Source organism: Sarcophilus harrisii, chromosome 4 (genome assembly GCF_902635505.1).
Source record: "Sarcophilus harrisii chromosome 4, mSarHar1.11, whole genome shotgun sequence".
In the NCBI taxonomy this organism is placed as follows: Eukaryota; Metazoa; Chordata; class Mammalia; order Dasyuromorphia; family Dasyuridae; genus Sarcophilus; species Sarcophilus harrisii.
In genome coordinates, this window is record NC_045429.1 from 361,113,603 (window position 1) to 361,185,691 (window position 72,089).

At 34.3% G+C, this 72,089-nt stretch overlaps 2 protein-coding genes across 2 annotated transcripts; both read left to right on the top strand.

Moving 5' to 3' along the window:
- Positions 1-17,899: 17,899 nt before the first annotated feature.
- Positions 17,900-23,363, top strand: LOC100926400 (olfactory receptor 10R2-like). The gene is made up of 2 exons (XM_012548033.2): positions 17,900-17,923; positions 22,395-23,363. The coding sequence occupies exons 1-2, from the start codon at positions 17,900-17,902 to the stop codon at positions 23,361-23,363; spliced, it is 993 nt and encodes a 330-aa protein (XP_012403487.2).
- Positions 23,364-49,902: 26,539 nt separating this feature from the next.
- On the top strand, positions 49,903-50,910 carry LOC100926142 (olfactory receptor 10X1-like). Its single transcript, XM_012548023.2, has one exon. The coding sequence runs from the start codon at positions 49,906-49,908 to the stop codon at positions 50,908-50,910; it is 1,005 nt and encodes a 334-aa protein (XP_012403477.1). The 5' UTR covers positions 49,903-49,905.
- Positions 50,911-72,089: the final 21,179 nt, after the last annotated feature.

Sequence of the window (72,089 nt, forward strand, 5' to 3'; positions counted from 1 at the left end):
GTAAACACAGAACTGATAATCATCACTGTGAATGTGAATGGGATAAATTCTCCCATAAAACAAAAGCAAATAGCATAATGGATTATGAAGCAAAATCCTACAATATGTTGTTTACAAGAAACACATTTGCCCAAGAGGGAGACATACACAGTACAGATAAAAGGCTGGAACAGAATTTAAAATGCTTCAGTTGAAATTTTAAAAAAAAAAAAGAAGTAGTAGCAATTCTAATCTGAGGTACAACAAAAGAAAAAATAAATCCTTTTAAAAGATATAAAGAAGGAAAATACATCTTGATAAAAGATATTGTAAGCAATGAAAGTCAAGATGCTAAATATATATGTACCAAGTAGTAGAGTAGCCAAATTCCTAGAGAAGGTTTTTAGCCAGTTACAGGAATAAATAGAAAGCAAGACGATACTTGTGAAGCACTTCAAACTTCCTCTCTCAAAATCAGACAAATATAACTACAAAATAAATAAGAAAGAAACTAGGGAAATTAATATAATCCTAGAAAACTTAGACATGATAGAATTCTGGAGAAAACTGAATAGGTATAGAAAGGAATACACCTTTTTCTCGGAAGTACATGGCACCTTCAAAAAAAAATGACCATGTATTAGGGTGTAAAAATTTTATAAACAAATGCAGAAATAGTAACATTTTCAGACCACAATGCAATAAAAATTATATTCAATAAAGGGACAGGTAAAGACAGACTAAAAACCAATTGGGAATTAAATAATTGAATGCAAAAAATGAATGGGTCAATCAACAAATTACAGAAGTAATCTATAATTTCATCCAAGAGAATTACACTAATGAGACAACATACCAAAATGTATGGGATGCAGTCAATGCAATTTTGGGGGAAATTTTATCTCTAAATAGTCACATAAATAAAAAGGAGAAAGAAGAAATCAGTAAATTGGGCATGCAACTCAAAAAGCTAGAAAAATAACAAACTAAAAAACCCCAATTAAATACCAAATTAGAAATTCTGAAACTCAAAGGAGAGATTAACAAAATTGAAAATTAAAAAAAATGAACAAATAAATAAAAGTAAGAGATTTTTATGGAAAAAAGCAACAAAATAGATAAACCTTTGGTAAGTTTGATTAGGAAAAAGGAGAGAAACCAAGTCACCAGCATCAAATATGAAAAAAGTTGACCTAACCACTAAAGGAAAAGAAATTAAAGCAATAACTAGGAGCTATTTTTCCGAACCATGAAGCAGCAAGTCTGACAAATTAACTGAAATGGATGAATATTTCAAAAATTAAATCACCCAGATTAACAGAAAAAGAAATAAATTACTTAAATAGTCCTATTTTAGAAAAAAAATGAACAAGCCATTAATGAACACCCTAAGAAAAAAATCTCCATGGCCAGATGGATTCACAAGTGAATTCTATTGAACATTTAAAGATCAATTAATTCCAATATTATGTAAACTATTTGGAAAAACTGGCATAGGAAATACTCCCAAATCCCTTCTATGACACAAATATATGGTACTGATACCTAGACCAACAAAGAGGCAAAATAGAGAAAGAAAATTACAAATCAATCTCTCTAATGAATATTGATGCAAAAAAATGTAAATAAAATGTTAGCAAACAGATTACAACAAATTATCAGCAGGATAATACACTATGATCAAGTGGGATTTATTCATTGGTTCATTAACAGGAAAACTATGGACATAATTGATCATATCAATAACAAAACCAACAGAAATCATATTATAATCTCAATAGGTGCCAAAAAAGCCTTTGACAAAACACAGCACTCATTCCTATTAAGAACACTAGACAGCATAGGAATAAAGGGAGCTTTCATCAAGATAATAAGCAGTATCTACCTAAAACTTAAAGCAAGCATTATTTGTAATGGAGAGAAGCTGAATACATTCCCAATAAGATCAGAGATGAAACAAGGATGCCTATTATCACCACTATTATGCAACATTGTACTACAAATGTTGGCTTTAACAATAAGAAAAGAAAAATAAATTAAAGGAATTAGAATAGGCAATGAGGAAAACAAAACTATTACTTTGAGCAGATGTTATGCTGGTATACTTAGAGGATCCTAGAGCAGGATGATTTTAGAGAGACCTGGAGAGACTTACATGAACTGATGCTAAATGAAATGAGCAGAACCAGGAGATCATAACAACAGCACGATTATATGATAATCAATTCTGATGGGCATGGCTTTTCTCTAAAATGAGAGAATTCAGGCCAGTTCCAATTATATTGTGATGATGAGGGCCATCTATACCTAGAAATAGGACTGTGGGAACTGAGTATAGAACACAACACAGCATTTTCACTTCTTTTGTTGTTATTTGCTTGAATTTTATTTTCTTTCTCATTTTTTCCCTTTTTGATCAGATTTTTCTTGTGCAACAAAGTAATTATATAAATATTTATGCCTATATTGGATTTACATATATTTTACCATGTTTAACATATATTGGATGGTTTTAATATATGTATGGAGGAGAAGGAAAGAAAATTGGAACACAAGGTTATGCAAGGATCAATGTTGAAAAAATATTATTGAATATATTTTAAAAATAAAAGCTTCATTAAAAAAGAAGAAAAAGAAAAATTTGGTTCTTCTCAGTGGTTCAGTGACCCAAAGCAATTCCCATAGATTTTGGACAGAACATATCATCTGCATCCAGAAAAAGAATTAAGGATACACATGCTATGCTCATTTCTCTTTTCTGTTTTTTTTTTCTCTCCCATGTTTTTTTTTTCTATTTTGCTCTGATTTTCTCTCCCAATATAATTCATAATGCATATTAAAAATAAACAAGTTTACTAGGAAAAGAAAAAAACAGCTTATGTGGCAGTTTCTCAAAACTCTGCCTTCCATGAGATTTCTTCCCTGTTGAAATATATTCAACCCTGTTTTGGTCATTTTGGTCACACAAGTACTTTTTATGATGACCCTAGATTACTATTACTTTGCCTTGGTTAAAAGAGTCAAGTTTTTACTGTTTTACTTTTTATTTCATTTTGACAGTTTATTTATCATAGAACTAATCTTCCCCTTACCTTGTTTTTGGGTAAAATATATCCTAAAATCATCTCTTTTTCTTCAGTTTACTTAGCCCTTTGCTTTGAATAAGAATTGCCTCAGGGAAATTCTCTGAGATTTGGGAAGAAAAAAAAAGACAAAACTTTTCTTTTTAATTTAGAAAGAAAATTTCTACTGAACTAATTGGTGACACTGACAGCCTAAAGGGAAATAGTTGTAAAGGCTCTGAATGCTCTCATAAAGATAAAACCAAATGTTACCTGGTATAAATGTATACAAACCTTAACTAAGATATTTGAGAGAGGTATATTGGTTGTTTATAAAACTGTGCTGTGCAAGAGCAGAAAGAAAAGCCTACTGAGTCCCTTCTCACTGTGGAGAAATGAAAGTAGAGACTAAAATAGATAGTGTATCCTTAAATTGCAGGGAAAATTAGTAGGTATTGTAGTGACCAGCTCAAATTCAGAAAGACTTATCTTACTAAATTCAAATCTGGCTTTAGACTTTACTAGCTGTGTGGACCTGGGGAAGTTATTTAGCCCTGTTTACCTTAGTTTCCTTTACTGTAAAATGGGCCAGAGAAGGAAATGGCAAACTCCTCCAATATTTTGTCAAGAAAATTCCAAATGGAGTCACAATGGGTCAGACATGACTGAAATAAATGAACTACAATTAAGACTGTTCCAGATCTTGGTATATGTCACTCACACAGGTAATAGCATAAGAAGCACAAAGGTAAAGAAACAATTGTCATTATGACCAAAGTGAAACCTGATATGTCAGAGCTTGTAGGGTTGAATGGGACTATTGGATGAAATTAGCTCAGTTTGAGATTAAGTTAGATGATCCCTATTCCCAGAGCCCCAGAAGATTAGGTCTTGAGCCCTGAGATGCAGGGAATTAATGAAGTTACAGGAAATAATGTGACCCACAGGAAGCAGACACTATCCAGTGAAAAGACTTAGGTCTTTTCCTGTTTAAGTGATTGTTCTACTTCTTGCTGGTCAGGTTTCACAAGCATATGGTGGGAGCTGGGATGCCTCCTGGATGTGCTTGGCCTCTCCCTGCAAGGACTAAAGAGATGCTTTCTCTTTGTACCTGAAGATGTCTCTGATAAGTTAATTTGGGAAAAGGGGTTTGGTACCCATCCCACACGGTTTATGGGGGCTCATCTGGGATTTGTGGCTTCCCAGATAGATGGTTGGGATGTTGATTCAAGGCAGGCACCAGGATGGGTTTTCTCTCACTGTCCTTGAGATCAGCCTCTCAGCCTCTCTCTCTGTGAAGAATGGGCCTAAGAGAGCTACTCAAACAGAAGCACACAAGCCTCTGAAGATGAAGAAACCTTTCTAAGAATGAGCCAGGTAACTTATGCATGCATAATCCATGGGGGTCCTGTCTGTTAATGTCCTTTGACTGTCTTAAGTGGTATTGGCGCTGGAAAGGGGTGAGCCAGGAAGGAGGTCTTGTTAATGACACAGGACAATAGCTCTCTGAGATTGGCTGGGAAGGTAGGAAACTCCTTCTGAGCCTTGAGTCACTAAGGGGTCCAATCTGTGTATTACAGGGGATTAGGCTGTGATATTCGATGCTATGGAAAGAGGGGGCAGTCCAACTCAAATCTTCAGAGCAAAAAACAAAGGAAAAAAGTGTACTTGATTGTGTATTTCTGTTGTGTGTGGGGAAGGGATATAATTTCCATGTAATTTTTGTCTGTGTTTCTTTGTGTAGAATGTTTTTGTGATGTCTGTTTTGTGAGCTAGAACTGTTAAAAAGAGAAAGACCTGACTTTCCTGTAGATTCCATATCAATGTTGGAACTGCAGGAAAGTCGGTTGAGAGTAATGATTGGGGAATTTGGCAATTGGTCATTTCAAGAGCTACAAATTGTAGCTCTTTGGAGCTCCTTTCCCCTCTCCCCTTTGCTTGTTGAAACATTAATTATTTATATAGTTTAAAGGAACCACCTACATTTACACGGCGTTAATAACTGAATGTTTTATTTTTATTTTTCAAATATATAGCTGCTCTAAGAGGTTTGTTGGAATCTTCAGTTTTCTGAAAGCGATTTATTTCTACTTAAGTGTCTCATCTGTCTTCAGTAAATTATTTAATGTTTATCTAAGTGCATAATGGTCTCCTTGTTTAAGGAAAATGGTAACAAAAACTTAGAGCAGAATTTTAACCTGATTTGATAAGTTGATAGGACTATTTCCAAAAAGTTTATAGGGACTCCTCAATTGAAGAAAGTTGAGTTAACATGTTTTTAGAATAAAGAAACTGTTAATTCTGATAAGTTTCTTTTATGTGAAATTGAGATACTCTATATTCTGTATGAGTTTTAATTATTTTGTATTGAATCATCTCAAAGTTGTACCCATTATTTAAAGGGACTCTGAGAATAACAGTTTTTGCCTTTGCCATTCGAACATGTTTCTGTTATGGACAATGTGCGTTTTTTTTAATACATTGGACATTTAAAAAGCAAAATGATCTGTGTAATGTGGAACTTAAAACCATCTATTTAGATATGAAAGATAAGTGTGAACTTTCCAGGATGAATCTTTTACTATGATCCTTGAGGTAGATTCATCTGAAACTTTGATTAATGAGAATTGCTATTGGAGATAAAAATCTCTTGGAGACTACAGCTGATATTTATTTGGAGTTTTAAATTCAAGTAGAACTATCTGATCTTCAAGCCAATGATGCACCATCTGAAAGGAATATGCCATAAGCTATTCAGAAAAAAAAATGTTACAGGTAGAATTTAGTATCTGGGAACAAATTGGAAGGAAGATCTTGGGCTCTGCTGAAGGTAGGATCCTTATGACTCAGTCTCCCAATGCTGTTTTTTTGGTTATGAACCCACCTAATTATTCCTTAATCTGCCTTAAGAAGGAATTGTTGAAAATGGAATTGTTAAAAAATTAGTAAAACCAGTAAAATTAAAACTGACCTCTCATTATGTGATCTCAGATCAAGATCTGTATGTGCTCTCAGGTCAGTACCTGAAGGACCAATTGTGTTACTATTTAAATCATGTGCCTGGTTTTTCCTCTTATAGGAAATTTCTATAATCAGAGAAAGTGGCCAGTGGAAGATATGAGACACAATACAAGTATATAGATGATATTCCAATATGCAACCCAGCCCTGGAGGATTCTCTGGTTGCTGCTATAAAATCTTTAACTCCTTTGCTTCCTGGGGCTAGAATTTCTTTGTCTGGGGGCCTACTTTGCTTAAGTATTTGGGGCTACATCCATTTTCCTTTTTGTTCAGGGGTAGAGGAAACAGACAATCTTAGCACACCCTGATCAGGCTAAGGTTTTTTTTTTAAGGACCCTGAAAGCTAAAATAATCTACCTAGAGTCTTTTACACTGTATGTTAATGGAAGGCAGGGCTAGGGTTCCAGAGACCCCATCCTAGACCTCTTACTTACTTTGCAAAGATCTATACTGACCTCAAATGCATTTCCATGTTTAGCCTGATCATGGGGGCTATATAAAAAGAAGGGGATTTTTGACAGCCAAACAATTCCCCATTAAGTATGCAGGGAAAACAATTACTACTAGCTGTCTATGGACCTAGAAAGGGTCCTGTTGTTTCCTAAAAGAAGGAGAACTCACTTCAAATGAAGGGAAGCAGGCTTACAGATCAGCTGCCCATGTTGCTGATTGTTTGTGCCTGACCATGGCACCTTTAATTCCCCAACTCCTGACTCCTGCATTGCCTCATATTTTCCCAGGCAAGTAAATTCTGAAAGGACTATTAAAAAAAGGGCTGCACATGTGCTCCCTTGCAGAACCTTCAAACTGCTTTTGGTTTTGTTAACACCTGTACTATTGGGTAAAAGCCTTCCCTTGTAAGACTCTTAGAGTTTTGGCTGGGAGAAGAGCATACTCACTGAAAGGCACAACGTTCTACCCATTGCACCTACTCCTTTGAGGAAACAAAAGCAAGAATTTTGGGAAAACATTCTTTGGTATCTATCCTAGAAAAAAACTGTTAAGACAAAAGTCATGTATGATAGCCTCATCCCCTCCTCCCCTCCCCCCAACCATGGCCAGCCTTCCTCTAAATGGAATTTCTGGTTATTGTTACTGTTCCTAGTAAACTTCATATTAACTGACACTTTTGTTCATTCTTTCTCTTTTGCTCATACTTAGTCCTTGTATTTTAAATATACTTGTGAGAGTTGCTTCTTCCAGAATACACAAGGTCAATATAATCTATAGTGTTCAGCCTCAGCAAGCTCCCAGACTTTTGTGGATATGGGCCATGGGAGCAAAGCAGTATAATTTCACCATTGCTTAGCTTCAGTCACAGAATGAGAGATAAAGAGATAAGAGATGGAACAGTATACAATTTCATTCTCCTTGGAAGGAATAGAAGCACTAAAGCCTGCCATTAGAATACTTTCATGAGCTAATTGTAATAATAAGAGATTTCTTTTTTGTTACAATTGTGGATTAGAATTCTGCAGCATAAAATCATGAAGAAGTTAAAATTTTCTGATTCAACTTTGACAAATTGGAATGGTGCAAAAGCAGGATGTCATCCTGATCCTCAAGGACAGTTACATTCACCTAATCATCAGTTTCTTATGGGTTTATTCCACCTAGACTCATGGGACCTTTGTGCAAAGATGATAAAAATTGAGAGTGTGAACCACAATGCTATCTTGGACTCTGAGTGTCAAATTACTATCATTTTCCAATTTTTATGAGAGGTATTTGGGTAAAATGCCTTTAAAGCCTATGATAGGGCTCAGACTTAATTTGCATGTATCGATGTCTGGGATATATATTGGTGAGACTAAATTTGCCCAAGGAAGTTGGTAGAAATAGAAACTGGCTCTGGAATTTCTAGACCCCAAGCACTAAAGTAATAGCACAAAATATTAGTTTTATCAGCAAGAGAAGAAAAAGTAATTAAGGGAATTAGGGTAGAGGAAAACAAATAATCATTCTTTGCAGATGATATGATTGTATACTTAGAGAATCCTAGAGAATCAATTAAAAAAAAACTACTAGAAATAATTCTCTACTGTAGCAAAGTTGCAGGGTACAAAATAAATCCACATAAATCACCAGCATTTTTATGTTACCCAACAAACTCCAGCAGCAAGTGATACAAAGAGAAATTCCATTTAAAATAACTATAGATAATACAAAATAATTGAAGTCTACCTATCAAGGCAAAGTCAGAAACTATATGAGCATAATTACAAAACACTTTCCACACAAATAATGTCATATCCAATCATTTGGAGAAACTTCAAGTGCTCATGGGCAGGTCGAGCTTATATAATTAAAGTGATTATATTTCCTAAATTAATTTACTTATTTAGTGCCATACCAATCAAACCACCAAGGAATTATTTTACAAATCTAAAAAAGATAATAATAAAGTTCATCTAGAAGAACAAACAGTCAATAATCTCAAAGGAATTAATGAAAACAAATGCAAATGAAGGTGGCCTAGTATAACATAATTAAAAATTATGTTATAAAGCAGCAGTCATCAAAACCATTTTGTCCTGGCTAAGAAATAAAATAAGTCAATCAGTGGAATAGGTAGGCTTACAAGACACAATAGTCAGTAACTATAGCAATCTAGTGTTTGATAAACTCAAAAACCGCAACTTTTGGAATAAGAACTCACTATTCGAAAAAAAAATTGTTGGGAAAATTGAAAATTAGTATTGCAGAAACTTGACATTGAACCACATCTAATACTCTACACCAAGATAAGGTTGAAATCGGTTCATGATTTAGACATAAAGAGTGATAATATAAGCAAATTAGAAAATTTTGATAATTTTGATTATATTAAGTTTTTTTAAAGATGTACAAATAAAACCAATGCAGAAAAAACTGAAAGGGAAGCAACATATTGGAAAAAAAATTTATATCTAAGGATTCTGATAAAGACCTCATTTCTAAAATATATAGAGAAATGACTCAAATTTATGACAATTCAAGCCATTCTCCAAATGATATATGGCCAAAGTATATAAGCAGACAATTTTCAGAAGAAGAAATTAAAACTATTTATATTTATATGAAAAAGTGCTCTAAATCATTATTTATCAGATCTAAATCTAGTCTTAAAAATTCTAACAGGATACTCTAAGTAAAAAGCTGGCAAACAATACCAACATAATTTGACACCTACACAAAATTGTGCTGAGATTCTGGTGAACACAACAGGAACTCCACCTTTATCTTTTGAGATAAATCCTGAGATATTTGACTTTGAGGATTCCCAGTAGTACAAGAGTGAAAAAAAATAGGTTGTGGCTGGAACTCAGAAAGAAGACAGACATCTTTTTATTGAATGAGTGGAATATGGAATATGTTTAAGATGCACCCATAGAATCTAGTGCATCAATTCCTGGCCATTCATGGAAAGTTCTAGAAGCATTTTTCTGTGTCTGATGAAAGACCTCAGAAACCATCTCAGAAACTAAGTTAATAGCTAGTTAAAGACATCATTACTGAATACAGCAGCTCTTATGCATCACCATTGTGGTGGTACCTAAGAAAGATGGATAGATAGGAATGTATAATTATCTCATGCACATTGTGGGGATTAGGAGTGTGATACCCCATGATCTGGTGAAATCTGCATAAGATTTTTTGGTTCTTCTGTCATACCAGAGAAGAGATATAAATTATCATGGTATTAAAAGACAAAAAATGTTGACATTATACAGTACTTCATGCATTTCTGATTTTCTAAGCTTTTTCTATATCATCTTTTGGATTTCATGTATTATCTTCAACACTCACAAAACTCACAAAAAATTTCACATTTAATTTTTTATGCTAAGTTACACTATATAGAAACCATGGTGGGTAAAGTAGCAATGTGAAAGGGATGATTGTATCTTGATTACTAAATTTTGACTTAAAGACTAAAATGGTTTGTTCAATAATGAATAGAATGAGCTACACCCAGCGAAAGAACTCTGGGAAATGAATATGAACTACTACATAGCATTTCCAATCTCTATGTTTTTGTCCACTTGCATTTTTTATTTCCTTCACAGGCTAATTGTACATTATTTAAAAATCCAATTCTTCTTTTGGAGCAAAATAACTGTATGAATATGTATACATATATTGTATTTAATATTTACTTTTTAACATATTTAACATGTATTGGTCTATCTGTCATCTGGGGTTGGGGGTGGGGAGGAGGGGAAAAATTAGAACAAAAGGTTTTGCAAGGGTCAATGTTAAAAAAATTACCCAAGCATTTATCTTGTAAATAAAAAGCTATATATTAAAAAAAGACTAAAATGGACCAGTCTATCTGTCCAGGGATTCAAGTTAGTTGATAATGAAAAGCTAATGCATACAAAATTATTAAGAGACCGGGCAACTTTCCTGTTTACAAAATAGCCCCAGAGAATAGAGAGTTCTATCAGGATTATTCTCTATAATTACCTGTTACACATAGGAGAGTTAGTTGGCCTTTCTAATGATCAGAAGATAACTGAAGGACATTCATTTAGGCAAAGAGAAAAAAGGAACTATTCCAGATGTACAAAGACTTTTTGAAGCAAGTATAGGTATTGAAAATGAGGAATCTAGTGAAGGAAAACTGTATTATCACATGACAGAAGAACTGAGCCCAGAGCCAACTCCTTTTCTACCCAAAACTGCTACAGAGATTCCTAGTATAAATTAAATATATTCAAATATAAGTGCCATGGATGCTAGGTCAGGTATAGACACAAATTTATAATGATCCTAACTTCTAGCTCAGAGAAGAATTGTGATATTACAGGTAAACTAGTAGATATAGTTATACATATATCTAGATATTAGCACTGAGAGATTGCTCATGTGAAATGTGCCTTTCGCATAATTGCATATCTTTATTGTTGCATATGTGTATTTCTGCATGCTTTAGTGTGTTTATTTTATTTTTTGTTGTGTTCATTTGAATATATTTTGTGCTGTGTTCATGCTATAGCAATGACTATTAAGTATTTCCATGTACTCTACTGCCTATTTTAAATTTATATATATATATAATATATGACTATTGATATCATTATTGTGATACTTTTACCTTATTAATTAACCATGCTTATTACTTTTGATAGATTGTTATGTACTCTAGATATTCATATACTTTTGGTAATGCACATTTGTCATTTCCAGTATGTATTTAAGCATGTTGCCACTGTAGTATCTTCCCATGTGATGTTCTTTAGAATGCCATGCATACTATATGTTTGTATAGTGTTATGACTAATTTAATTTGTATTATTTCAGTTTCAGTGGTACTGAAGATTGACTACCTGGGCTTTGTTATTTTAAAACACTGATGCTGGCATTTATACTATATCATTATAGCATAATCTCAGCATTGTAAAGTTTTGGCACCAGGGGTGAATTTAACCCCAGTCTCAAATCTCATTGATGTAGGACTCTCCTTTGTAGTAGCGATCACTATTTGTGTGAAGAATTTATAGTTTTGTAGACAGTTTCTGCCTTTTGGTTTTATGTGACCCAGGAAGGAGAAAACCAGAATTAAATTCTGTTGCAAGCTTATTAGGCTGTTCTTAACTACTAGATCATGATAACTGATGTTGAAGCAATATTCAGTGAGCAGGGAATTCTAGTTTATCATATTGTCACCTTACTAGAATTCTTCCTTAAGACAATGAAGACAGCTGAAACTACTTAATCTTTTGTGCATAATTATGATTTTGGAGAGACTTCAGAAATCATGAGAATTTGAGAAAGTGCACACATTTACTATCTTGGTGGTTATGTGACTTGGAAGCAAGACTTTATTTCTATAAACAATAATTTCATCTTATGTTAAATTTTTTTAGCTTTCATGGTCTATAAAGAGATATTTGAACAATCCATTTTATTATCTATCCTACTGCTTTGTGTCTTTTAAAAAATGAACAAATATGCCTTTGACACCTTTGTCCAAATCAATTGGAGATTACGGTATTTTGTAACACAGATCCCTAGGCCACTTGACTGTATACAGCCTTCAAATTCACATAAAATCATTATTAAATATTCCAGCTGTGAATGTCTCTTAACATTTTGGTCATAGATTGACAATGTTGGAATAATTATTGGTCAGGATATTCAAAAACTCCTCTCAGAGTACCACCTACATCTACTGGCACATATTAAAAAAATTCAGAATGTAAAAGTACAGATTCACAATGAATGCAATTCAGTGAGTGACTATAGCTAAAATCAGATTGTGATATGTTGATAGAATCATTGAATTTCAGCTAGAAAAGACTTAACTAGTACCAAATAGTTTTAATAACTACTGTTTTATAATATAGTTAAAAAATTGAAAGTGCTATTCCCACTTAATTCTGGCCTTTTTTCATTTTTTTCCCTTGATATCCTAGACTTTCTGTTTTTGCAAATGAATTTTGTTATGACTTTATTTAGCTTTCTAAAGTATCCTTTAGGAATCTGTTTAGTGTAGCATTATTTTTGTAAAGTTCCTAATGCTATAATTTTTTATAGTACTATAATTTTGATTCTTTAACATGCCCCTATTATTTATACTGTTTCTTTTGTTATTTAAAATATACTTTATTTCTTTAATGAATATTTTGTAATTTAACATACAAATATTTGATAGATTGAATCACAAATGCTTTATGCAGCTTTATGCAGTTATGTTGAATTGAATTTCCCTTTTTATTATTGCCACCTGGATCAATATTATCATCAGTATCACCATAAACACCACTACCACTATTCCACTATCAACAACATCATCATTACCATTATCACTTTTATAAATGTTGATTTTGCGATAAATTTTGTGGTATAAAATTTTGCTAAAGCTAGGATTTGTTTCATTTTTTTTTTTTGCAGATTCACTAAGATTTTCTAAGGATTATCATCAGCAATTACATATAGTAATTTCAAAGAAAGGATTTCTTTACTTTGATATCTTCATTGTTCTTTCACCAAATCCAGTTTCTAGTCAGCACTTTTGTTCTTTGATTAAAGGAATTATTCTTATTTATTCCTTATTTAATCTATTGTTGTGCCTTATTTTTCTCCCCCTTCTAATAAATTCCTGTGTTGCTTTCAGTTATTTGTAGCTTTTAGAATTATCAATTTATGATGGAAGTAATGAGTATAGAAGCATTTATCACATAATAGAAATTATCCGGGTGTCTGTCCAAAATCCATTTTCTGCTTAGCTTATGATTTGTCTCCTTCCCATGTATGATGAAATCTATTTTCTGTGTCTATATCCTTCCATTCTATTAAGTACCAGTTACTGTCCCAGAATTTTATTTTCTTAATGTTGGGACAGTATGCTATTCAGAGAAGCATGCTATTCTCATAAAGGATATGTTTCTCCCATACACCAATACCCTCAACATAGAATAATTGTAAAGTTCCCATCTCCCATCATAGATATTTAGCTCCTTCTTCCTACCAAAGTTTTTCTTCAGTGGAATGATATCTTCACATTGGGTTGAGAGCTAGCCCTTTATTTTCCTTTTTTGAGTCCTTCCTCTGGTACCAACTTACTATTCTCTTATAGCTCCTACAGTGCTGGGAGTCTTTGTCCTCTCATGTTTCTTAAGGTTAAGAGGGTTTTATCTTTACAGATTTTGAAATTAAAACCAAAAAAGTTATGTTTGGTGAATTAATATTCATTTAGTAGTATAGCTGGAAGTTGACCCTGAAACCAAGTCCAAATCACCACAATGTAATGACTGGAATTTTAAAACAAACATAGAATATAAGGTTTTCTTTTCTCTAGTTACCTAGAAATAAAATAAATTTCTTCTTTGGAAAAGAGAACATAACTGTGAACACATTGAGATTGAAAAATAATGAGATGAGTCAATAGATAAAGACTTGGAATTAGGATAAAACTGAGTTCAAATATGGCCTCACACAATAAAAATTGTGTGAACAATAATAGTATCTACCTCCAAAGATTATTATGAAGCCCAAATGAGACAATATTTGTAAAGTACCTTGCAAACCTGAAAGCATTATATAAATACTATGTGAATATATACATATGTATAAATAGAAATATGTATACGTTTTATATATATAAATATGTATAATGTAAAGCACTATAAATACTAACAATAATTTGTTTTCATCATTATCAATATTATCATTATCTGTAACAGAGGTATGGATGATGAAACAGTCAAATTAAAACTTGAATTTATTTCACCATCATTGATATACTAGCTCTTGAAAAGCAGCTTCCTGTCAAAATGATTGAAAAGGAATTTACTAAAAATTTACAATATGCTAAGTAAAGTGCTGAGCAGGCATGCAAATAAAAAACAAAGATGGTATCTACTCTCAAGAAGCTTACATTCTCAGTGGGAGAAAATGCTGAAAGTATAATAATGACCACAAAAGAGTACTTTTTTCATAAATTTGCAGGGATGGTGAATAGAACCTTAGGAGATAAAATTGATATACTACATGAAAGATACAAAAATGAATTGGATGATGGTTCATGGTTACAGAATTAGTTATATAGGGACATGTAAAGGAGCTCTAAGGAAGGTGACTGACAAGAAAAAGAAGGCTGGTTGGAAAGCACAGAATGGTTTGAGGCTTTTCCTCAAAAAAAGAGATATTACAAGTTACTGACTAGCAGCAGCGAGAAGAGCTTGATAAGAGATTCCACTAATAATGACTGATATCATAGAATATTTTAAATTTATAAAAAATATTTACTCACAATAATCCTGATATGTGATTATCCTCATTCTAAACAAGAAACAACTGATGTTCAGAAAGGCTCTGTATCACAAAGTTCTAAATGAGTGAATGGGTTAGGATTTAAAATTGACTCTGGACTTAATGAGAAATGTTAATTCCAGTGCATCAGGGTGCTTTGTAAGCCTACAAAAATTATCTGCTTGGTGATACAGATAAATATAATGTACTTCCTTTCATACTAGCTCATTAATAGCCAGAATTTTGGTCCCTATGAACATGAAGAAAATACCTATTCATTACACAATTTTACTTTAAACTTTTATTCCTCTCTGTATCTTGGAATTGTTTGTCCTTCCAGGGATCTCTCAAATGGATTTGGGGTTCTTCTGCCTAAAATTCATGCTTAATGCTCTTATAATCTGATGTGAGGTTATATTCTTGTTTAGAAAGTGGAAGGGAAGTTGGAGCCTTCCTGATCTTTGGAGGAAGACCTGTGTAAAATTCTATCTCCAGCTAATTTAATAGAAAGGATTTCCTGGACATAAGGTTCAAGTATTCTAAAATGAGGGAAAAAATTAGTGATCTCTTGGGTGCCCCTCTCTGCTCCCCAGATGTGCTTTTTAATTATTCTAACTGTAGAGTCCCTTCTCCATTTGCTTATCCAAATTCTTTCTTTCATCCTTCACCACTGCTTCCTCACAGGAGAATTCATAGCAAATAGATTGGATGAGGGTGACAAAGACTGATGCAGAGAAACTAAGGACTTAAAGGTAGGTAAACCTGAAGGACAAAAAATGTTGGCTCTATTGATGGTCTCCTCTATCTGCCAGCTCCTTAATGAATCCACAGGGAGCTTTCAAGAGGAGATCAGCTGATTTTCCCAATCTGTCTCTCAATTTCTTCAACTTGGGCATAGAGTTTGAGGTCATTGTCCCAGTTCTGGTTATATTTAATGAATTCTATTAGATAATTGTAGATAGTAGGATCTATATCAAATTATCCAGGATAATAAGAACTTCCAAGGTTCATGATAAACCAATTTCTGATAAAGGTACTAAGGCTACCAATGATAGAAACAAAAGAAAAGACCATTTACAACCCTCATTTAGATGAGAGTTTGGAGAAATATCCATAGAGAAGAGGTCAAGGGGATCCTGTGTGAAGACTTGAGGTGAAAATAGAGATAGAGGGATATCTGGAAGGACTTTGAGCTCCTTCAATGAGGTCATAGGTCTGGGAATTATGGAAGGATCCTCAAAACATGGCAGGTAAAGATGATTTAGGACAATTCTAATTGGGAGATCCTTTGCTCTAATATAATAATAATTAAATGAGAGAATATATGCAGGCATAGGGCCTCATTACTTATATTTGAAGTAGAGCCTTGGAGTTTATTATATAGAATATGAGGGGCAGGCATCATGAAGGACAAGTCAATTTTAAATCATCAGAACCTTCCTGACTTTGAGGTCACAAGACCAGTGCCTCAAAACTGATTTGCTCAGTTAATGGATGTCCCAGATCTCCTCTGAGCTATAGTCTATTTTTGCCATCTTTGAGTAAGGAGATGAGAATGATAGGCATTAAGGGGAAAGCATAAAGTACTTAAAGACTAAAAGATTAGAAATAAGGGCTGATAGATAATGGGATTAGCTTAGGAAATAAAAAAGGGAGAAGAAGCAGTACTTCCATTGAAATGGTTGCTGAGAAATCATTGTTTTATAAAAATCAGCTATATAGGTAGCTAATTTAGTTTAGAAAACTAAAGAACAAGTAAACAGTGACTTTATGTGTCCCTTGGAACCTTCTCTATTTCAGAAGATTATATGACTTGTATGTCATCTAATCAGTCCTACCTCTACTTTTCAGGCAAACATTCCAAGTATTCTATTTGACAACTTACTTTCCTCTCACCTCCTATTTCTTTCCAAGCTATTCATGTGCTTGCAACTAACTACTTTCCTTTTCAGTTTCAAAATTTTGCATCCCTATTTCTCAATTAGTTCCTTCTTTTCTGCCTGATCCTTCATTCCTCAAATACCATCTTCTTCAGACAACCTTCCTGGAGTAAATGGAAAAAAAGCTTATACTATACTTTTGTCTGAAAAGAATTATTCCCCTAATTACACATTTTCCTGGTTTTTTTGGTCTCTGGAACACAGAAAAATTACCTGTGTACTTGAAAAGAAAAAAAAACTAATGAAAATAACAGAAACAACTATTAAGTTAATAAAACATTTATTAAGCATTTGCTATGTATCAGTCATTCTACCAAGGACTGAGGATACCAAAAAAAAAAAAAAAAAAAAGGAAAAAATACTTTTTTCCCCTTTACCTCATATTCTAATGAAAGAGAAAGTTTATTAAAACATATAGTTTACGTGTGTGTGTGTGGCTGTCTGTGGGGGTATGGGGATGAGGGGAGAAAGAGAGATACAGAGAGAGAGAGAGAGAGAGAGAGAGAGAGAGAGAGAGAGAGAAACAGAGAGAGACAGAGAAAGAGAGAGAAAGAACAAAATGTAATCTTATAATCTCATAGAGAAAGCATTAACAATTATGGGGGATATGAAAGGCTGCCTTCAAAAAGTGATGCTGAGTCTTGAAAAAGTTCAGAGGTAAAGGTGAGGAGGGAAAGTAGTCCAGTCACGAGGTATAACTAGTGCAAAAGAATAGAAATAAGCAATAGCATGTCATATGAGAGGAACAGCAACTAGGTCAGTGCATCTGGATTATGTAGTACCTAGTATAAAATAACACAGGAATTCTGGGAAAGTAGGAGATGTGTCATAAAGTGACTTAAATTCCTGGATTATAATCCTGAAAGGAATAGGAAGCGAGTGGTATTTGTTAAGTAAGGGGACTGACAAGGTCAGAACATATCATTTTGGGTTTAAGAATGGAAGATGGATAGTAGTAATGATTAAAGAGATTTGAAGCTAGAAGATGAATTAGAAGGCTATAGCAGTATTCCAGGAGAAAAGTATTAAGAGTTTGAATTAGAGTGTTAATTACATGTTATAATTAACATATGTCTTTCATCTCAACCAGGAAACGCAATTATCTTTGAATTCAATTTTCTTGTGTCATTCTGGGACATCTTTGCTACAATTTCCAGAATGAAGTGCCTGAGCAACAATGAGGTAAGACTATCAGGCTGGAAAAGATCCTAGGGTTATTTGCATCACGTTGTCTGTTCTTTAGTCAGTCACCTGACCATTCATCCAGTAATGGCACAAATTTCATTTTCCTTGGTCACATAGCAAGCAACTTTGGTCCTTTGTTGAGAGTGGAATAGAGAAAGCAAAGCATTTACTGTCAGAAAATCTTCATTCCTGAATTGCTAACTCTCCAAACTTGGATAAGTTACTCCTTACTACCTTGGGGCCTTAATTTCATTATCTATAAAATAGGATTCACAGAGTTTTGGAGCTAGAAAGAATCTCTGCTAACTCTTAATCTAACTCATATCTGACAATGAATAATTATATATTACTCAGCATAATAAAAAGGAATCAAGATGAAAGATTTTATTCAGTATTTGGTCTTAAATGGTATTCTCAATAGACAATATGATGTTATATGTAATATAAAACGTGTCTATTTATATGTGTGTTGTATGTGAATATTCACATATATTTAAACTATTTTATATTTAAAATATATTATACTTACATATATATTTATACATCCATGAAAATTAAGTACTTATATATCTACAACTTTATAAACACATAGCTACATACACATATATCACTATCTTTCTCTATTTTCAAGTAGTTTGCATTTTTACAGAAAAAGCAGGATGAGATATTCATTCAAATCACTCAACACCACATTTACACAGTACAGAACAGGAAGAAAGGGGACCGGGTTTTGTTCCTCTTATTCCATCTGGATTGGTGTCATTAACCTGGTGACTAGACAATGAGTAAAAAAACCATAAAATTCAGAGCTGATACCCTTAAACATCATCTCCTCTGACATCCTTATTTTCTTAATTCCGAAAACAAGACTAAGACATCAAATACCTTGTTGGAGGCATTCAACAAAAAGGCAACAAAATTGATATTTTAAGATAGGATCAAACTACCTAATAGTCATTCGTTTATTCACCCATTAAAGTTATTGAAGTCTTTTTTTTCCAGATACTGTATTATGTATCAAGGATGAAATAATTAAGATGTAGTCCCCATCCCTAAAGAACTTACTACCTATTTGGATAATTAAGACATGAACACAGATACATATTTTCCATATGGGGCATCATGGACTAAATTCTATAAACAATAAAAACATGAGAAAAAATTTCAGAGGAGGAAGAAATCACTTTGAAATAGGTCTTGAAGAATATGTTACTTTTTCTTAAGCGGAAATTGGAGAAGAAACTATTGGGAGAAAAGAGAATTGTCATGAGTCAAAGAGTGGAATTAGAAAGGCAACTTGTTAAGAGAAGGTAATACATTAAGTACTTAATGTCTATAAACATCACATCATTTATCCATTGGGTCAAGCTGTTGCATATCAAGTAAGATGAAGAAGGTAGTAAGAAGTTTGAGAATTTGTTCTAGATTGTTTGATATGTGTTTGTAGGCTTGAATTGGGGAAAGACAAAAATGTCTTTGAGTATTTGAAGAATAATCATGTGGAAGATGGATTATACTTTTCTATGGTCCCAGAGGACAGAATCAGGAGCAGGGATATAAGTTAATGTAAGAAAAAAAAACAATTCTGACAATTGTTCTGACAATTAGAGTATCCAATATTGAAATGTGGCGCCTTAGAAGATGCCATATTTCTTTTAACTTGAAGTTTTCAAGCCAATACTCCTTGATCTGTTGTTAGTGATGCTATAGATTAATTTATCATTTAGATGTAAGTAGGATTATTATTATCCTGTGACTTTATTAACTGAAATAAAGAACTTGCATTTCAGCTTCATTTAATAAAAATGTAATAAACTTTTGTTTTATAGATGAGAACAGGTAGGTGGTGCAGTGGATAGAGCACTGGGCTTGGAGTCAGGAAGATCTGAAGTCAAATTTTGCCTCAGACACTTATGAATTGTATGAACCTTAGCCAGTCACTTAACCTTTATTTGCCTCAGTTTCTCATGTATAAAATGGGGATATACTGGAGAAGGAAATGGCAAACTAATATCTTTGCTAAGAAAATGCCATCATCAAAGTGTAGGAGTCACACACAATAGGATAGCAGTTTGATACATGTAGTAATTACCTGGTATTTTCCTTCGAGTCTATTTTCTTCTGTTTATCTTTCTCTCTATCTTCCTCTCCTGTCCTTCCTCAAAAATCTATTTAACTTCTGACATCTGCTTCTTTAATCTAACATATGTTGCCTTCAAATAAAACAATAAGGAAAAAAATAGAAAAAAATAGATGGTAAACACATAATGATTAGAGATGGAACTGAGAAAGCATTCATAAGCATTATATATAAGGCACATTACTGGACATTGTGTATATAAAAAAGAAAAACAACCTTATTCCTTACCTCAAGGAGTATACAGTATACAGTCTACAAGTGAGGAAATTATTGGAATATCAGGCAGGTGGTGATAAGGTAGATTCTTAGAGATATCAGGGGACAAAAGGTCAGTATTTTAGAAAAAAGTGAGAGAATAATTTTTAGCTGATTGGACTGGATGAACCCTGGAGAAGAAAATGGCACCTTAGCTGTCAACATTCATGGAAATGAAGAATTTCAAAAGACATGAGGAAGAACATTCTGGACATAAAGAACAATCATTTGGGTGAATTTATAGAATTGTGGGGAAATTGGATAAAACTGAAGAGTAGTCAACAGTCCTATAAAAACTGAAATTTGGAATAAATCAAGTAAAGCACTATTAACTGAGAAGGAAAGGTAAATGGGAGCCAGATAGTGGAGGATCTTAAAGGTGAGATTGAAAGTTGTATTTTATCTGATAGTTTATAAAAATGCACTGAAACTTCTTCATCAAGGGAGTGACTATTAGAATGAAAGGTAATTTCTATTATTTGAAGAATGAGGATAAAAACAACTTAAAAAACACTTGGCAAGAGGTCCAACTAAGCAAACTGATCTTAAAAATATCTAAGGATGAAACTATAAAGAAAACAGAGAAGAACGATGGAAAATGTCTGCAAATACTCACTATATGTGATATATACATATATACATATGTATATAAATGTGTATGCATACATATAAATAATTAGAATTATATATGTATTCTACACACACACACACACACACCTCAGATTCTATCATAGTATCAGATTGCTTTTGGAAGAGTTAGAAATGACCCAGGATAGATAGAGCAAAAATTTGAAAAATAAGTAAAGTAGATCAATTGTATAGATAAGATATCTTTGAGAGAAGTGACAAAATTTTTCATGGAATTGAGGAATTATTTCTTATGTATGAGAGGAAAGGGAAGGTACTAAAAGTAGGGTGAAAAGCCTTTGATTTTATTCCTATTATAAAAATAGTGACTAAACTTTTGACGTATCAGGTTACTTTCTATTTCCCTATCGCTGTCACTGACTAACATATACAAAAGCAAATTTTGGGGAAATAATGTAAAATAAATCTATAGCATTTTTCATGACAGTATTAGAAAGGAAGAGGTAAACTTTTGCATGCAAAATATTAGAGTTGAAAATATCTCATATGAAAATTATAAAAACTCTGTTTTGTTCTCAGAATAAGTCAAAGACATCTTTAGATCCATGTCCTAGATTCTCTTCTTTCCATCCCAATCCATAAACTGAAAAGTTTAGCCCATAAAACTATTAATGGTATGTAATTTATTAAGAATATTATCAAATAATAAAGAAATGTAATTAAAGATTTGAAGTGCTTATTAAGCATTATAAAGAAGGCTGTGACAGGGATGCCAGAGACAGCTTTGGGAAATGTAAAGAAAGAAGTATTACCAAGTGGATTCTATTCAGAGTATCTCTTCCTAATGTCCATAATTGTTTGTCTGATTTCCATATTCTTAGATACAGTCCACTGCTTTACCACTAATCTATCTGGCTTCTCTCTTTTTACTCTTAGGTCCATACCCTCATCTTTTTGTATCTTAATTCCCCTCTCAGCTTTGATGCTTATTGTATCCCAAATCTTTTAAGAAAGTCTTCTTTCAAACAACTGGAACCTTTAAACCAATCGAATTCTTCTGAATGCCTGTGACAAATCTCAGCACCACAAAGCTAATATTTTCAGCTCTATGAAGAGAGTTTTCCTATGTAAATCCTAAAATTGCCCTCTCTGAAGCTTTTGAATATTGGTACTAGTTCTTCTCTGTGGAGTCAAACAAAATCAAATTAATCCCTCAATTATATTATAGCTTTCCATATACATAAAGGTACCCATTATTTCTTTTCTCCAGGTTACAGCACCCAAGCTATTCACATTCCTTTTACGGACTAGAATAATAGAAGGATGTAATTACCTTTGCTTTTGCCTTCTCTTCCTTCTTTGTTTTCCCTTGTTTAATCACTTAATGAATGAACATAACAATTTCCTAGACAATTAAATATAAATGTAATCCGATTTCCTCAGTCTACAGAACTGAGCATCCTTCTTTACTCTCACTCCTTTTAGCACCTCATTCCCTGGGAACAGCTTTCTCCAGAGAACTTTACCATGGTCACTGAGTTTCTTTTGCTGGGTTTTTCAAAACTCCAAGAATTACAACTTGTGCTCTTTGCTGTCTTCTTCTGCCTCTACATAATCATCTTGTGTGGAAATATCACCATTGTTACAGTCATCCTCCTTGAGAACAACCTCCACACTCCAATGTATTTCTTTCTAGGTGTCCTCTCTGTCTCTGAGACCTGTTATACATTTGTCATTTTGCCCAAGACGCTTCTCAACCTGCTCTCTATGCTGAGAGCCATCTCCTTTATCAGCTGTGCTATCCAAATGTTCTTATTTCTTTCCTTTGCTATCAATAACTGCTTATTATTGGGTGTAATGGGTTATGATCGCTATGCTGCCATTTGCCAACCTCTGCGCTACCCCATCCTCATGAATTGGAGGACCTGCAGACTGCTAGCAGCTACCTGTGGGGTGAGTGGATCTTTGATCTCAATGATTGGCACAACCTTGGTCTTCATTCTCCCCTTTTGTAACTGTAACAAGATTAACCACTATTTCTGTGACATTTCACCTCTTATTCATATTGCTTGTGGGGACACCTATCTCAATGAGATGATTATATTTATCTGTGGTGTCCTGGTACTTGTGGTCCCCTTGATATGTGTCTGTGTCTCCTATGGATTCATTGTCAGTACTATCTTGAAGATTCCATCCACTGAAGGGAAGCAGAAAGCCTTCTCTACCTGTGCCTCTCATCTCACAGTAGTTATAGTCCACTATGGCTGTGCATCCTTTGTCTATCTGAGACCCTCATCCAAGGTCACATCTGACAAAGACCAGTTGGTTACAGTGATTTATACTGTTATCACCCCCTTATTGAATCCCATGGTTTATAGCCTCAGGAACAGGGATGTACAAGCGGCCATCTGGAAAGTTATCAGCAGAGGAAAGTTTTCCCACAAAATTCTATGACTTTAGCATTTCAGAACTGCTGGCAAATGATTGCATGGATATATGGTTCAAAATGTTGTTGATGTAGCCAAAGCCATGGGTTGGGTGTTATTCTCAGAGCTAAATGTTTTTCAAACTTGTATTTGGATTTTTTCTGCCCTCTGTTCAATAGAAATATTTCAGAAGGTCACACACACACACACACACACACACCCCTTAAAGAACATACAACACTTCCAATAAAGTAATGATTCAATGCAATACTTCAACAAAAATATATTTAGCACATTACTTCATTGATGAAATCACGAATCTAGTCTAAGGAAAATTTTATAAAATAATTAGGTTAAATATTATATTCAAATTGATTTGGGATTTCATTAATTTGGTTTTAAAAATAAAAAGCTTTAGTTAAAAAATTGATTTCCAAATTTTCCCCTTCCTTTAGCTTCTTTACTATTATTTTAGAAGACAAGCAATATGCTACCATTTATAACTGTGAATTCATAGAGAATATATTTATATATTAGCCTTGATTGAAAAAAGCAAAAGAAATAAAGTAAGTTAAAAAAAATCTTCAATCAGTATTCAGAGTTCATCATTTCTCTCTACAGAGGTAGACAGAATTTTTCATTGTGATTTCTTTGAAACTGTCTTGGATCATTCTTATGATTAGACTAGCTAAGTTTTTCACAGTTGACCATCATTACAATATTCTTATTAGTGTGTACCATGTTCTCCTGGTTCTGCTCATTTCACTTTGTATTAATTTATATGTCTTCTTTGATTTTTCTGAAAATAACATGCTTATACTACAATAGTATTTGATCACAATCATATAACACAGTTTGTACAACCAATCCCCAATTGATGGACATAATTTAGACTTCACATTCTCGTCCACTTCTATGTTATGAATATTTTTATAATATAAATCCTTTTCTTTTTCATTCATCTCTATGGGATATAGTAAAGCTAGTATTGGATCAAAGGATATATATATATATAGTTTTATAGCCCCTTGGGCATAGTTTCAAATTGTTCTCCCCAATTCATAATTTCAACAACAAATGCATTAATGTCTTTATTTGTATACATTGCTTCCAATACTTATCATTTTTTCTTTTCTGTCATATTAACCAATTTGATGTCTGTGGGGTGTTTTAATTTCCTTTAAGCTGCATTTTTCTAATTAATAATGGTTTAGGAAACGTTTTCATGTGACCATAGATAGGTTTGATTTGTTCTTCTGAAAACTGCCTATTAATATCCTTTGATCTTTTATCAATTAAAGAATGACTATTTTTAAAAAATAAATTTGATTCAGTTTGCTATATATTTGAGAAATTAGACTTTTTCAAAGAAATATTCTGTAAATGCCTTTCCCCTGGTTTCTTGCTTTTCTTCTAATATTGGCTATGTTGGTTTTGTTTGTGCAAAAGCTTTTTAAATTTCATGCAATCAAAATTATTCATTTTACATCCCATAAATCTTTCCATCTCTTGTTTGGCTATAAACTCTCTTCTTATAGAGTTCTGAAAGGCAAAGAGAAATGATTTGTTTTTAATTCTTATTCTTTATGATTCAATTATTTGATCGTCATTTAAGCCCACATTCTTTGTTCACATTTTATTCATTGATTTTAATTTTAATTTTGTTATAATCCATAAATAATGTAGTTGATATTTCTTCCTTTCTACACATATTTATGAATTCTTTTTGCTCAAGTACACAGTTTTTTATAAATATTGCTAGTATAAGCAATTATACTTGTTTTCCTGTTAAGATTTTCATTCAGTAACTGCTAATGTTCAATCATTTTTATTTTCTTTAAGGTGCTAGAGAAAAGACAAAAGAGAAGTATGGAAGCCTTGGAGAACCCAAGAATTGGCTTCAGAATTCATTTTGCACTGAGTACCAAAGATTCTTTTACTTTGGATTACTAGTACTTAGCACAGATTCTGGAATATAGTAAGTAATTAATAATGTTTATTGACAGAATTATTGTTTACAAACATGCCCATGTCTCTCTCATCCTCAATACCCCCCTCCACTCAATCCCCACTATTGTTCCACATCTCTCTTGCTTTTGCAACTAAACTGCTTGAAAAGGTTCCCTACAGTAGTATCCTTTATTTCATTTCCTCTCATGCCCTCCTTAACTTTCTATGGTCCAGATTCTGATGTCATTATTCCAATGAAATCGTTTTCTCCAAAGCTGCAAATCATCTCTCAACTGCCAATTTTCATGGCCTTTTCTCTATAGTTATCTTCATCCTCATCCTCAATTCTGTCTCTGCCTCTTTTTGATCTTTACCCAGGTCATGCGCGCTAATCACAAGTGTTCCTCAGTACTGTATCCTGAGCACTCTTCTTTCTTCATAGTATTTCATTTGTGACCTTATCTCCTCTTCTTTCAGTTGTGATATATAGGTACATAACTCAGATTTTTTTCTCCAGCCCTAATATCTCTCTTGATTTCCAATTAATTATCTTCCACTATTGTAATGAGATGTATATTGGACATCTCAAAATGCTTCCCAAACACATCTTAAACTTAACATATCCAAAATAGAACTCATAATCTTTCCTTTTCAAACTCTTGCTTTTTAATAAGTTCTCCATTATTGTGGAGGATACCACTATTTCCTCAGTCACTAGGCATAAAACCTTGATGTCATCCTTGAGTTCTTACCTTCTTTCACTTTCTCAAAGCTAATTAATTAAAGTTTTTTTATTTCTACCTTAACATCTCTTGCTTATGGCTCCTTTTCCTATCTGACACTGCCATCATTCTGATGCAGGTCTTCATCACTTCACTTCTAGACTATTGCAAATCTTATTGGTTGGCTTCTCTGCTTCAAGTCTTTGCCCATTCCAATCCATTCTCTATTCAACTCTCAAATTTATTTTCCTAAAGTGCAAAGCTTATAATGTCACTTCTTTATTCAATAAGTTACAGTGGCTCTTTATTTAGCTATCAGGATCAAAATTAAAATTGTCTGTTTTTTAAGCTCTTCAAAACCTAGACTCTGCCTATCTTTCCAGGTTTCTTATATCTTATTCTTTTGTGCATATTTTTCTATTTAATAACATCAATTTCGTTGCTGTTCCTTAGAGATGATATTCCATCCCTCAACTCTGAGTATTTTTATTGATTGTCATAGCTGGAATTTCCTCCTTCTTACCTTCTGGATTCCCTTAGCTTTCTTCCAAATATCAATTAAAGTCTTGTCTTTTTTTATTTAATAGCCTTTTATTTACAGGTTATATGCATGGGTAACTTTACAGCATTAACAATTGCCAAACCTCTTGTTCCAATTTTACACCTCTTACCCTCCCACCCCCTCCCCCAGATGGCAGGATGACCAGTAGATGTTAAATACATTAAAATATAAATTAGATACACAATAAGTATACATGACCAAACCGTTATTTTGCTGCACAAAAAGAATCAGACTTTGAAATATTGTACAATTACCTTGTGAAGGAAATCAAAAATGCAGGTGGGCATAAATATAGGGATTGGGAATTCAATGTAATGGTTTTTAGTCATCTCCCAGAGTTCTTTTTCTGGGCATAGCTAGTTCAGTTCATTACTGCTCCATTAGAAATGATTTGGATGATCTCGTTGCTGAGGATGGCCAGGTCCATCAGAACTGGTCATCATATAATATTGTTGTTGAAGTAAATAATGATCTCCTGGTCCTGCTCATTTCACTCAGCATCAGTTCCTGTAAGTCTCTCCAGGCCTTTCTGAAATCATCCTGTTGGTCATTTCTTACAGAACAATAATATTCCATAATATTCATATACTACAATTTATTCAGCCATTCTCCAACTGATGGACATCCATTCAGTTTCCAGTTTCTAGCCACTACAAAAAGGGCTGCCACAAACATCCGTGCACATACTGGTCCCTTTCCCTTCTTTATAATCTCTTTGGGATATAAGCCCAATAGTAACACTGATGGATCAAAGGGTATGCACAGTTTGATAACTTTTTGAGCATAGTTCCAAACTACTCTCCAAAATGGTTGGATTCGTTCACAACTCCACCAACAATGCATCAATGTCCCAGTTTTCCCACATCCCCTCCATCATCATTATTTTTTCCTGTCATCTTAGCCAATCTGACAGGTGTGTAGTGGTATCTTAGAGTTGTCTTAATTTGCATTTCTCTGATTAATAATGATTTGGAGCATCTTTTCATATAACTAGAAATAGTTTCAATTCTTCATCTGAGAATTGTCTGTTCATATTCTTTTTCCATTTTTCAATTGGAGAATGGCTTGATTTTTTATAAATTAGAGTTAATTCTCTATATATATTGGAAATAAGGCCTTTATCAGAACCTTTGACTGTAAAAATATTTTCCCAGTTTATTGCTTCCCTTTTAATCTTGTCTGCATTAGTTTTGTTTGTACAAAAACTTTTCAGTTTGGTATAATCGAAATTTTCTATTTTGTGATCAGTAATGATTTCTAGTTCTGCTTTGGTCATAAATAAAGTCTTGTCTTCTACAAAAAGCCTTTTTCATCTTCCATTAATATTAATGTTGTCTTCCTTTCAACATAATCCCCAAAATATCCTTTGTTTTGCTTTTTTGGTGGATAGTTGTGTACTCCTGTCTCCCTCATAAAACTTGTGAGCTCCCTGATGTTGGAATCTTTACAAACTGTTAAGCCATTAGAGTTGATAGAGACAATAATTATCTAATTTAGCATGGTTCAATATGATTGATTTGATCTTAAAAGGAGATATTTTGGGCCAGAACTTGAAACAAGGTACTAAGTACAACTGATGGAAAGAAACAATGCTTGTGTTCACACCTTTAGAGAGCTCATAAGTATCTAAGTACTCAATGGAGTTCACACGTTTAAGAGATTTCAGGCTCATATGAGATACCCGAATTCACACCTCCTTTAAGGGCCAGAGAGCACTCTGGGAGATAACCCAGAATCTCTCTCTCTCTAGAAGGAGGAGTTAACCTTTGGGAGATCATATATATACAGGAAGCTCTTAGAGCTGGAGAGTTACTTACTTGGGAACATTCCCAGGAGTCGGAGAGGAGCACTCTGGGAGGAAGCCCACAAGCCCTATCTTCGAGACAAGAGATTCATTACATCTTCTACCTTGGTGCTGGCTGGAGTTGGAAGGACAAACCTTTGGATTTGAAGACATTCGGGCAGAGGCTCTTAGAACCAAGCAGAGAGATAGGCCTGAGCTAACTGGGCTATATTGAAGGACACAATATAAGATCTGAACTTTTATCATCTGGCTGTGTTTTGGAAAAAGAACACCACACCCTGATCATAGTATCTCTATTTCTCTTTTCTCCATTTCCCCAGCATGTGGAACAATTCCTGACATATACTAAGTGTTTAAGGATGACAGACTTGTATAATAAAAGGTGAATCTTAAAGTCCCTAGGCAACATGATTCCAGAATGTAGTATTCTAGTTAGTCAAAGAAGGAAGATTTCCTAGTGAGTGATATCTCAATAAAAGGAAGCATCTTGGGCACTGAAAGATATGCTGAAGAGCACATAGCAAGAACTACTAGTTTGAATCATCTCATTGTTGTTGTTTTTTTTATTTAATAGCCTTTTATTTACAAGTTATATGTATGGGTAACTTTACAGCATTAACAATTGCCAAAACTCTTGTTCCAATTTTTCACCTCTTACCCCCCCCACCCTCTCCCCCAGATGGCAGGATGACCAGTAGATGTTAAATATATTAAAATATAAATTAGATACACAATAAGTATACATGACCAAACCGTTATTTTGCTGTACAAAAAGAATCAGACTCTGAAATATTGTACAATTAGCTTGTGAAGGAAATCAAAAATGCGTGTGGGCATAAATATAGGGATTGGGAATTCAATGTAATGGTTTTTAGTCATCTCCCAGAGTTCTTTCTCTGGGCGTAGCTGGTTCAGTTCATTACTGCTCCATTGGAAATGATTTGGTTGATCTCGTTGCTGAGGATGGCCAGGGTCCATCAGAACTGGTCATCATATAGTATTGTTGTTGAAGTATATGATGATCTCCTGGTCCTGCTCATTTCACTCAGCATCAGTTCCTGTAAGTCTCTCCAGGCCTTTCTGAAATCATCCTATTGGTCATTTCTTACAGAACAGTAATATTCCATAATATTCATATACCACAATTTATTCAGCATTCTCCAACTGATGGACATCCATTCAGTTTCCAGTTTCTAGCCACTACAAAGAGGGCTGCCACAAACATTCATGCACATACAGGTCCCTTTCCCTTCTTTATGATCTCTTTGGGATATAAGCCCAGTAGTAACACTGCTGGATCAAAGGGTATGCACAGTTTGATAACTTTTTGAGCATAGTTCCAAACTACTCTCCAGAATGGTTGGATTCATTCACAACTCCACCAACAATGCATCAATGTCCCAGTTTTCCCGCCTCCCCTCCAACAATTATCATTATTTTTTCCTGTCATCTTAGCCAATCTGACAGGTGTGTAGTGGTATCTTAGAGTTGTCTTAATTTGCATTTCTCTGAATCATCTCATTGTTGAGGAGAGCCACATCCATCAAAATTAATCATAGCATATCCTTGTTGTTGCTGTGTATGATAATCTCCCAGTACTGCTCATTTTATGTTGCATCAGTTCATGTAAGTCTTTCCAGGCTTTCTCTGGAATTATCCAGATGACCGTTTCTTACACAATAATATTCCATAACATTCATATTCCATAATTTATTCAACCATTCTCCAATTGATGGACATTCACTCAATTTCCAGTTTTTTGCCACTACAAGAAGGGCTGCAACAAATATTTTTGTACATGTGGGTCCCTTTCCCTTCTTTAAGATCTCTTATATCTTTGGGATATATAAGCCTAGAAGAAATACTGCTGAGTCAAAGGGTTTCCACAGTTTGATAACTTTTTGAGCATAGTGGAATGCAAAATCTTATAAAAATGAATGGTAATAATTGTCTTGACATGTAATTGGGAAAAAATAAAATAGTATAAGATACCCTTTATTCAAAAACAAACAAAAAGCACACACACAAACACAAAAACAAAATGAACACAAATATAGTCCTATGTTACCAATAGCAAATAGCAATAAGAGAGGGAAAAAACCCCAAAATATCAAACACAGGCAACAAAGAAACCTTTTTACTTTTTTTTTTTGCAGACAACTGAAACTAATTGAGACAATGAATAAATTCAGCAATATAGTCCGATATAAAATAAATCCCACACAAATAATCATCAATTTTATAAACTGCAAACCAACTCATCAGGAAGATATTGAGAAAGAAAATTCATTCAAACTAATCATATAGCATATAAAATAATTTAAAGATTATTTAAAAACATACGCATGAAAACTAAATGTACAAACTACCAAAACAATAATAAAGGCAATCCTAAAAGATTGGAAAAATATCAATTACTTGTTAATATATGCTTCTATGGCTAACTAGTTGGCAATGGATAAATGCTGGATCTGGAGTTTAAAAGACTCATCTCCCTGAGTTCAAATGACTCATTTTCCTGAGTTCAAATCTGGCCTTAAACTAACTTTGGGTCCCTGGGCAAGTGCTTTAATCCTCTTTGCCTCAGTTCTTCATCTGTAAAATGAGCTAAAGAAAAAAATGACAAACACTACACATCTCCCTCTCCCACCAAACAGACAAACTCAAAAGTGGTCATGGAGAGTAGCACGTGACAGAAAAATTATTTAACAACAGCAAATATACTGTGATAATAAAATGATAATACAACCTATATTGTTTTATTTATTCAGTGATACACCAAACTATTAAAATATGCATATAGAGCTAAATTTTAATAAAATTCACTGACATTCAAAAGTTCATGAATTTAGAGGGAATTTATGAAAAAAAGTAAAAAAAAAAGTCAAATCTCAAAATATCACACAAAGCATTAAAAAAGATTTGTTACTAGTTGAAATAATAGAGAAGACAGTGGAATATATTAGGAACAGAAAATAAAGACGCAAATAAATATTGTAATTTACTATATTAACGCAAAGATTGCAGCTCTTGAAATGGGGACTCACTGTTTCAAAAAAGGCTAAGAAAACTTGAAAGCAGTTTGGCAAAAAGTAAAGACCAACATCTTACCCTGTATAACCAAAGAGGCTCCTAAGGAATAGTAGGTTTATACATAAGATCATTAACAAATCTGAGAAGGAGAAAAATATATGTTTCAGATCTGTAGGTTAGAAAAAAATTTCATGAATTTTTATTATATAAATTTAAAGAGTATTTGCATAAAAGGAACAAAATAAGTATAGTTAAATATAAGATTATGAAGAAAAATCCCAATATACCCAAGATTTATATAATAGTTTTATTTTTAATTTTGAAAAAAAATAAAAGAATATGTAGCAAATTCAGATATGTTTGTTCCTTAATCTAAATTAGAGACTTTCCTATTTGAAAGTACAGGGAGCCAGGGAACAGACCTTATAAATTTCCTGTTGTAATATATTCTCCAGAGTACAGGATGATCCATCTACTTAGTTCCTGTATCATCTCTTTCTTGCTGAGCAAAGATAGTTCATTTCTGATGGAAAGTGATTGTTTACTCAACATTCCACCAAATACATTTACCTAAAAGGGCAGAGTCTAAATTAAAGTATGACACTAAGAATTTGCAAGGGAAAGTAAGGAAAAATTTTCCTGGAACTAGACTAGGATATTGCTTTCATGATACAAACATGTGGGAATGTAATAGGCTTTTTTTGGTTATGGGAACTGTGTTTATATATTCATCTTTTTATGAACTTCTGTAAGCTCTCTAAGTTTCCTGAATTTTTATGAGGAAAAGGATTGTCCTTGGCCAATTCTTATATCATGCATTAAGTTCATAAATGGGAACTTGGGACCCTATTGCTAGCCCAGAATATTGGATAGCTTAGGGCCAAGAAATGCAAAAAATGCTTTGATACTCAGTGACTTTGAAAAAAAAAATGTGGACAATAGATAAATAAGGTAGAAGTAATATCTAACACTAATGTGGTTGTGATATAATCTAATGCAATTTTTATATGAAGGCACTTCAAATATATGAAAGATATGCGTAATATTCTAATTCTTCTTTTTCCAGGCTAAATCTTCTCAATTTTTTCAATTGTTTCTCAAATGACATATCTCAATGCTGACCATTCTTTTGGTTGACTTTCTTCAGTCTGACTTTAGCTTAACAATGCACTTCCTAAAATGTGATTTTTAGAATTGAAAACATATTTCAGATAAAATTTTATCTCTTCAGAGTTAGGGGGACAGATATGTTCCTGACTAAAATTTTCTTACTGTAAAATAACAACATCTTTTTTTAATTTTTTGGCTGCCATATCAAACCAGTAACAAAAGTACTTTGTTTTTGTTTGTTTGTTTGTTTTGTTTTTGTTTTTGTTTTGTTTTTTGTTTTTCTCCCCTACTGAAGCAGATTCCAATCAGTGGAGCTGAGGAAGGAAGTTGAGTGTAAGTTGATGGTAAAGCCTTTCATGTTTGGATCACAACCTTATATTTAATTATTTAAAGGTATTGATGGATCTGTTACTCATCTAAATGAGTACGATGTATTGTGATTTTGGGGTCTCCTGACCTTGGAGCTTTTGTTCTAATGGGTCAGTAGTCCTAAATCTTCTAGCTTTGGAATCTGCCTCAGGAAACTGAGCACACCCAATGTATCTGATTCTGACACCTTAGCCAGATAGCTTCTCCTTTCAGGAAATTCCTATACCCAATCTGATGCTGAATAGACTACTTCTCAGTTCTTTGATGACTGACCATCAAATGTGATAATCAAATTTCAGAGACCAACTTCAATTCATCTGGAGATTATTCACTAGACCTACTCTTAAGCTATAGAATTAACATATCTATGATTGAAAGTTGTATAAATGTATCTCCTTGGTTCTGTTTCTTTACTGGATTCCATTAGAATTCAGTCCACTTAGTAATGGTGTCACATTGATGGGGGTGAATCCTGAAACTGTCAGGCCCAAGACAGAATGACATAAACTGAGATCTTTTGGGGATCCCCTTCAGGGAGCTCCAAGACCTTGGGAAAAATCTGCAAACACGCAATTAAGTGGTCTCATTCAATTGGAGATCTTGGTCAATCCCCCTCCATTGAATTGCCACAAACAATGTTGGCTCAAAACTCCCAGTTAAGTAATTTCATTCAATTTTAAATTGAATTGAAAATTAGTCTTTCAGGAGTTGGCTCCCTCTTCCCCAAAGATCAAAGCTATATAGGGCTACATGCCCAGATATCTTTGCAGTTGTTTAAAAATAGGATCTTGTCCTCTGTTAAGATATATTCTTCTCAGGGTTAACATTTGCTATCTTCCTAACAGGACCTTGCCACTAAGAAGTCTGTCTTCCTAGCAAAAGTTGGCTTCTCAGTGCCAATAAATGCCTTTTTGCCACACAGATTTTAGGTTTGCAAATTCTTTCTCATAGAACCTGCACTGACTAGAGGGGATTTCCCACATCAATTCTCACACCTCATCACTACTACCACTAATCTTATCATTTCCACCTCATCAATATTGTTTTTAATAAACTTTCCCCCTTTGAGAGGTTTAAGCCTGAAAAAATTTTTGAGACACCTCATGACACCAGTCTGGGACTTTTGGGGTCCCCCTTTCTCTCTTTTTTTTTTTAAATTTTTATTTTTTTTTATTTAATAGCCTTTTATTTACAAATTTAACCGGGAATTTAAATTAATTCCAAACTTCTTTTTCCAATTTTTACCTTTCCCCATTAAATGGAAAATGACCTGTGTTTATATTAAAATAAATTAATCACAATGTTACATGAAAAATTTTTTCGGGAAAAGCAGACAATTAATTTAAATTTACTTTGAAGGTAAAATGGGTGGAAAATTGGGTTGAATTCAATGTAATGGTTTTTTGTCATTCCCCTTTTTTGGGAAGAGTTGTTCAACTCCCATTAAAATATTTTTATTCGTTGTGAATGGGATCCTCAGAATGGTCTCTCAGATTTTTAATATATAAACTCCGGGCCTTCTTTTTCCCAATAGTTCTGTTCTTAGGTTTCTGAAATACCCTTTTTGGTTTTTTACGAAATTTAAATTAAATTTTCTTCCACAATTTTTCCATTTCCCAAATGGTCCACAGTTTGTTTTAGCCTCAAAAGGGCTGCCACCAATTTCCATCAGGTCCCCCCTTCTTTAAACCCCTTTTTATAATCCCATATAAATGTTCAAAGGGTTCCTTTGAAATTTTTGAATTTAAACACCCTCCAAAATTTGGATTTTCCAATCCCCCTTCTTCCCGTTTTTAAAACTTTATTTTTTTTTTGAATTGCAGGTTTATGGTTCAGGTTGTCAATTTCTTTCCTATTAATTGATTGGGATTTTTTATATAAAATGTTTCAATTTTTCATTGGGGTTTTTGTTCAATTTTGACCATTTTTTAATTAGTACTTGGGTTTTTTAAAAAAGTTAATTCTTAATATTTTGGGTAAATTTTAAAACCGTGTAAAAATATTTTCCCTTTTTCCCTTCAATTTTTTATTTTTGTTCCTTTAAAAAAATTTGTTTAATATTCCTTAAAATTTTCCCCGGGAATAAAATTAGTTCCTTAATTTTTAAAAATTTTTTTATTTAAAATTTTTTTACTTGGTTACTTAAGTTGGATCATCCAGTTTCTTTCCTAATTTCCAACCCAAAATTTTTTCAAACAGGTTCTTTCCCAAATAGTCTTTGGGTTTTGTCAAAACAAGTTTGTAAATTTGTTGACGTTTATCCTTGGTAACTTTACTGTCAAACCCTATTCCTTTTTAAAATTTTTTAACTCCCATAAATAATTTTAGATTTTACCTAAACCACCATCATTTTTTTTCCATTAATTCCCCAAATTTTGACCTTTTGTTTTCCCTTGAATTTTTTTATTTTTTGGAAAAATTTTTTGGGTTGATTGGTTAGGGCCTAAATAAATAATTATTTTTGCATTTTATTTAATTTGCCGTATAAGGAATTTAATATTTTTAAGGTTAGCCTTAATTTTGTGAAAATTCAATTTTTATTTTCAAATTTTCCCTGGGTGTTTAAAATTTTTAATTTGATTATTTAAAATTTCTTTTGTAATCATGTTGGTTTTGTTGTGTATTAAAAGAATTTCAGTTTTATTTTATAACCAAATTTCTTTAAATTTATTATTTTAATCTTTTCCTTAGGTTCCTTAAGTTTCCCTTCTGGAAAGGTGTAATTGGTTCCTATTTTTTATTTTTTCCTTTTTTCCCTTTTCAAAGTTTTTCTAAAAATATTTGTAACTTGTATAAATTTTTTCCCCAAATCTTATTAGGAAAATTTTTGGGTTGCTTTACAGATGTTCGATTTTTAAATAGTTTGTTATTTTGGGAAACCTTTTTCCTATTTTTTTAGGTGGTTTTATTTTACAAATGTTTTTTTATTGAAAATTTATGGTTTTGAATTTGGTTTTTAACAGTTAATTTGGTTTTTAATTTAAAACCCCTTTTTTATAAATCTTTATGGGTTTATTTAGATATTTTCTTTAGTCTTTTTGTAATTTTATTTAAGATTTTGTTTCAAATTCATAAAAATTGTTAAATTTTTTTCTTGTTTTCAGTCCTTTTTTGGGTTATCTTTTTTTAAAAATTTGGGGGGGCTCCCTTTTCCCTTTTTTAAAATAATTTATATAGATTGGGAATTGTTTTTAAATGTTTGGAAAATTCAATTAAATCCATCTGGTCCGGGTTTTTTTTGGGGTTGTTTTTTCCTTTCTTTTTTTTTGAAATGGGATATTAACAAATTTTTTCCCTTTATTGGGAAGTCTTTTTTTGTAAGGTTATAAATTTATTGGCTGTTCAAAAACTCCTTATTTTTTTATTTTTTAGGGGGATTTTAAAATAATTTCATTTTCCCTTTTTCTAATCAGTTTCCAAAACATCTATTTTATTGGCTTTTTGAACCAACTCTTAGTTTTATTAATTAGTTCAATGTTTTTTTACTTTCAATATTTTTTAATTTCTCCTTTTAATTTTAAATTTCCAATTTATATTTGATTGGGGGTTTTAATTTGGTCTTTTTTTAGTTTTTTTTATTAAAATTTTAATCTTTTCTTTCTCTGTTTTTTCTTCAATAACCTCTAAGGATATAAAATTCCCTCTTATTACCCTTTGGCTGCATCCCAAATTTTGGTATTTGTTCATCATTGTCATTATCTTGGTGGTATTTTGTATTATAATTTGCTGCTTCACCCAATCATTTTAAGATGAATTTTTAGTTTCAATTACTTTTGGTCTATTTCCCCTAACATTTGTTAATTGGTTTTTTTGCATCATGATCTGGAAAGCATTTCTTTTCTGCTTTTTGCATTTAATTTTGGTCTTTTTTAAATATGGTCAATTTTTGTGGTTCCATGAACTGCAGAGTAAGTATATTCCCTTCTATCTCCATTCAATTTTCTCCAAAGATCCAACATACCTAATTTTCTAATATTCTATTTACTTCATTAATTTCTTTTTATTTGTTTTTGTGGGGTTGTCTAATTCTGAATCAAGGTTGGATCTCCTACTATTACAGTTTTGTTGTCTTTTCTTAACCCTCTTCTTCTCCTTTGGAAGTTGGTGCCATACCACTTGGTGCATATATTTTAAAATTGATATTGCTTCGTTTTTATCCGTTTAGCAGGATGTGTTTCCTTATCTCTTTTAATTAGATCAATTTTTTTTTGCTTGATCGGTAAGGATGGGCCCCTCTTTGACTTCACCTGAAGCATAATAGTTTTTTTCCAATTTTCTTTTACTCTTTTTCCCCTCTTTAAATGTTTTCTTTAAACAACTATTGTGGGTTCGCTTTTGATCCAGTCTGCTATCTCCTCCCTCTTTAGGGGAGTTCATCATTTACATTTACGTTAAATTACTAAATCTGTATTTCCTGCCATCTAATAACCCCATATTGCTTTCTTATTCTTTTCCCCCAACCCTCTTTCCCCCCCAAAATTATTACCCCTCTTTGTATCACATCATCCTCTTTTAATTCCCTCCCCCCCTTTGGTCTTTCCCCCTTCCCCCTTATTCTCTTTTCTTTTCCTTTTCCTGTCCCCGTTTTTCTGAGGCGAGGAATTTTCTCTAAAACAAATTCAATTATTTTTCTTTGAGCCAACTCGAGATAAGATTCACACAGTGTTCCTCCCCTCTCTAAATTCCCTCAGATATGATAAGTTTCCTTGGCCTCTTTGTGGGGATGTGGCCCTTTTTATCCCTCCTTCCCACCTTGTTCTGCCTTCCCTTTTCCATATTCTTCCCTTTTTATTTATTCAATTACAATCAAATTATACATTTATTCTTTTGTATATCCACAACAGAAATACAATTCTCAAGAGTTATTTTTACCTTTTCTGCATCTCTTGGTTTTAGTTGGAGATCAAATTATTTGTTTTATTCTGGTTTTCTTCAGAAACAAATGGAATTCATTTGTTTCATTAAATTCCATCTTCTTCCCTGGAAGAAAATGCTCACTTAGCTGGGTAGTTTATTCTTGGCTGCATCCCAAGTTCTTGTGCCCCGGAATATCATATTCCAATTCATTCCTTTAATGTAGAGCAGAGATCTTGGTATCCTTATTTTGCACCTCGTATTTAAATGGTTTTGGCTGCTTTAAACTTTTTTTCTTTAATCTGATGGTTCAAATTTTTCCACAATTTCCTTGGGGTTTTTTTTTAGGGTTTCTTTCAGAGGTGTTGTGAATTCTTTCAATGCCTATTTACCTTCTGTTCTATTACATCTGGGCAGTTTCTTTGTGTTTCTTGTAAAATAGTATCTACTCTTTTTTTTCATCATAGTTTTCAGAAAAGGTCCAATAATCCTCAGATTATTCTCCCTAATCTATTTTCCAAGTCTGTCTTTTTGCAAGTAGAAAATTTGGTTCTTTCAGTTTTTATTTTTTTGTTTTTGTTAATGTTCTTGCTTCTCAATGAATCATTAGTTTCAATTGTTCAGTTCTAATTTTTAAAAAATTATTTTCTTCAATAGCTTTTTTTTCTTTCTTATATTCAATTGGTTTCTGAATGTATTGTTTTTGGTCGGAATTTTTTCCATTTCACTAATTTTTTTTTTAGTGAATTATTTTTTTTTCAATTCACAGATCCTACTTTCTTGCGTGCTTTGTCTTTTCCAATTACGGATCCTACTTTCTTGCGGTTCTTTGTCTTTTCAATTCCCAAATCCTACTTTCTTGAATTCTTTTTTTTCCAATTCACAATTCTTCTTTCCAGTTTTTTTTTCAATTCACCAATTTTGTTTCCCTACTTCCTGGGAATTTTTAACTTTTCAATTCTTTTGGGAAGTTTTTGCTCTCTTTAAGGCTTCTCTTTCCTTTCCCCATTTATCTTCTAACCTCTTTTGGACTTTTTGGTCTCTTCTTGAGAGCATTATTAAGGAGGACAGTCTGATGCATTTTGCTGTTTGGGTCTCTTCAGGTTTGCTGACCTGCTTTTTCTGCATAAAGCTGTCGTCCTTCTTTTCTCTTTTTTATTCATGTTTAAAGCCTTTGGGTCGGTCTCTAGGCAAGGGGGTTACCACTTCCTCCAGAGCAGGGAAAGTTCCATTTCTGCTCCTATGGGGTGCTCGGTGGGTTTTCCCTTCCCCCAGGAAGTGGTTCAACTGGCCGAGCTACAAAGTGCCGTTGGGCTGAGTGGGTTGGATTGCCCTCGGCTGGGGTAAGTGGGAAAGTGTCACCCGCCCCAGGCCGGGCCTCTTGTGGGCTTGGTCCCCACTGACCGCAGAACAGACGAAAACTCTGCCCAGTGCTCGCCGTGAAATCGCTGGAAACTCTTGGCCCCAAGAGGCTCCCCCACAGATTGGAGGCTAACTCGGCTGCTCCTCCTGCCTCAGGATCACAACTCCCAAGGAAAAAGCCCGTACTGCAGGTTGGGGCTGGGCTTGCTGAGATCTGTTCACCCTCAGTTTGGACCTCCTCGGACTAATTTTCCCCAGTCGCCGATCTCCCCCCCTGGCCCCGGAACCAACCTTTTTGGCGGATGCAGATTTTCTTCGGCCCGTGGTTTTCTACTTCTTATCTTTACGAAGTGTAGCAGTCAAGACTATTTTTGAGGCTCGATATAATATTGATAAAGAGGGTAAGAGAAGAGCTTAGAAAGTCGCGTGTGTCTTCTCCGCCATCTTGGCTCCGCCCCTCGGGTCCCCCTTTCTCAATCTCAACAAGTACTCCAATAGTACAGATGTCAATTCTTCTATGTTCTCTCACACCAAGAGATTTTTGTATATGTTAACTATCAATCAATCAATCAACAATTATTAAGTGCCTAAAATGTACCAGGTGCCTCTCTAAGCTCTGAGCATACAAAAAAAGTAAAAGATAATCCCTACCTTCGAGAAATTTAGAATCTAATTGGGAAGACAAGCATGTAAACAAATATATACAAAGCAAGCTGTTTTTCTTTATCCTTCATTTTCAAAGAGGACTAAGATATCAGGAAAGTGATGTCATGACATTCAAGTGAGCTGCATTTAAGTGACAGTGGGCTCTTCAAAGTCACCAGACCCTACTTCCTCTTCCAGAACCCTCTGAGTCCAGTGGCAAGATGTAGATCATTAGCATGACTGCCATATATAGGATGGGAAGGAAAAAAATTAAAGAGAGGAAACATTGGTATTGAGGGATTGGGGAAAGTTTGCTATAGAAAGTCAAATTTTACTTGGGACTGAAAGGAAGTCAGGGAGGTCAGTAGTTAGAGCAGAGGAGGAAGAACCTTCTAAGCATAGGAGAAAGAATACCTCATCTAAGAGATCTAATATCTTTTTCATGGAGCAGCCCAGGAAGCTGTAAATGAATCTAAGAATACTTGTTGGAGGATGAGTTATAAAAAACTATAGTGGTAGGAAGGGGCTATGGAAGGGCTTTGGATACCAAATAGAACATTTGGAGATGATGAATGCCTGCAGTACCATGGTGTCAGTGGCAGAGGAGAGAATGGAACATATTTGGGAGATGTTGCAACTAATCCCTCAGTAGACCTTCACAATAGCTTGAATATGGGAGTGGTGGTGAGAGATAGTGAAAAGTGATTCCTCCATTATGAGCATGAGGTATTGTGAAGATAGTGTTAACCTCTACAGTGACAGGGTGGTGGGTGCATAGGATTTAGGAAGATTATCCTCAAGGCAGGAACAAGTTGATGCTTTCTTCTTCAAGAATCTTCAAGATTTCTAACAATAAAGAGTAGCTAGGTGGTGCAGTGAATAGAGCACCAGTCCTGAAGTCAGGAGGATCTGAGTTGAAATCTGGCCTCAAACACTTAATATTTCCTAGCTGTGTGACCCTGAGAAAGTCACTTAACCCCAATTGCCTCAACAACAACAAAAAAATTTATAACGATGCACAGATATCACTATAACCCAAAGTGATTTATTCTGACTGAGTGACCCATCTATCTCTTTGATGAAAGAAAGAAGAAAAGTATTAATTAAGCACATACTTTGTGTCTGGCATGGCAATCTTTCTGAATCATCTCCTGTGCATTTTGTAGTTATAAACTATGCCTGCCCATCGTGCCTCTCCATTTGTCTTTGAATGACCCACAGATTTAATTCTTCAGAGATTTATAAAGTCTTGTATTCTGATTAAAAACTTACTGGTACTATAAAAATGAGTCTTTGTTCCAGGAAGAAAATTGTTAATCAATAAAAACATGACACAATTTCCCTGAAGTAAACCAACCTGTTCTCCTCCTCCTATTCTATTTTGGTTCCAGTTCATTGTCATTCTCCAGTGGATTAAGAATTCCTACTGTCCATACTAATGTGTATGTAGTTGGATAGACTGCCCATAAATCTGACCCATGTAACTGCATGTCATAATCTGAACAGCAGGCATTTTTCATCCACTTGACTTTTAATAATGTGTTCGGTTACAATGACCTCTTTTGAATGGTTATGTATCTTACTTAGAACACTTTACAATAACTCAGATTGATGCAATAAACACAATATCATCCAAAAATAGGAGTATCTGGAAAACATCGGGATTTATAATGAATTTTTCTTTTATTTGGATTGTATCTTGTATATTCTTTGTGATACTGGAAAGTTATTTGGTGATCATCCATCTCTAGTTGTTCACATTTCACTTGATATTAATAACCAGTCATTAAACTCATCTCTGCTATTGAATTTTTCAAAGAATTTCTTATGATCTGGACACAAACATGCAAGATTCTCTTTTGGAAAAGAGGCTTGGAATTAACATTTTGTTGTACCAGATCATTTTTTTAAAGTCAACAAATCAAGTAATCAGAATAATTGATGCAGAGTAACACATCCTTTTTTTTTTTTTTTTAATTGCCATAACAAACAGGTGTATAAGTAGTCTTTTTTCCCCTCCTATATCAGAACTTAGTCAGTGTGGAGTTGGGGCATGAGGAAGATTACAGTTAAGTCTTTTCAGGTTTGAGCCTCCATCTTAAATTTAGATGCTTCATTGTTTTTATTAAGTATTTATTAATATGACAAGCTGTATTCTAGGCACTAGGAGATGTAAGAATAAAGAATGACACAATCTCTACTCTCAGCAAGCTTACATTCTAATGGGGCCAATAATGTTTGTGTGTGTGTGTGTGTGTGTGTGTGTGTGTGTGTATGTGATATATCATATATATATATATATAAATTCATAGATATGTAACAAATATAAAAGTAAAAATTACAAAAATGCAATTTAGTTCAAGAGGGAAATTACAAGCAATTGCAGGAGTCAGAAAAGACTTTGCAAAGAAGATGATGTTTGATTTGCATCTTTAAAGAAGAGAATACTTTAAGAGAGAAGTAAGATGACATTCTACTATAGGTATATATGGCAGCCAGTATAAAGGAATAGAGACAGAGCATAATGTGAGAGAAGCAGAAAGAAGTCAATTTGACTCAATTATAGAGTGTAAGCATTTCTAATAGCCATTTAGGCTAGAAAAATAAGTTAGAGTTTTGAAATAGAATTGAATTTTGTATCTTTTAATTGAATTATTTAAGGAAATTACTTGACCATAAATATGTAGTTTTCTGTAAAATCGCTTTTGCAAAACCTTGACTGTTTACTTTCTACATCTTTATCAGGGATGCCCTTAGTGTACATATAACTTATTCTTTATATAAATAGTTTGTAGAGTTAAGAATATTGGAACATGGATCCAGAATTATTCATATTTTCTTACTCATGTAAAGTCCATCTTGTAGTAAGTGGTTTTGCATGTTTATTTTATTTTTCATACATTAATCTTTCTCTAGGTGTCATACACCTCTAGATTATCAATCTGTAACATTGCATAAAGTATATACTATGATGAATGAATTAATCATTCAACCAATGAAATACTCTTTCAGTATGATGGGCAATAAGTAACCTTTACAGAGATCTGGATTGAGGAGATATATGAACATAAGTCATTTAAGGAGATTGCTATGAAACAAGTTTGAACTTTTGAAGGAAGTTTCTGTGGGCCTGAAAAGGTTGTGCACACTTCAATATCCTTAAGTCACATTGTATGAAAAGCTCTGGAAATAATGAGAACAAATTACAAAGTTAGGTGAGAAAGTTTTCTTGGTTTCCTCTGATGAAAAATTAGTGGTTCCCTATGGACTTTGAATCCTTAACTCCCAAAACCCTGGAGCTGGAGAACATTAGGTCTCATTGATACAAAGCAGTGAAGATCTGCCCAGCTAAGAAGAAGACACTTTCCTGCCCTAACTTATACATTTGTTTAAATGATTAAAAGTTAACTTTTCTCCTGAGTGAGTACAAGAAATTTGAAAATATTGTCTGTGATCAGTAGAAATGGGATTCTAACAAATATTGACCTTTGAGATCTTTGACTAAGATACATTCAGGTAGAAGTCTATTCTGTGAAGTGCAATGTAATCTACACTCCTGTAGCCAAGTATAAATTATAGAATCAGAAAAGAGCTGTATTATAAAATAATGTAAAAAAGTTGATGAATTCAAAATTACCATTTTTTATTTGTCATAAGATTATATGAACTAGGTTTGTATAGTGGAAAGTGTGTTACTTCTACTGGAGTCAGGACCATATGGATTTAAATCCCACCTTTGAAATTTAATATCTATGTAATAATAACAAGCCACTTATTTTTCCTGGGCTTCAAACAACTTTTTGTAAGTTATACAGGTCATCAACAGCACAAGTTGTTGGAGGTCCCATTCTTGAGTTATAATGTCCTTTATTACTTTGTGTTCAGTGATTATTCATTTGCATGGGAGAAAATTTATCTGTTGGAATAAATTTTGCTTTCCTGCTAGTTGTAAGTTTTGAACTTATTCAAAAGTATTATAATAATAATAGTATAATAATAGCTGACATTTACTTGCTTTAAGGTTTGCATAGCATTTTAAATGCTTAATTTAATATAATCTTCAAAATAATCACAAGAGGTAAATACTATCTATCCTTGTGTTATTAAGAGCAGACTGATGTGGTTAAGAAATTTCTTAGAGTCAGAGTACTAGTGAGATCAAAGGCAAGATTTGAACTAAAATCTTTCTAACTTCAAATCTGTGATATAAACACCATGCCATTGGGAAAGGCTCCCCAAGGAATATGAGAACAATCAGAGAAGAACTTGTTTGTGAATCACTGATTCTTGAGGATAGTCCATGAATCAGGTGAGTAAGAAATCAAGGAGTTTAAAGAGTATTTATTCTAGCCTCCTCAGCTGAGGAAATCAAGACTTGGAGATAAAGTGAATTGTTAAGGTCATAAAGGCATTAAATAATCAAGTTGTGATTTGAAACATGGTGTCTGATCCTAAATCTCATGTTCTTGAAATCACATCAAGTTGCTTTAATGACTATATTCTATTTTCAAAATCTCTGTCACTGATGCTTTAATATTCTTTCAGGTCCCCTAAAATCCAGGATTATAGACCTAACATTGTTCTACTGTGCGTCACTGCCTCCATTTATTCCTAGTTTAGACAGGTGTCCAGATGCTATTTTTTTTCTGCGTGATCTACAAGAAAGAGCACTGAACATGGAATCAGGAGACTTGTGGCTCCTAGTTTTAGTCTTTGGTGCATTCCAGTGAGTTATGCCATTTGGTTATCCTGGATGTGACTCCCACTGGGCAGTGGGAATTCCTATCCCACATGTCTTTGATACCATAGAAACTAGGTGGGAATAATTGCTTCTTCCTATACTCTGCAGAGCAGTTTTATAGAGTATTTATCTTAGTTTATTGAAAGTTTATCACAAAGGGACGACATTTCTTCCTGTGACCAAGCAGTTTATAAACCCTTGAAAGCAATCTGAGAAATCCGAAAGGTGATGCTCACAGGATTGAGACATTTATGGGGGTGGGAGGGGGGGTGGTAAAAATGCAAGAAAAAAGAAAAAGAAATACCTGGAAGAAATTCAGTTAAAGCCCTCCTTAATTCATCAGAATTAAAGGGAAGAGGCTGGAGCATTCTTAATGTGTGTATGTGTGTGTGTGTAGAAGAAAGTTCTTCAAAATTAGGGGAGGAAATCACAGATGGAAAAAAAAGAGATACACAATCACAGATTGTCAGCAGGAAAGGATCTTAGAAACTATGTACCTCAATCCTTTCATTTTGCAGATGAGACCCAATAAGTGATTTATTCAATTTCACATAGCTATTAAGTGACAGAAAGAAGATTTAAACTCAGATCTTACAACTCCAAGTCTAGTGCTTTTTCCTGTAAATCATGCAGAGGAAAAACAGTACAGTATCTGAGTTACTTGCCTAAAATAAATGGAACAGTGATGGCACAGTGGAAAGAATGTAAGATCTGTGTTCTGGAGGACCAGGGTTCAAATGCAGTCTTAGATATATGTGTGATCCTGGACAAGTCATTTAACCTCTGTTTACCATTATTTTTCAGCTGTAAAGTGGGGAAAATAATAGCTCCAACTGGCACATATGAGGCTTTATATAAATGCTTATTCCCTTTCTTCTCACATTAGTGAGAATGATCTTTTGAGTGAGGAGTAATACTTGAATCATATCAAATGAATTTTTGAGAGCCATTGTTAAATTTTGAGAGCATTTACAGATTGGAAATCTACAAATATCATAAATGTTGCTTTATTGTGGTCTTAATTGTCAACACTAAAGAAAGTGATGGAGAAAATGTTGATAATGCAAATTGAAGGTAAAAATTTGTCAAGTATGCTTTTTTTCCCTCTTGGAGAGCTGGTTGTTCAACATTCACCACAAGAACATAAATCAAAGATCAATAGGTCTTTTTCCCCATCTTCTCTCTTTTTAGGTCTACTTTATCTGCCTACTGGATTATTCATAAAATATTGTATTCCAGATTATTTTCCTGCATTAACTTGTGAGCCAGAGCTTCCAGTACAGGTATTCCTCAGGGAATTTCATATTGGAAAGAATCTAATGTAATTTGAAAGGTAAGATTATAATGGTTTACCACACAAGGTTGCATTTCACATCCCCTATAAATTATGTATGCTTGATTGATATTGTGATTCTCCCTCACTATTAAGAATTAAATTAGGATCTAAAAGATTGAGAGAAGAGTATTTCAATTTATCCCAACAAAGATCAAAAGCATACCTGTATTTTAACTAGCATAATGCCTGACATAGGCATTAATAAATGCTTGTTGATTGATTGATTTTTGAATAACACACAGAGGACTTCAATGGAGGCATGTATTCCATTCTACTTCTCTGTTAGAAGAGATTGGCTATTTTGAAAGAGGTAGCTGCTTGCCTGTTGTGATATGGGAGCCTCCTGCCAGTGGCTGCTGGAGATCGAACTCAGACTTGTATAATGAATCTCGTCGTGTGTGATGATGATACATGGAGACTGAGAGGCAGTTGCTGTTCTCTGACCTCTCTACTGAGATGAAGTTGCTTTGTCTGACCTCTCCTCTCTTACCTCTTCCTCCAATTTATTTCTTTCCCAATCCACAAGGAACACATGCATTACCAAAAGGCTGTTTTGCAACTCCTTCAAGTGTTATGATCCACAGCTGTGCAGGCTCTCATAGAATTGACCTACCCCTTCACCTAGGCATGGTCCTTAACACTTGCCTCTTTGTAGAGAAAAAAAAAGCTATTATTTTATTGCAAACTCAAAGGAAGTATAAAAAGCACTTTCTTCTTAATGATCCTAAAAAGTAAACAATGTTATTCTCATTTTATAGACAGGGAAACAGAAGATGAGAAAAGAGCGTTATGTCACCAAGCTGGAAAATAATCAGGATTCAAATTCAGCTCTTTTAACCCTCAGGCTGACACTTTTTCTATTAAGAGCACATTGCCTCCAGGTTAACCCTTTCTCTATTCCCATAATTCCATCTCTACTACCCTTCTTCAGATTTTATTTTTTCAAATCTTCATTCTCTGCAGCTTCATTCTTCTTACTGGCTATATGCCCTCTTCCTGAAAATATTCTCAGATCTCCTTCATTCTAGTCACTATAATGTACCTTTAACTCTTTGATCTTCTAGAACAAAACTTCTTAAACTGTTAATCATGATGTCATGTCATTGAATGTGAAGGTTAAGAAAAATTTGTCAAGAGTAAAATTTATCAAATATTCTATCAAAATTTAATTATTTATATAAAAAAACACAAGGTCATCCATCTTAGTATACAAATTCGCTTTTATCTGTAATCAATGGTAGCCATGTATATACCAAAGAATTATTTTAACATACATTTCTTTATGATTTATTAGGAATAAATGTTTGATTTTGTGTGGGACAAGACCACAGGCTCAAATAAATAAATTAGGGAGATTTCTCAAGGCAAAAGCACAAAGGAATTTTATTACACCAGATAAGGCTTCTCCCTCCTCACAAACAGGTAGGCAGGGAGTTGGGAGACCCAGTTGTGTGGGAAAAGGTGAAGAATTTATAGATTCTAAAATAGATCAAACTTTATAGGCCTCAGTTTTGGCTTCTCCAGAGTCACATGATTTTAGGTGAGGCCTGGACTACGTGGACGAAGAAGCTGTATATCACCTTGTCTACTTACATTCCACTAACCAAATAGGGGAACAGTAGATTTATGTGACCAATCACAACATATAGAGGGTGGGATTTTGGAGGTTCTTTGTCTGAAATGTATAAAAGCTGTAAGCATTTTCAAGGCTCTGGCCCTATCCTGCTGTGAAATTTTGCTTGCAGACCAGGATGGGGTCCGCTTCTCGAGATTCTAATAAATAATTCTGCTTTCTATGAGTGATCTCTGTAGTAGTCAATTTGGGTAGGTATTTTTGTCCCAAACAAACTCAACCACATCTTTAGAATTACTAAATTACCTTCTGTGGGAGTTTCAGTGCCAAGGTTTCCCCAACATAGTCTCATAAAGAACAGTCCTACTCCTTGTAAACCACATGATCTCTGGAGAAAGAAACTTGGTCCTGAGGCACAGCTGATCCTCACTCAATTTTTACAACACTGTCTCCATCTACTGAGATAGCTTTCACAGTTCACTTCATTCAATTTGAATACCTATTTTATATACTCATACACCCAGCTTGTGTAAAAATTTTCTGTTTTCAATGAATAGAAAAAGTTTAAGAAGTCCTGCTCCTGAACTACCTTCCAGAACAGAACTATTTAAGTGTGTAGGAAACAAAATAATTTCCCAAGAACTCCATAGATGGATACAGGAAAGATTTATTTTTACATTTTTGTTAGAATGAGTGCCTAGGTTAGTAAGTACACCTTTGAAACTTCAAAGGCAGCATTTTATTTCATATCCTGAAGCCCAAGTCCCTTCCCAGATTCCCCCTTAATTGGATATTGTAGAAGTTAATTTCCATCCCTCTTTACATAACTAGTCCCTGCCCCCAAGTAGTTTACTTTCCAGAAGGGGAAGGATTCTTTTCAAATCTCTGGCCACCACTTATTACTAAAGCCAATCCCTATCCCTTAGGAAACTTACTTTCTTACATTCTTTTGGGGAGAGATAACCCAAGGAGAGGATGGGCAAAGTCCAGAGGGTGCAAATCTAAAAACCACTATCCTCATTTATTCTTTGACATCCTTTTGGGTTATTTTTAAAGTTTCATTCCTTCAATTTAATTTTCATGACTGTGGAAACTGAATGTCCATATATTTCTTGCAAGTGGTATAAAGGAGTGAGACCTCTTTCTCATACCTTTCCTGACAAAATTTTTAAAAATGTAATTTGACCTCATCATTTCCATTTTCTCATCACCTCTCAATGCTAAAACGCTTGCATTTTGACTTGTTTCCTCCACTCTACAGATATTGCTCCCTAAGACATACTGGTCTCCAATATTTATTCTGGAATTTTTTTGTTTGTTTATTTGTTTAATAGTAGTACAATTGTTCCAGTTTCTCATTTTCATAACCTTGAAAACATATTTGATTTATCCCATTTCCCTCATCTCCCACATCAAACAACTTTCCAAAATATTACTTTTACTTCCTCAGTAGTTCTCATGTGTATCCCCCACTTGCACTCATACTGATGTCTCTTTGGTTCAGATACTTATTGTGTCTCAACTATACTACTGTAATAGTTTAATCGACTTTTAACATCTCTATTTTCCAGTGTATTCTCCCATTGTTGAGAGCTACCTTTCTAAAAAAAAAAAATTCTAATGATGTAACCCATTGCTTAAAAAACCCTGTGGTGCATAAACTTAACACTTAACATTCTTAGCCTGAAACTGGAGATCTTCCAAAAAACTTCTCTTTTACCTAGAGATCCTTATCATAGAATCTTAGATGTATAGCCATAAGGGACCTTAGAGACCACTGAGTACAAATTCTTTGATGACAGGATCTATTATTACATTTATTTGAATCTCCAGAGCTTAGCAACTTGCCTGATACATAGTCTATACTTATAGAATTTTTATTGATTGTGTAATTGATTGATTAATTGTGATTATATGAGACTGTCCTTGTTTGTTTGTGTTTTAACCTCCATATAGACTAACAGTGATTTGGAACATGTGTGATAAGGAAGTGTTGAACCAGGGCAACTAGGTGGCACAGTGGATAAATCACTGGTGATTTAGCCCAGAAGTCATCAGGACCTGAGTTGAAATTTGACATCAGATACTTAGCATGTCCTAGTTGTGTGACCTTGGGCAAGTCACTTAACTCCAATTGCCTCAGCAAAAACCAAACTAACAAACAAAAACAACAACAAAAAAAGAAAGTGTTGTATCTCAGAGCTTGATTTCTTCATCCCTTGGGATGGTCTCAGAGACTTCCTTCCTCATTTGACATAAATCAAGCCATATATATATATATCAAGCTATATAGTTCCCTGATACTTAAAAACAGTTCCCTGACTAAGCAAAACAAATTTGGCCTGGAAATTGGCTCCTATATTACATACATTGCTTTTTAAATCTAAAGGAAAATGGAGTTTGGATTATTAGTATTTTAATTCCGTTCTGTGAGAGTGTAGGTTAGAGGAAATTTGACTGAATGTGTGACTTTCTAATTGTTTCTTTCAGCTTTCTAAAGCTAAGAGCAATGAGAGTAAACCAGACGCTCCTGGGAGAATTTGTCTTTGTTGGCTTCTCTTTCTACTCAGATTGGCAAGTTGTCCTCTCTGTTTTCTTCTTTTTTCTTTATATTTTCACCCTCACGGGCAATCTGGCAATCATGGGTCTCACTTTGTTAGACCGAGGTCTCCATACTCCCATGTACCTATTCCTCAGTGCCCTTTCATTCTCTGAGACTTGCTACACGTTAACCATTGTTCCTAAAATGTTGGTTGACTTACTAACCAAGAGTAGGACCATTTCTGTTCTGGGATGTGGACTCCAGATGTTTTTTTTCCATGGTCTTGGTGGTACCAACTGCATTGTTCTCACTGTGATGGGCTATGACCGGTTCCTGGCCATCTGTAACCCTCTTCGTTACCCAGTACTCATGACCAATACAATATGTGGGCATCTTGTTGCCTTAGCTTGGATTAGTGGTTTCTTTGTCTCCTTAGTGCAGACCACATTGATCTTTTCAGACTCATTTTGTGGCCCCAACCTTATAAAACACTTCCTCTGCCACATGAGAGCAGTAGTCAAATTATCTTGCCTGAATGGTGCTGTTATAGAAGTTATTGTCACAGTTATCTCAGTATTGGGTTTAATAGGGACATTTCTATTCATCCTTCTTACTTACGTGTTCATTCTCTCTACTGTGCTCAAGATCCCTTCAGCTGAAGGGAAGAGGAAGGCTTTTTCCACTTGTGCATCCCACCTCACCGTGGTCATTATCCATTTTGGCTTTGCCTCCATTGTGTACTTGAAGCCAGAGACTACAGAGAGAGATGACATTCTCATGGCTGTTCCTTATACTCTTATCACACCTTTCCTCAGTCCTCTAATTTTCACCCTGAGAAATAAGGACATGAAGTATGCTCTGATTAAGGTACTGAGTAATAAAAGTGGCTTAACCAAATCACCTTGGGCAGTTACTATTGGTGGTCAACACCGAGAAGGGAGTAAGGGATTTTCTCTGAAACCTGTAGTATAATTTGTTTTTTTGTTTTATTTTGCATATATCTTTTTCAAAAGTGGAGGAAGGTATAGCAGGGCCTGAGAGCCTTGAAACTATGACATCATACAAATTATGTCCAAGTTTCATTAATGAATAAATGATTGCCCTAATCTTAGTAGACTATGTCTGTAACTTGGAAATCCATCTTACCTTGTGATCATTTCCCAAAAGACAGAACCATCTGCTAATGTTGAAAATTCATAAGCTTGCATTGGGGAGTTAATCCAGTAATGTCTGGCATTGAATAATGCCATTTTGTAATAGGAAGAGTGGCTTGGAGAAAAATCAAACAGTGGCTAGTCTGATAAATGCTTAATATTCTTAATATGAGATAATATGAGATCTTGAAGATCATGTGAGTTTGATCTTCTACCATATTAAAGTACAGTACACGAAATTGTTCTTAGCTTCAGTTTCTGTTTTGATTTTTTTTTAACTCTTTCATTGACTACATCTTAGAGTTACCATAAGTCCAAACTGTAGTTGACTATGGCACACTAAAATATTAGTGAATGAATGTATGGCTTTCAAATATTCTATTTTTAATTAATTTTTTTTTTTGCTGAGGCATTTGGGATTAAGTGACTTGCTCAAGATCACACAGCCAGGAAGTGTTAAGTGTCTGAGGCCAGATGTGAACGCAGTCCTCCTGACTTCAGGGCTGGTGCTCTATCCACTGCACCACTTAGCTGGCTCTTCTATTTTTATTTTTAAAAAAGAGCTTTGAATATCAATTGGAGGATTTTGTATACTAGAAGTGCTAAGGAGCCACTGGAATATATTTGATATGGGGATGTTCTGATCAGACCTGTGCTTTAGGAAAATTACTTTGGTAGGAGAGCAAAATTTTAAACATAGTGTTTTTGACACAAAAGGAACATATAGGATGATCTCTATTTTCTCTTCCAGACTAAATCTATGATATTATGATCTAAGACCCTCACTCTTTCTTAGCCAGAAGAATCCAAGATTATACATTCCACAAAAAAAAGATTTAGTATATTTCAAAGTCCTATTAAATCCTACTTTTCCCTGAAAGGTTTCTGTCTCTGGAAAAATAAAGAAATAAAGAAGAGAAGAGAGTTTAAGATGAAAGATAAGTTATATTTTAGCATGTGGTGTTTAAGGTACCTATGGGACATCTAAAAAGAGATGTCCAAAAAACAGTTATTAATATGTCTAGAGCTTAAGTGAAAGGTAACTTCTACATTTGGGTATTATCTTCATAGATATGATCCTATGCGACTAGAGAGGTGATAAAGAGAATAGACAAGAGGATTCAGAGTATAGGATGGTCTTCTTTGGATACAATCCATTTTGTTTTAAAAATGCGTTTCTCTGTTTGTGGCAACCCTATTTGTAGTGGTCAGAAACTGGAAACTGAGTAGATGCCCATCAACTGCTGAATAAATTGTGGTATATGAATATTATGGAATATTATTGTTCTGTAAGAAATGACCAACAGGATGATTTCAGAAAGGCCTGGAGAGACTTACATGAACTGATGCTGAGTGAAATGAGCAGGACCAGGAGATCATTATATACTTCAACAATACTATATGATGATCAGTTCTGATGGACGTGGCCATCTTCAGCAATGAGATGAACCAAATCAGTTCCAATGAAGCAGTAATGAACTGAACCAGCTACACCCAGTGAAAGAACTCTAGGAGAGGACTAAGAACCATTACGTGGAATTCCCAATCCCTATATTTTTGCCCGCCTGCATTTTTGATTTCCTTCACAGACTAATTGTACAATATTTCAGAGTCCGATTCTTTTTTGTACAGCAAAATAACGGTTTGGACATGTATACTTATTTTGTATTTAATTTATACTTTAACATATTTAACATGTATTGGTCATCATGCCACTTAAGGGAGAGGGTGGGAGGAAGGAGGGGAAAAATTGGAACAAGAGGTTTGGCAATTGTCAATGCTGTAAAATTACCCATGCATATAATTTGTAAATAAAAATCTATTAAAATAAAAAAAAATAAAAAATGTGTTTCTCAAAAGTTTTGTCATAATAAATTAATCAATAATTTTCGACTCATTGTTGTTCAGTCATTTTAGATGTGTCTAACTCTTCAGGACACCATTTGGAGGTTTCTTGGCAAAGATTTTGGAGTAGTTTGACAATTATTTCTCTTTTTTACAGATGGGGAAATTGAGACAGAGTTAAATGATTTGCCCAGGGTCACACAGCTAATGTTTGTGTCCAGATTTGCATGGACCAATGCAAGGGTCAACCATGAATCCAGAGGATGAGTGGTAAAAAATGCTACCTACTTACTGACTGAAAGGAGGATTATACACAAAATACAGAATGAAACATTTATATTTTGAACTTGACCAGTGAAGAAATTTGTTTTGCCTAACTATTTTTATTTGTTCTGTGTTTTATTTTTTTCTCTCTTTTTATTCTCCCAATGGAAGTGAAAGAAGCAAGGAGAGAAAATACATGTATTTTGGAAGGGAAAAGTTGAAAAATAAATGTTCAGTTAAAAATATTGTTAAATAAAAAAAAATCATTTGGAATAGTTCATCTACCAAACTTTGTTCCATCTCTAAAGGATGTGAATTTAAAGAAAAGAGTGGAATAGAAAGGTAAAAATTCAGTCGGCCACAATCAAAGTCATGCTGGGTATGTTTGTCTTTCTGTCTAATGAGGGAAATCCTAGGAATCTGAGACAAAAGATATTTATGTTTATGTTATGTCCAGTGCCTGAACCAGAACTAAACCTTAATAACTCACTCTTATATGCTCCAAAGGATTGTGGCCCCACTCCTAGGAGGCTAATATCAAACAAAAGGAAAAAAAACAAAAAAAGTCACCCTCCAATCTTGGAAGAAAAAATTATAAAAAGGGAAGTTTTTCTCCAAGGACATCAGATATGTAACTACTCCCTAAAGATCTCACATTCTTCACTTGGTAATTAAATTATTTTCTGTTCATCTTATCATTTAAAACAGATATCTGAGCAATGGATTTCTAGTTTCTATAAAATTAATCAAAACCAATCTCACTCTGTCATTTAAAAAAGGGCTTTCTAATCTTTCTTAATCTTGCTATGTACAACTTAAAAAATAATCACCTTTCCATATATGTTAATTTACTCATTTCTAAATTATGAACTTGTCCTATGTTGCTTTACTCAGACTCAAGGAAGTTGAGAATACTAAAGTCCTAGCACTAAAGACAGAAATTCCTGTTACCCATCACTTATGTTGCAAGGAGGAAAAGTCTGAAGGGTACATGACTTGAAACAAGGTCCCTAGTCAAAGCCCCATTGTCATAGCATGGGTATTGAAAATCTCTGAGGGATGGCTAATGATTCACTTCTTGTTCCCTATATTTCCCAAATAAAAACTTGGAAAGTAGCTGAGGTTGCTCTTGCTTTTAAGAAGAAAACCAGAAAAAAAAAAAAAAACTTGCCAACCAGCCACCCCCGGCAACTCAGAATTTAATATCCCATGGCTCAGATTCCAGAATCAAAGTCTTGCCATGCAGAGTCATCATCTCAGGCTGATCATCAGTGAGAGAACTCTGGAAACTTTCAGAAGTTGGTACACCCTGGACCTGAGAACTAGGAACTAGGAGGCTAAGCAGAGGTTTAGTTCTGGGAGATAATTGGCTATGGATTGGCTGTCTTCTTTCCTGTAACTTAGAAGAATAAGTTATGACCTTTGGACAGTGTTATTATACATGTCAATTATCAGATATAGCTGCCTATTTTAGAGACTCCTGGACTCAGTTAATAGGAACAATACCTATATAGCTATATATAGGTATAATAGTCTGACAATTTTCAACAAACTATAATGAGGGGCTAGGTGAAGATTGGGGTGACTCTCCATCCACATATCATTGTATCTTTTTAAAAAATCTTTTTTATTGAAGCTTTTTATTTTCAAAATATATGCAAGGACAATTTTTTTCCATTGAAAAACCTTGTGTTCCAATTTCTCCCCTTCCTTGCACCCACTTTCCTAGATTGCAAGTAATTCAATATATTTTAAAGATGGTAAAAATACATGTAAATCCAATATAGGCATACATATTTATACAATTATCTTGCTGCACAAAAAGAATCAGATAAAAAAGGGAAAGAAATGAGAAAGAAAATAGAGGGATTGGGAATTCTATGTAGTGATTCATAGTCATTTCTCAGAGTTCTTTCGCTGAGTGTAATTGGTTCAATTCATTACTGCTCTATTGGAATTGATTTGGTTCATCTCGTTGTTAAAGATGGCCACATCCATCAAAATTGATGATCATATAGTATTGTTGTTGAAATATAAAATGATCTCCTGGTCCTGCTCATTTCACTCAGCATCAATTCATGTAAGTTTCTCCAAGCCTTTCTGAAGTCATCCTGCTGGTCATTTCTTACCAAACAATAATATTCCATAATATTCATATACCACAATTTATTCAGCCATTCTCCAATTGATGGGCATCCACTCAGTTTCCAGTTTCTGGCCACTACAAAGAGAGCTGCCACAAACATTTTTGCACATATAGGTCCCTTTCCCTTCTTTAAAATTTCTTTCTTTGGGATATAAACCCAAGAATAACACTGCTATATTGGTGTTTCTTTTTTCCAAAACACAGCCAGGTGATAAAAGTTCAGAGCTTTTATTGTGTCCTTCAATATAACCCGGTTAGCCCAGAGGCCTATCCCTCCGCTTGGTTCTAAGAGCTCCGTCCAATTGTCTTCAAATCCAAAGGTTTGTCCTTCCGACTCCAGCCAGCACCAAGGTAGAAGATACAATGAATCTCTCTTGCCTCGAAGATAGGGCTTGTAGGCTTTCCTGCAGAGTGCTCCTCTCCAACTCCTGGGAATACTCCCAAGTAAAAACTCTCTCAAGAAAACTCTCTCAAGTAACTCCTCAAGTAACTAACTCCAAGCTCCAAGAGCTCCCTGTATATATGTGATCTCCCAAAGGTTAACTCCGCCTTCTAGAGGGAGAGGGATTCTGGGTTATCTCCCAGAGTGCTCTCTAGCCCTAAGGGAGGTGTGAATTCAGTGTTTCTTTCTAAACCCTGAACTCTCCCAAACGTGTGAACTCCATTGAGTACTTAGATACTTATGAGCTCTCTAAAGGTATAAACACAAGCATTGTTTCCATCAGTATTAGCAACTTATCACCTTGTAAGGATTTGCTCTAAGGTGTGAACCAATAAGCACTGTATCAATTCTATTGAGTTAACACCAGGATTCTGACATCACCCTTGAGTTTTCACCTTGTTTCAAGTTGAGTTGACACTAGGATTCCAACACTGCTAGATCAAAGGGTATGCACAGTTTTATAACTTTTTGAGCAAAAAGTGCTACCATGAACATTTTTACACATATGGATCTCTTTGGAATATAAGCCCAGTAGAAACACTGATGGATCAAAGGCTAGCACAGTTTGATAATTCTTTGGACATAGTTCCAAATTGCTCTCCAAAATGGCTGGATGTATTCACAATTCCACCAATAATATATTATTGTCCCACATCCCCTCCAACATTCCACATTATCTTTCCCTGTCATTCTAGCCAATCTGAGAGGTGTGTAGTGGTATCTCAGAGTTGTCTTGATTTGCATTTCTCTGATTAATAATGACTTGGAGCATCTTTTCATATGGCTAGAAAGAGTTTCAATTTCTTCATCTGAGAATTGTCTCTTCATATCCTTTGACCATTTATCAATTGGGGAATGGCTTGATTTTTTATAAATTAGAGTCAATTCTCTATATATTTTGGAAATGAGGCCTTTATCAGAACCTTTGACTATAAAAATGTTTTCCCACTTTATTGCTTCCCTTCTAATCTTGTCTGCATTCATTTTGCTTGTACAAAATCTTTTCAATTTGATATAATCAAAATTTTCTGTTTTGTGATCAGTAATGAACTGTCATTCTTCTTTGGTCATAAATCCCTTCCTCTTCCACAGGCCTGAGAGGTAAACTAACCTATGCTCTTCTAATTTATTTATAATCTCATTCTTTATGCCTAGGTCATGAACTCATTTTGACCTTATCTTGATGTATGGTGTTAAGTGTGGGTCAATGCCTAGTTTCTACCATGCTAATTTCCAATTTTCCCAGCAATTTTTGTCAAACAGTGAGTTCTTATCCAAAAAGCTGGGTTCTTTGGGTTTTTCAAACACTAGATTATTAAAGTTATTGACTATTTTGTTCTTTGAACCTAACCTATTCTACTAATCAGCTACTCTATTTCTTAGCCAATACCAAATGGTTTTAATAACCACTGCTTTAAAATATAATTTTTAGATCTGGTATAGCTAGGGGACCTTCATTTGATTTTTTTTCATTAATTACCTTGAAATTCTTGACCTTTTGTTTTTCCATACGAACTTTGTTGTTATTTTTTCTAGGTCATTAAAATAGGTTTTTTTGGAGTGTAACTGGTATACTACTAAATAAATAGATTAGTTTAGATAGTATTGTCATCTATATTATATTAACTCATCCCATCCAAGAGCATTTGATATTTTTCCAGTTGGTTAGATCTTAATTTATTTGTGTGAAAAGTGTTTTGTAGTTTTGTTCTTATAGCTCCTGATTTTTACTTGGCAGATAGATTCCTAAATATTATATACTCTTGGTGGTTACTTTAAATGCAATTTCTCTTTGTGACTCTAAGTGTTGGATGTTGTTAGTGATATATAAGAATGCTGAGGACTTATGTGGATTTATTTTGTATCCTGCAACTTTGCTAAAGGTGTGGATTATTTATTTATTTATTGGTTTTTCTTTAATAGCCTTTTATTTACAGCATATATGCATGGGTAACTTTACAGCATTAACAATTGCCAAACCTCTTGTTCCAATTTTTTACCTCTGACCCCCCCACACCCTCCCCTAGATGGCAGGATGACCAGTAAATGTTAAATATATTAAAATATAAATTAGATACACAATAAGTATACATGACCAAAACGTTATTTTGCTGTAGAAAAAGAATCAGACTCTGAAATATTGTACAATTAGCTTGTGAAGGAAATCAAAAATGCAGGTGTGCATAAATATAGGGATTGGGAATTCAATGTAATGGTTTTTAGTCATCTCCCAGAGTTCTTTTTCTGGGCATAGCTGGTTCAGTTCATTACTGCTCCATTGGAAATGATTTCGTTGATCTCGTTGCTGAGGATGGCCTGGTCCATCAGAACTGGTCATCATAGAGTATTGTTGTTGAAGTATATAATGATCTTCTGGTCCTGCTCATTTCACTCAGCATCAGTTCGTGTAAGTATCTCCAGGCCTTTCTGAAATGATCCTGTTGGTCATTTCTTACAGAACAGTAATATTCCATAATATTCATATACCACAATTTATTCAGCCATTCTCCAACTGATGGACATCCATTAAGTTTCCAGTTTTTAGCCACTACAAAAAGGGCTGCCACAAACATTCGTGCACATACAGGTCCCTTTCCCTTCTTTATAATCTCTTTGGGATATAATCCCAGTAGTAACACTGCTGGATCAAAGGGTATGCACAGTTTGATAACTTTTTGAGCATAGTTCCAAACTACTCTCCAAAATGGTTGGATTCGTTCACAACTCCACCAACAATGCATCAATGTCCCAGTTTTCCCGCATCCCCTCCAACAATCATCATTAATTTTTCCTGTCATCTTAGCCGATCTGACAGGTGTGTAGTGGTATCTTAGAGTTGTCTTAATTTGCATTTCTCTGATTAATAATGACTTGGAGCATCTTTTCATATGACTAGAAATAGTTTCAATTTCTTCATCTGAGAATTGTCTGTTCATATCCTTTGACCATTTTTCAATTGGAGAATGGCTTGATTTTTGATAAATTAGAGTTAATTCTCTATATATTTTGGAAATGAGGCCTTTATCAGAACCTTTGACTGTAAAAATATTTTCCCAGTTTATTGCTTCCCTTCTAATCTTGTCTGCATTAGTTTTGTTTGTACAAAAACTTTTCAGTTTTGTATAATCGAAATTTTCTATTTTGTGATCAATAATGATCTCTAGTTCTTCTTTGGTCATAAAGACCTTCCCCTTCCACAGGTCTGAGAGGTAAACTATCCTGTGTTCCTCTAATTTATTAATAATTTCATTCTTTATGCCTAGGTCATGAACCCATTTTGACCTTATCTTGGTGTACGGTGTTAAGTATGGATCAATGCCTAGTTTCTGCCATATTAGTTTCCAATTTTCCCAGCAATTTTTATCAAATAGTAAGTTCTGATCGCAAAAGCTGGGATCTTTGGGTTTGTCAAAGACTAGGTTGCTATATTTGTTGACTGTTTTATCTCTTGACCCTAATCTATTCCACTGATCAACTAATCTATTCCTTAGCCAATACCAAATAGTTTTGGTAACTGCTGCTCTATAATATAATTTTAGATCTGGTACAGCTAAGCCACCTTCATTTGATTTTTTTTTCATTAATTCCCTTGAAATTTTTGACCTTTGGTATGATGTCTCATCATTGTCATTATCTTGAGTGAAATTATTAATTGTATCTATAATTTGCTTCTTCACCCAATCATTCTTTAAGATGAGATTGTTTAGTTTCCAATGACTTTTTGGTCTATTTCCCCCTAACTTTTTGTTGAATGTAGTTTTTATTGCATCATGATTTAAAAAGAAAGCATTTACTATTTCTGCTTTCTTGCATTTAATTTTGAGATCTTTATGTCCTAATATATGGTCAATTTTTGAATAGGTTCCATGAACTGCTGAGAAGAAAGTATATTCCTTTCTGTCTCCATTCAATTTTCTCCAAAGATCCAACATACCTAATTTTTCTAATATTCTATTTACTTCTTTAATTTCTTTCTTATTTGTTTTGTGGTTTGATTTGTCTAATTCTGAGAGTGCAAGGGTGAGATCTCCCACTATTACCGTTTTGTTGTCTATTTCTTCTTGCAAGTCTCTTAACTTCTCCTTTAGGAAGTTGGATGCCATACCCTTGGTGCATATATGTTTAATATTGATATTGTTTCGTTGTTTATGCTACCCTTTAGCAGGATGTAGTTTCCTTCCTTATCTCTTTTAATTAGATAAATTTTTGCTTTTGCTTGATCTGAGATAAGGATGGCTACCCCTGCTTTTTTGACTTCACCTGAAGCATAATAGATTTTGCTCCAGCCTTTTACCTTTACTCTATATGTATTTTCCTGCTTTAAATGTGTTTCTTGTAAACAACATATTGTAGGGTTCTGACTTTTGATCCAGTCTACTATCTGCCTCCTCTTTATGGGAGAGTTCATCCCATTCACATTTACGGTTAGAATTACTAAATCTGTATTTCCTGCCATCCTAATAACCCCAGATTATGCTTTCCTTATTCTTGCCTCCCCCAACCCTCTTTCCCCCTTTTAAACTTATGTACCCTTCTTGTATCACGATGCTTACCCTCTTTATAATCCCTCCCTCCCCCCTTTGAGTCTTTTCCCCTTCCTTCCCTTATTACTCTTTTTCTTTTCCCTTTTCCTCTCCCCCGTTTTTAATGAGGCGAGAGAGAATTTTCTCTAAAACAAATGTCAATTACTTTTTCTTTGCGCCAACTCTGATGAGAGTAAGATTCACACAATGTTCCTCCCCCTCTCTAAATTCCCTCAGATATAATAAGTTTCCTTAGCCTCTTTGTGGGATGTGGTTTCCCTCTTTTTATCCCTCCTTCCCACCTTATTCTGCCATCATCCCTTTTCCATATCTACTTCCCTTTTTTATGTTATATCAGTACAATCAAATTATACATGTATTCTTTTTGTATATCCACAACAGAAATACAATTCTCAAGAGTTATTTTTACCTTTTCTGCATCTCTTGAGTTCTATGGTTTGGAGATCAAATTTTTTGTTTAGTTCTGGTTTTTCTTCAGAAACAAATGGAATTCATTTGTTTCATTAAATGTCCATCTTCTTCCCTGGAAGAAAATGCTCAGCTTAGCTGGGTAGTTTATTCTTGGCTGCATCCCAAGTTCTTGTGCCTTTTGGAATATCATATTCCAGGCCCTTCGTTCCTTTAATGTAGAGGCAGCCAGATCTTGGGTGATCCTTATTGTGGCACCTCGGTATTTAAATGTTTTTTTTTGGCTGCTTGTAAAATTTTTTCCTTAATCTGATAGTTCTGAAATTTGGCCACAATATTCCTTGGGGTTTTTATTTTAGGGTTTCTTTCAGAAGGTGTTCAATGAATTCTTTCAATGCCTATTTTACCTTCTGATTCTATTACATCTGGGCAGTTCTCTTTGATGATTTCTTGTAAAATAGTATCTAGGCTCTTTTTTTCATCATAGTTTTCAGAAAGTCCAATAATCCTCAGATTATCTCTCCTAGATCTATTTTCCAAGTCTGTCGTTTTTGCAAGTAGATAATTCATGGTTTTTTCCAGTTTGTCATTTTTTTGTTTTTGCTTGACTGATTCTTGCTGTCTCAATGAATTATTAGTTTCTATTTGTTCAGTTTTAATTTTTAAAGAATTATTTTCTTCATTAGCTTTTTTTACTTCTTTCTGTATATGTCCAATTGAGTTTTTAAATGTATTGTTTTGGTCTGTGGAATTTTTTTCCATTTCACTAATTTTTTTTTTTAGTGAATTATTTTCTTTTTCTAATTTGCAAATCCTACTTTGTAGTGAATTCTTTATTTTTCCAATTCACCAATTTTATTTCCCTGCACTTCCTGGGAATTTTTTAACTTTTCCAATTCGTATTTCAGGAAGTTGTTGCTCTCTTGTAAGGCTTCTCTTTCCTTTCCCCATTTATCTTCTAACTCTCTTTTGAGACTTTTAATGGTCTCTTCTATGAGAGCATCATGTAAAGGAGGACAGTCTGATGCATTTTTGCTGTTTGAGGTCTCTTCAGGTTTGCTGACCTGCTCTTTTTCTGCATAGAAGCTGTCTATCATTCTTTTCCTCTTTTTATTCATGTTTTAACGCCTTTAGGGTATGTCTCCTAGGCAAGGGGATTACCAGCTTCCTCTGCAGAGCAGGGAGAGATGTAAACTGATTTCCGGCTCCGAGGTATGGGAGTGCTCTGAGTGAGAGTTTTCCCTTCCCCCAACAGGAAGTGGATTCAGCACTGGCCGAGCTATCGAAGTGCCCAGTTGGGCTGTGTGGGTTAGCGATTGCCCTTGGCTAGAGACTAAGGGGTGAAAGTGTCACTGCCCCAGGCCGGAGCCTCTTGTGGGACTGTGAGTATTAGCAGCTGACCGCAGACCGCAGACTGCAGACCGCCGCAAACTCTGCCCAGTGTCTCTGCCTGATGCAAATCGGCCCTGGAAAAGCTCTATGGCCCCAAGCCGAGCTCCCCACTGCGCAGATTGGAGGCTAACCCGGGCTGCGTCCTCCTGCCGTGCAGGATCACAACTGCCCCAAGGAAAAGCCCTGTACTGCGGGTTGGGGCTGCGCGCTTGTGCTGAGATCTGTGCTTTCACTTTCGGTTTGAGGCTCTCCTCGGAACCTAATTTCTCTCCCAGTCTGCGCTGATCTCCCCCCTGGCCCCGGAACCAACCTTTTTTTGGCGAGACTGCAGATTTTCTTCGGCTGGTGAGTTGTTCTACTTCTTATCTTTACGAATTGTAGCAGTCAAGACTATTTTTGAGGCTCGATATAATATTGATAAAGAGGGTAAGAGAAGAGCTTAGAAAGTCGCGTGTGTCTTCTCCGCCATCTTGGCTCTGCCCCGGATTATTTATTTCTAATAGCTTTTTAACAGAATCTCTGGGGTCTCTAAGTATACCCTCATATCATCAGCAAAGAGTGATAATTTGGTTTCCTCATTACCTACTCTAATTCCTGTAATCTCTCTCTGAACTCTTATTGCCAAAGCTAGCATTTCTAATACAATATTAAATAGTAATGGTGATAATGGGCAACCTTGTTTCACTCCTGATTTTATAGGGAATGGTTCCAGTTTATCCCCATTACATATGATACTTACTGATGGTTTTAAATAAATGCTACTGATTATTTTAAGGAAAAGTCCATTTATTCCTATACACTCAAGTGTTTTTAACAGGAATAGATGTTGGATTTTATCAAATGCTTTTTCTGCATCTGTTTTCAACCTACCTGGCTTAGGTATCAGTACCATATCTGGATCATAAAAGGAATTTGGTAGGACTCCTTCATTCCCTATTTTTTCAAATATATTGAAACATATATTTCAAATATATTCAAATTGTATAGCATAGTTTTTTTTTACTTTCAATATTATTAATTTCTTCTTGTAATTTTAAAATTTCAAGTTTAGTATTTGATTGGAAGTTTTTAATTTGGTTTTTTCTATCTTTTTAAGTTGCAAGCCCAATTCATTGATCTTCTCTTTCTCTATTTTATTCAAGTAAGTCTCTAAAGATATAAAATTTCCCCTTATTACTTCTTTGGCTGAATCCCACAAATTTTGGTATGATGATATCATTGTTGTCATTGTCTTGCATAAAATTATTAATTGTGTCTATAATTTGCTTTTTCACCCAATCATTCTTTAAGATGAGATTATTTAGTTTCCAATTACTTTTTGGTATATTTCCCCTAACTTTTTGTTGAATGTAGCTTTTATTGCATCGTGATCTGAAAAGAAAGCATTTACTATTTCTGCCATCCTGCATTTAATTTTGAGGTCTTTATGTCTTAATACATGGTCAATTTTTGTATAGGTTCCATGAACTGCTGAGAAGAAAGTATGTTTCTTTCTGTCACTATTAAGTTTACTCCAAAGATCTATCATACCTAATTTTTCTAATATTCTATTCACCTCTTTAATTTCTTTCTTATTTGTTTTGTGGTTTAATTTATCTAATTCTGAGAGTGCAAGGTTGAGATCTCCCACTTTTATAGGTTTGCTATCTATTTCTTCTTACAGCTCTCTTAACTTCTCCTTTAGGAAGTTAGATGCTATACCATTTGGTGCATATATTTTTAGTATTGATATTGCTTCATTGTCTATGCTACCCTTTAGCAAGACATAGTCTCCTTCCTTATCTCTTTTAATTAGATCAATTTTTGCTTTTGCTTAATCTGAGAGAAGGATGGCTACCCCTGCTTTTTTGACTTCATCTAAAGCATAATAGAATCTGCTTCAGCCTTTTACCTTTCTATGCATGTATCTCCCTGCTTTAAATGTGTGTGTTTCTTCTAAAGAGCATATTGTAGGGTTCTGACTTTTGATCTCGTCTGCTATCCATCTCCACTTTATTGGAGAGTTCATCTCATTCACATTTATGGTTAAAATTACTAATTCTGTATTTCCTGCCATCTTATTATCCCCATATTATGCTTTTCTTTTTCTTGACTTCCCTTACCCCCTTTTCCAATATTAAACTTATGGTCTCTCTCTTTAAGATCCCTCCCACCCCTTTTGAATCCCTTCCCCTTTCCTGTACCCTTCCCTTATTACTCTTTTTCCTTTTCCCTTTTCCTCTCTCACTTTTTAATGAGGTGAGAGAAGTTTCTCTGTAAACCAAATATGTCAATTATTTTCTCTTTGAGCCAACCCTGATGAGAGTAAGATTCACACAATGTTCCTCCCCCTCTCTAAATTCCCTCAGATATGATAGGTTTCCTTTGCCTCTTCGTGGGATGTAATTTCCTTCTTTTTATCTCCCCTTTTTCCTTTTTCTGATACTTTCCCTTTTCCATTTCTACTTTCCTTTTTTATGTTATATCAGTAAAATCAAATTATACATGTACTCTTTATGTATATCCACAACAGAAATACAGTTCTCAAGAGATCTTTTTATCTTTTTCTGCTTCTCTTGACTCCTATGGTTGGAGATCAATTTTTTTGTTTAGATCTGTATTTTTCTTTAGAAACAAATGGAATTCATCTGTTTCCTTAATGTGCATCTTCTTCCATGGAAGAAAATGGTCAGATTAGCTGGATAGTTTATTTTTGGCTGCATTCCAAGTTCTTTTGTCTTTCAGAATATCACATTCCAGGCCCTTTGATCCTTTAATGTGGAGGCAGCCAGATCTTGAGTGATTCTTATTGTGGCTCCTCGGTATCTGAATTGTTTTTTTTTTCTGGCTGCTTGTAATATTTTTTTCCTTAGTCTTATAGTTCTGAAATTTAGCCACAATATTCCTTGGAGTTTTTATTTTAGTGTCTTTTCCCTAAGGTGTCCAATGAATTCTTTCAATGCCTATTTTACCTTTTAATTCTATTACATTTGGGCAGTTCTCATTGATGATTTCCTGTGAAATAGTATCTAGGCTCTTTTTTTATCATAATTTTAGGGAAGTACAATTATCCTCAGACTATCTCTCCTGGATCTGTTTTCCAGATCTGTTGTTTTTCCAAGTAGATATTTAATGTTTTTTTCCTAATTTTTCATTTTTTGACTGATTCTTGATGTCTCAATGAATAATTCATTTCTATTTGTTCAGTTGTTATTTTTAATGAGTTATTTTCTTCATTAGGTTTTTTTACTTCTTTTTGTATATATCCAATTGACTTTTTAAATGATTTGTTTTGCTCTATGGAATTTTTTTCAATCTCACTAATTTTTGTTTTTTTTACTGAGTTATTTTCTTTTTCCAGTTCACAAATCCTACTTTCCTGGGAGTTCTTTACGTTTTCCAATTCACATTTCAGGAAGTTGTTACTCTCTTGCATAGCTTCTCTTTCCTTTCCCCATTTTTCTTCTAGCTTTCTTTGAAGATTTTTTTATAGTCTCTTCTAGGAGAGCTTTGTGTAATGGGGACTAGGTTACATACGCATTAGGTATTATCTGGAGACTGTCTGCTGTTATTCCCCTTGTGATTAAAAACCTGCTCTCTTTCTGTATAGAAGCTATTGATATTCTTTTGATTTTTTCACTCATTTGTTTTTAAAGCCTGTAGGGTCGGCCTTCAGGGCAAGGAGGTTACCAGCTTACTCTGCAGAGCAGAGATAGGTATATGGACAATAGCTGTCCTGCCAATGGGCTGCAAAGAGTGGCAAGGTGTGGGAGTGCTCTGTGAAAAGTTCCCCCCGGAAGTGAACTCAGATCTGGGTATCACAGTGGAGCTGTGGAAGTACCCAGCAAAGAACCCTGCTGTGGGGATTAGCAACTGCCCTGGGGTTAGAGGCTGAGCAGCAAAATTGTCACTATCCCAGGCCAAAGCCCTCTGTGGGGCTATGCATATTAACAGTTGCCCAGTGAATAACCCCACATGGCACTGAAAGTGTCTCAGTCCGGGGAGCAAAATTGCACTGCAGAAATTCTATTGCCCCAGGCTGAGCCCCGCTCTGTGCAGATTAGAAGCTGCCCTGGGTTGTGCCCCCCTGCTGTGACTGCCTCAGCCGGTGCTGCAGAGTGCAGCTGATTTGATAAAATTATTTCATTTTTTGTTCAGTTTTGTTTTGTTTTTTAGTTTTTTTTCATTTTAATTTTGATTTATCTTTTTTTTTTTCTTTCTAATCTTCGGTTTGTTCATTGACTTATTCTTCTTTTTTTTATTTTTTTAGAGTTGAGGGTATGTTGTTTCCGTAAACTATGTTTTTTTATTTTTAACTGGGCTCGGCAGGTCATCGAGTGACTGAAGGAGGGACGGACAGGCAGGTGATCCAAACGGTCCGGTGTGACATCTCAGCACGGGTAGTCGAACCGAATCCCGAATCATTTTCCGCTGCCTGAACGTGCCCCCACGCGTATTTTTGTTATTGGGGGGTGCACTTGGTTTGTCCTGTTATTTCTGTTACAACGGTTTAATTTTTTTTTTTTTTTTTACTTTAGTAGATTAATCAACCTTCATTTTCTCCCCCTCGGCAGTAATAAAAATATAATATCAAAACTTTTTAAAAAACAATTAATTGAGAAAAAGTGCAAGTGATATATGTTTTCCAGTTTTTGGAATTTTCTGATTGTCTCGGCCCGTAATTTAGAATATCGTCTCCCTTCATATTCGCTTATCGGTCAATTAATCTCATTTTCATTCATGATTCGTTATCACAGCACTACAGCTCTCTTAATTTATCGCCGAGGTATTTTTTATTATTCAAGTGATTACTCAAATTTCTTTCCCCACATTTTTCGATGTTTATGTTTTATTTTTGATGATTTATAATTCATTTTCTATTTTGCATTTCATGAACATTTATATATTCTTTTTGAACTAGCGGAATTTCATTTTCTACTGCTTTTTGAAAAACTTTCTTGTTATCAATTTTTAATTTCCAAACTCGTGGAACATCATTAATTTCTTTCTGCATACCTTACTTGAGTAAATATCTATTTCTTTCATTTCATTTCTTTTTCAGATGTTGTCTATTTTGTTCACATTAAATTTTACAATTTATTATATTGTGAAGCCATTTTTTTTATCTATTTTTGTTTAGACTTTTTTTTGTAAAGTTTAGTTTAAAGTAGTTGTATACTTATTTCCTACAGATTATTTCATGTTCTATTTAGCTTTTATTAATTAATTTATATTTTAGATTTTTATATATTTTTAAAAATTTGTTTTAACATTAATTGTTTTCATTTTAGATTGTTTATCTTGCAATATGCCCTCTATCTCTATTTTTTTTGATTAATTAATAGTGAGTGACTTTTTCTTTGAGTGTTTCTCTTATGATGTATTTAGAAATTTTTCATTTTTAAGTTGTTATCTTGTTGTTTATTGTTTAGCATATTTGTTCTTTGCACTTGTAACTTGATGATCGTTTTATTTTAATTTCTCTGACTTTCTCTTCTTTAGCAGTTCTGTTGGACCTCTTTTTAATTATCATTTCTTATTTAATCATAATCATGTCTGTTTTTTGGTTATCTTTTTTTTTAGTAATTCTCTGACTATTTTGGGGCTTCTGTATTGTATGAATTTTTTTTTTCTTTGGATTTTTTTTTTAAATTTTCCTCTTTTATAGTTCAATTATTTATGTTATGAAATTTTATATCAATTTTTTATTTTATTCTTTATTATTCATTAGTATTATGGTTTATTCTTTATTTATATCTTTTTTTTTTTAAAGCTGAATCTTTTACCTGGTCAAATTTGAATTCATCTATAGTCAATGCTCATTTTAGTGTTTCTCTTTTCCCATTTTGGAAATATTAAATGCTTTTGGATGAAGCAAATATAATAAAGATGACAATGATTACTAAACTAATCTATTTATTTAGTGCTATACCAATCAGGTTGATTTTCTTCATTGAGTTTTTTACTTCTTTTGTATATATCAATTGACTTTTTAAATGAGTTTGTTTTGCTCTATGGAATTTTTTCAATTTCACTAATTTTTTATGAGTTATTTCTTTCCAGTTCACAAATCCTACTTTCCTGGGAGTTCTTTACGTTTTCAATTCACACTTCAGAAGTTGTTACTCTCTTGCATACTTCTCTTCCTCTCCCATTTTCGTCTAGCGTTCTTTAAGATTTTTATAGTCTCTTCTAGAGAGCTTTGTGTAATGGGGACTGGTTACATACCCATTAGGTATTATCTGGAGACTGTGCTATTAGTCCTTGGGATTGAACCTGATCTCTTTCTGATAACTATCATATCTTTTGATTTTTCTCATTTGTTTTAAAGCCTGTAGGGTTCGCCTTCAGGAAGGAGGTTCCAACTTCCTCTGCAGAGCAGAGATAGGTATATGGAATAGCTGTCCTGACAATGGGCTGCAAGTGCAAGTGTGGGGTGCTCTGTGAAAAGTTCCCCTGAGTGAACTCAGGTCTGGGTTCACAGTGGAGCTGTGGAGTACCCACAAAATACCTCTGTGGATTAAGCAACTGCCCTGGGGTTAGAGGCTGAGCAGCAAAATTGTCACTATCCCAGGCCAAAGCCCTCTGTGGGGCTATGCATATTAACAGTTGCCCAGTGAATAACCCCACATGGCACCGAAAGTGTCTCAGTCTGGGGAGCACAATTGCACTGCAGAAATTCTATTGCCCCAGGCTGAGCCCCCCTCTCTGCACATTAGAAGCTGCCCTGGGTTGTGTCCCCCTGCTGTGACTGCCTCAGCCGGTGGTGCAGAGTGCAGCTGAATAGCTGTGCTGTGGTCTGTGCTGAGTCATTTCTAGTTTTGGGTGGGTATAGCTAGATCCTGTTAGATTCTGGAGTTTTTTAGAGTACCCTCTACCTTTGGCTTTAATTTCTCTGCTGGTCTACTGCTTTGCAACCAAGCAGAGCAGTCAGCCTAGGGCAGAGTTGTCTTTGTAAATTTTCTAACCATGGAGGCTATTCCTGCCCAATCTTCTCAATATGCTATCCTCTGGTTCTATCTGTGTTTGCATTGGTCTGTTCCCACTGCTCAGTACAAACCTTTTCTGGTGATCTTCCAGATTATCTTTGTCTGGTAAGTTGTTGCACTTCCAATATTCTTAAATTTTACCAGTCAAGTGCTATTTTTGAGGCTGAATTTAATAATTGGTAGTGAGGGCATGAGAGAGGCTCAGAAAGTCGCATGTGCCTTTTCCACTATCGTGGCTCCACTCCCCTCAGAGCTATCTTAATTTTCATTTCTCTGATCAATAATAATTAAGAGTATCTTTTCATATGACTAGAAATGGTTTCAATGTCTTCATCTGAAAATTATTTGTCCATATCTTTTGACCATTTATCAAATGGAGAATGGCTTGAATTCTTATACATTTGAGTCAATTCTCTATATATTTTAGAAATGAGGTTTTTATCAGAACCTTTAAATGTACAAAATGTTTTCCCAATTTATTGCTTCCCTTCTAATCTTGTCTGTATTAGTTTGGTTATATAAAAGTTTTTTAACTTAATATAATAAAATTATCTATTTTGTGATCAATAATGATCTCTAGTTCTTCTTTGGTCACAAATTCCTTCTCCTCCACAGATCTGAGAGGTAAACTATCCTATGTTCTTTGAATTTCCTTATAATACCATTCTTTATGTCCAAATCATGAACCATTTCAACATTATCTTGGTATATGGTGTTAAGTGTTATATCATTATATCTAATGGAAGGCAACCCACTTTCTGCAGCAACATCTGTAAGAATACCATCTAGGCTAATCTTAAAGAAGATTAGCTATCCTACAATGAAACTCCAAAAGACACCATAGCTAAAGTTCTACCTTTTGGGAATGAGGAAGTTGTTCCTCAGATTAATGAAAGAACTCGTATTCTGACAAAAAAGATTGCATTAGCCTTAGTGCAACTGTCACATAACATAAGTGTCTGTCTGAAGAAGTTATGGAGGTGAATTTGCACCAAGGTATTACAATTATGTATGAGTTGGGCAAGACTCTGAAACCCATCAGGCCCATGCAATTCCAAGGAAATGAAGAATCCATGGTCAAAACCATAAAAGTTATGCTATCCTAAGACAAAGTTGGGAAATAAAACACAAGTTACTTATATAAGCAATCAATAGCCAGCCCCTTCCCTTTCCCTTGTCCATACATCTGTCCTTTACCTGACCATCTCTCTCCGTACTGCCATCATTTTAGAAATTGCAACATATTGTTTCAAGAGGAAGGAAAAATGAATTCTCACTTTTTCTTATTTCAGAAAAAGAAATCTAGTTTCTCTCCTGTACCCCCTTCTCTATACTACATTAATCAAACTTCCTTGATGTGATTTGGCTCAAAAAGGACCTATAAGGGAATTTGAGAGGGGAGATGGTAAGAAATGAATAGTGTGTGGTAGCAAATACATAATTGCTCCACTTATTTTATGAGCCATTTCTTGTAGTAGTACAGCCCTCCCAGGGGTTGCAGTCATTTTAATGGCAAAAAAAGCTAAAATTAGCCTGACTAATAATTTAACAAATCATTAAAGCTTATTATGATTACTGTGGTGTTCTTTTTTTTTTCTTTTCTAAAATATGATCATTCTCTGTGGAGCAGGTTTCTTGGGGAGGCTTCTGGAGGCAGCCTTACTTTCAGTTCAGAGTAATAATCACCTCAAATACAGCCAGCTGATAAAATCCAAATGTTTATTTTCTCCTTCCAAGTCTTGTCTCTTTCCTTGGGCCCGGTTAGCTTTCTTAGAGGCCTCTGTCCCTCCTTGGTTCCAAGATCTCTTAAAGCTTGTCCTTTGTTGCCTACAGCTCCCTTGGAATCTTGGTTCTACTCTTCCAAATCCTTTGTTCTGCCTGACTGCAGTCTCTAGCTTGTCAATCTCCTGAACTGACTGACTGATTGACTGAAGCTCTAAACCACATGTACATTTTCTGTTCAGCCTGATCTTTTCATCAGAAATAATTAAAATTCCCCAATTTAATTGAATTTCCATCTTTTCCCCTGAAAGGTTATGCTCAATTTTGCTAAATAATTGATTCTTCCTTATAGTCCAATTTCCTTTGCCAATATCATATTCCAGGCTCTCTTATTTTTTAAACTTTTAAGTTCTGAGTAATCCTGATTATGGCTCTTCAACATTTGAATTTTTTTTCTTGCTGCTTGCAGGATTTTCTCCTTGATGTGATAATTCTGTAATAATATTACTTAGAGTTTTCATTATAAACTCTCTTTTAAGAAGTGATCAGTGTAATCTTTTTTTTTCTTCCAACAGAATTTTATTTTTTCCAAATACATGCAAAGATAGTTTTCAACATTCATCTTTGCAAAACTTTGTGGTCCAAATTTTTTTTTCTTCTTTTCTGTCTCTCCCCCGCTTCCCCTAGACACTAAGCAATCCAATATAAGTTAAACTGGTACAATTTTTTAAACATATTCCATATCCATCATATTAGGCAAGAAAAATGAGATTAAAGGGTGAAAATCAGTATAAAGAAAAAAATAAACAAAAAACAAAAAGGTGAAAATGCTATACTTTGATCCACATTCAGCCTTCATAGTTGTCCCTAGGGATGTGTATGGCACTTTCTACCCCAAGTGTATTGGAATTGCCTTGAATCAGCTCATTGATGAAAAGAACTAAGTCTTTCAAAAGTTGATCATCACAAAATCATGTTGTTACTGTATTCTCTTAGTTCTACTCCTTTCGCTCAGCATAAGTTCCCGTAAGTCTCTTCTGGACTTTCTGAAATCAGCCTACCAATTGTTCCTTATAGAACAATAATATTCCATTAATCCACATATCACAACTTATTCAGCCATTCCCTACCTGATGGGCATTCACCCAATTTCCAGTGGAATCTTTTCATCAACATTTTGCCCTCTGGTTCTATAATACCAGAACAGTTTCCCTTGACAATTTCTTAAAAGTTGCTGTCCAGGCTTCTTTTTTTATCATATTTTTT

Bases quoted from the DNA above. Each gene is read 5' to 3' on its own strand.
- LOC100926400 (XM_012548033.2), top strand. From the start codon at position 17,900: ATGAAGTGCCTGAGCAACAATGAG. The intron at 17,924-22,394 runs GTAAGACTATCA...CACTCCTTTTAG, and splicing joins AGTGCCTGAGCAACAATGAG to CACCTCATTCCCTGGGAACA.
- LOC100926142 (XM_012548023.2), top strand. From the start codon at position 49,906: ATGAGAGTAAACCAGACGCTCCTGGGAGAATTTGTCTTTGTTGGCTTC.